General features: G+C 56.4%; 2 protein-coding genes across 5 annotated transcripts; one reads left to right on the top strand and one right to left on the bottom strand.

Annotated features, from left to right (window-relative positions):
• The first annotated feature begins 14,466 nt into the window (after window positions 1-14,466).
• CRABP2 (cellular retinoic acid binding protein 2) lies at window positions 14,467-28,958 on the top strand. Its single transcript, XM_077318995.1, has 4 exons — window positions 14,467-14,611; window positions 26,836-27,014; window positions 27,382-27,498; window positions 28,238-28,958. The coding sequence occupies exons 1-4, from the start codon at window positions 14,542-14,544 to the stop codon at window positions 28,286-28,288; spliced, it is 417 nt and encodes a 138-aa protein (XP_077175110.1). The 5' UTR covers window positions 14,467-14,541; the 3' UTR covers window positions 28,289-28,958.
• A 14,737-nt stretch (window positions 28,959-43,695) lies between these two features.
• LOC143828718 (dnaJ homolog subfamily A member 1-like) lies at window positions 43,696-63,597 on the bottom strand. 4 transcript variants are annotated; one of them, XM_077318985.1, is made up of 8 exons: window positions 63,499-63,597; window positions 62,294-62,453; window positions 62,005-62,197; window positions 60,181-60,285; window positions 59,704-59,931; window positions 55,031-55,261; window positions 47,797-47,897; window positions 43,698-47,489 (listed from the first exon to the last, which is right to left on the bottom strand). In XM_077318985.1, the coding sequence occupies exons 2-8, from the start codon at window positions 62,423-62,425 to the stop codon at window positions 47,265-47,267; spliced, it is 1,215 nt and encodes a 404-aa protein (XP_077175100.1). In that variant the 5' UTR covers window positions 62,426-62,453; window positions 63,499-63,597; the 3' UTR covers window positions 43,698-47,264. The 4 variants fall into 4 exon arrangements, with proteins under 4 accessions (XP_077175085.1, XP_077175092.1, XP_077175100.1 ...); XM_077318992.1 differs by lacking the exon at window positions 63,499-63,597 and adding an exon at window positions 63,397-63,419; XM_077318970.1 differs by having other exon boundaries at window positions 43,696-47,489; window positions 62,005-62,453.
• Window positions 63,598-68,769: the final 5,172 nt, after the last annotated feature.

The raw sequence follows: 68,769 nt of genomic DNA, 5'->3' as shown, positions 1-68,769 counted from the left end.
TTAAACAGACTGTATAAAGGAGTAAGGGCACTGTGGGAGGAGTCAGGGCGGGCCCTGTCCGGGATAAAAACTCGGAGGGGCCAATCAGGAGCCGCGAAGCGCGGCTCCCCATTCCCTGCTTCACCCGCACAGACAGCCACGGGTGAGTGGTGGGCCGCGCCTCCTTCTCCTGCCCTCGCAGTTGCTCCTTGGCCGGCGGCCTGACGCGGCTGCCGGGGACTCCTCCGAAAATGGCTGCCGCCACCGCCAGCCTGCCGCCGCCAGCCAACCACCGCCGAAAATGGCCGCCGCCACCAGCCAGCCGCCACCGCCGCCAGCCAGCCGCCGCCGCCTGCCAGCCAGCCAGCCAGCCGCCGCCGAAAATGGCCGCCGCCGCCTGCCAGCCAGCCGCCACCGCTGCCAGCCAGCCAGCCGCCGCCAAAAATCGCCAACCTCCCAAAATGGCCACCGCCGCCGCCAGCGAGCTGCCGCTGCCGCCGCCGCCAGCCGAGCCGCTACCGCCGTGACTGCCCCGCTGCCGTCCGTTAATACAGGTAGGCCGCTTCCCCGCAGCCTCGGCCCCACTGAAGCCTTATGCCGTCCGGAGGGGGGAGGAGGATAAAGACTTCTGCGGCCCCACAGCTGCGGAAGCCTTTGGGAATCGGGGGCAGGAGGCCGCGCCCATCTAGCGCCCATTTTATTTGAGATTAAAATGGGCTTTAGATCTAGTGAAAAGTATAAATCATACTGGCATATGTTAAACCTCCCGGGAAGGGTGGGGCACAAATGCAAAAATAAGTAAAATAAAGCTGTTTAAAAATCCATGTGACTGCATAGCATTCCATCTACCTATATTAAATCTCATGCATCCGCAGTGCTGAGTCCCTTTCCAAAGGTATGAGCAGGAGAGAATCCAGCTCTGAGAAGATCCTTCATCTCAGAGTTTGTGTGTGTGATGAACCATGTTCCTGCTGGATTGTCAATTGGATGGTGGTCCTCTGAGCATACGAGTGATACATTTGCAAACTGTGAAAACCTAATAAAATCAGAGCCCAGTAGCACCATTAAGACCAATAAAGATTTATTTAAGGCGTGAGCTTTCAAGTGCAAGCACTCTTCATTAGACTGACACTTGTTGGTCTTAAAGGTGCTACTGGACTCTGATTTTATTCTGCTACTTCAGAGCAACACGGTGACCCATTTGAATCTATCATTGTGAAAGCCTAACTTCTCGTTGCCAATTTCAGCATTTGCGTTCTGGTTCTTGGGACTGCCAGACAGTTACTCATAAGAAGTGACTCCTACTATTCTCAGAAGTGGTTTCTGCTGGCTGAGTAAACTTCTCAAGGAAGCTAACGATGCATCAGAACAATAAGTGAGCCTCCGTTAATTCAGGCTGACTTGTGCCAGCTGGTGAAGCCAGGCCTATAAAACTGCTCACCGTTCAACATTCCCTTTCTTGATATTTCACAATAGCAGGAACTAGATTTGTGCATTTCTTCTGTTATTAATTACGATAAGTATGAAAAGAGGGTGTTTCATAATTATAGTCATTAAAACTAAACACACTCTCCATCTAAACAATGGATGATGGCGGGGGGTGGGGGGGAGGGTGTCAGTGGTTTCCTTTTGTTTCGGCTCCTTTCCTTATTGCAGCCCCTGCCTGTATCGAGTTGGCCAGGGCAAGGTAGGGAGCCAGCTCAGAGCTAAAGAAAGATGGTAAGAATTTTGTGAATCTGCATTAAATTTGCTTCTCCTGGAGTAATACTGGGTGAGAGGAGAGCAACGAGGGCGATCTGGGTGAAGATCAAGCCCTATGAGGAAAGGCTGAGGGAGAAGAGGAGGCTGAGAGGGGACAGGGTTGCTGCCTTTAAGTATCTGAAAGGTAGAGGAAACCAGACAATGAAGGGAAGAAACTCAATTCAGAATGAAAAAGAAAACCTGTTGGACATGGGTTGTGAAAGTGAAGGAAAACACCTGTGTATAATTGGCAACTGTGGCTTTCCTTTCTGGTGGGGGGGGACACAGGGGGCTTGTCTTTACTCCACCCCTTGCCCCATAGCTGGCTCAACCCCAGGGCTAGGCTCATGTTTCTGGAGTCCAAGGCGATAAGGCAGGATAGAAAGGTTTAAGTGAATTGATGCCGCCTTGATTTGTTCCCTGTCTGCCCGGCAGGGTGAAAGACACTGACTTTCCCCGAAAGGGTTGCTCAGGGCCTCTTTCTTGGGGCAGGGCTACTGTGGCCTCACCTCTTCTGCAAAAATTCCTTCTGCAATAAGTCTTCAGAGATGACCTCTGCTTGCACATGGAAAACATTACACTGGGCTTGGTTAGCTACATGGATTCTTCCAAGAAAGTTCCCCGAGTTGGACTTAGCAGAAATCTAATATGCTGCTCAGTTGCCTTTCCTGAGAAACACAATGCAGATTTTCAGGACTGATGTAGTTTTTCCTCCTATCTGCTTCCCCCTGAGATGGCTGAAAAGGCCCACAGAAGCAGCTGAACCAAAGGGCCCCCTGTGAGGACCAGCAAGCTGAATTTCTACCCCTGGGGTGGAGGGGGTGGATGAGACTCTGGCAAAGTGCTAGGAAGTTCAGCACTCACCTCAATAGGAAGTAGTTTCTGGAGTCCCAAGCAGATAGATTCAGGTCCATTGCCATCTTTGTTTGAAGCACAAGCATCTTTGTTTGAGCTTCGGGGGAGTTGGGGGAATAGCCCTTGTTCCTGTGGTCCAGAGTCAGGGGCCGGTGATATGTCTTCTGAGCTTCGGAGGAGTTGCCTATCAAGGAGGAGTTGCCTATCAGGGGCCATGGCTTCCTTCTCCCAAACTGCCCAGTTGCACTACATCATTATACTTGCGAGAGGTATGCCACGAGGTGGAGGTTCCCATCTTCCTCCCACTGTAACAACATGGTCCCCAAAGCCACATTGCTTGAGTCTGCTTGTACAGCAACCTGCTCCTCAGGGTTGGTGTGCTGCAACACTGGTTCAGAAATAAAAAGGTGTTTCAGGTTATCAAATGCCCTTTGGCATTCCTTTTCTATTTAGAATCATAGAATCATAGAGTTTGAAAGGGCCATACAGGCCATCTAGTCCAGCCCCCTGCTCAACGCAGGATCAGCCCTAAGCATCCTAAAACAGCCAAGAAAAGTGTGTATTCAACCTTTGCTTGAAGACTGCCAGTGAGTTTTGCCCCTGGTTTGCGAACACACTCCCCTCATTTTCTGGTCTTCAGTAAGTCCATCAGGGGTAAGGTAATCTGGGCAGAGTTTACTAAGAAGTCCCAATAGAAATTTGCAAAGCCTAAGAAACTCTGCAGCTTGTGGCTTCTTTTGGGGGGGCCCCACCCAACACATAATGGACTTTTGCTTGGTCCATCTCTAACCCACACAGGGAGATGCAATATCCAAGAAAATTTATCTATTCCTGGTAGAACTCACATTTAGTTAATTTTGTGTACAGTTGGTTTGCATGCAACTGCTTGAGCACCTCTCGCTCCAGGAGTATGTGCTTATCAAGGGTCTCAGTATAAATCAACACTTTGTCCAGTTAAACCAGCATCCACTTAAACAGCATATCACGAAGGACCTCATGGATGAGGTTTATAACAATTCCTGGTATGTCGCTGAGCCCAAATGGCATAACACAACACTCAAATTGTCCCAAGGGGGTATTAAAAGCTGTCCTCCATTTGTGATCCTGTTTTGTTCTCACCCTGTAATACGCAACCCTTAGGTATAATTTGGTAAAAATGCACCCTTTTCCGAAGTGTGCAAGCAGTTCTTTTATGAGGGGGAGGGGATAGCTGTTAGTGGTGGACACAGCATTGAGCCCTTAGTAGTCTGTGCATAGTCTATGTGTTCCATCTTTTTTTGCAAATAGCACTGGGGCAGTGTGTCATGCCCCCTCCTGGTTCATGCCCCCTCCTCCTGTTGCATTCCCCAGGTCTCCTGGCTGAGTGTCATAAATCCATAAATCCTTGTATTGGTTCCTGACTGCCTCTGTATACCAAAGCTGCTCTCAGTGGGGCATTCTTATCTCTTGCATTTTTAATGACCTTGCATGTCTCACTGGAGTCTCAACAGAATTGTAAGTCTAGATCAAAGCTGGGCCATCTGGCTCGGCTGGGAACTTTTGTAACTTTTTTGCAAATGTACCTTTCCCGCCATTCCGGTCCCTCATACCCCCTCCCTCGCTTGGTCCCCCTATAAGTACACCCTAATATCCATTGTATCTTTGTCTCTGCTAAGGCGATTATTCAATGAGTCTTGGCCCACGTTAGCTGTTATAACTGCTCTGTTCAATAAAGCCTTTCTTCTGGATCTACTCTGCCTGGGATCCTGGAAGTTCCTTTATCACAGACTGTGCTCGCTAACATTAGCCTGATTCCTGACACAGTGGTGCTGGAGGTGGCATGATGGATGAAATCTTGGGCTAGGTTCTTGATGAGGAACTTCCTCAGCTCCTCCATCTCCCTAGGGGACATGGCATACAGTTTGGCCTTAGGCAGTGGGGTCCCCTCTTTCGATTCTATCACACAGTCCACCCGCCGATGCTCAGGCAGCTGGTCTGATTCCCGGCTGTGTTCTGACTCCCCAATCATCCTCTAATAATTCCTCAGAGCTACTTGGTATGGCAAGTCCCGCTGAGGCCAGCAGGGCCTGGATGGATCAAGCATCAGATTTCCATGGGGACTTATCGATACTGGTCCAGGTCTTCTCCACAAGTCTAGGTCGATTGGTTGATGGTCCCTTGGGGATCGTGCCAGCTCCTCTAGCTGACCTCACTGGGCAACGTGCTAGGAAATGGCTGGCCATACTGCAACCCAGGCACAGCCCTGCTGATCAACACTGGGCCCATTCTGCAGACCTCATCCCTGTCTCCTCAGCAACTCCCTCCTCTTCATGGGACCAGAGCCACCTGCTGCCACCACTGTGGAGTTGCCGGGCGAAACACACTTGCCGGATGTGGACCTCCACTTCCCCAGCCAGCTGGATCCACTCCATCAGAGTCTGGGGTTCAACATACTGGTGGGCCTGGTCAAGAATGTCTGGGTTTAGACCTCCCTACGTTCCCATAGAAACAGATCCAAAGTTTCCCAAACTGTGGTGCTGGGATGGGAGGACCCTGGGGCTCCCCAGGTGGTGGAGTGGGGGAGGTCATTCAGTGGGTCTGGTGGCCATGGTTGCTGAACCTGAGCAGGTTTCAGGAGCCTTTGGAGCACCGCTTGCAACATTTCACTGGGTCCTCAACCTCTTGCCAGAGGTGTGTGACTTCCCTGTCCCTGGCTGTAGACAGTTGACCCACTGGCTCATCCCACTGGCTTAGAGGAACTAAGAAAGAAGAAGAAGAAGAAGAGTTGGTTCTTATATGCCGCTTTTCCCTACCCGAAGGAGGCTCAAAGCGGCTTACAATCACCTTCCCATTCCTTTCCCCACAACAGACACCTTGTGGGGTGGGTGAGGCTGAGAGAGCCCTGATATCACTGCTCAGTCAGAACAGTTTTATCAGTGCCATGGCGAGCCCAAGGTCACCCAGCTGGTTGCATGTGGGGGAGCGCAGAATCGAACCTGGCAAGCCAGATTAGAAGTCTGCACTCCTAACCACTACACCAAACTGGCTCAGGAAAGAAAAGGAAAATGTTCAGGAAATGGAGGGAAGGTGAGAGGGAGGGAATGGAGGGAAGGACACAGCTCTAAAGAAGAGTACCTACAGGTTACTAGGCACTGTAGATCAATCATCAGAAAGGCCAAAGCTGAGAGTAAGCTAAGATTGGCCAGGGAAGCCCATTGTAACAAGAAAAGAGTTTTCAGTTATGTGAGGAGCCAACGTAAAGTAAATGAGGCAATAGGCCCACTGTTGGGTGCGGATGGACAAACTCTAACGGAAGATGCAGAGAAAGCAGAAAGGCTTAGTGCCTATTTTACATCTGTTTTTTCCCACAGGTCAAAGGCTTTAGGCACATCTAAAGATGGCCGTTGCCAAAGGATAGTGTCTGAGTGGCAGGTTAACATGGATAGAGAGGTTGTTGAGAGGCATTTAGCTGCACTGGATGAGTTCAAATCCCCTGGTCCGGATGAAATGCACCCGAGAGTGCTCAAAGAACTTTCCAGAGAACTTGCACAGCCCTTGTCCATCATCTTTGAGACCACTTTAAGGACTGGAGATGTCCCGGAGGACTGGAAGAGCGCAAACGTTATTCCAATCTTCAAAAAAGGGAGGAAGGATGACCTGGGAAACTACAGACCAGTGAGTCTGACCTCAGTTGTGGGGAAGATAATGGACCAGATATTAAATGGAGCAATCTGCAAACATCTGGAGGACAATTTGGTGATCCAAGGAAGTCAGCATGGATTTGTCTCCAACAAGTCCTGTCAGACCAACCTGGTTTCCTTTTTTGACCAAGTAACAAGTTTGCTGGATCGCGGAAATATGGTTGATGTCGTTTACTTGGATTTTAGTCAAGCTTTTGACAAGGTTTCCCATGATGTTCTGATGGATAAGTTGAAGGACTGCAATCTGGATTTTCAGATAGTTAAGTGGATAGGGAATTGGTTAGAGAACCGCACTCAAAGAGTTGTTGTCAATGGTGTTTCATCAGACTGGAGAGAGGTGAGTAGCGGGGTACCTCAGGGCTCGGTGCTCGGCCCGGTACTTTTTAACATATTTATTAATGAACTAGATGAGGGGGTAGAGGGACTACTCATCAAGTTTGCAGATGACACCAAATTGGGAGGACTGGCAAATACTCCGGAAGATAGAGACAGAGTTCAACGAGATCTGAACACAATGGAAAAATGGGCAAATGAGAACAAGATGCAATTTAATAAAGATAAGTGTAAAGTTCTGCATCTGGGTCAGAAAAATGAAAAGCATGCCTACTGGATGGGGGATACGCTTCTAGGTAACACTGTGTGTGAACGAGACCTTGGGGTACTTGTGGATTGTAAACTAAACATGAGCAGGCAGTGTGATGCAGCGGTAAAAAAGGCGAATGCCATTTTGGACTGTATCAACAGGGGCATCACATCACAATCACAAGATGTCATAGTCCCATTGTATACGGCACTGGTCAGACCACACCTGGAGTACTGCGTGCAGTTCTGGAGGCCTCAATTCAAGAAAGACGTAGATAAAATTGAAAGGGTACAGAAGAGAGTGACGAAGATGATCTGGGGCCAAGGGACCAAGCCCTAAGAAGATAGGTTGAGGGACTTGGGAATGTTCAGCCTGGAGAAAAGGAGGTTGAGAGGGGACATGATACCCCTCTTTAAGTATCTGAAAGGTTGTCACGGAGTAGGGAAGGATGCTGTTTCTGTTGGCTGCAGAGGAAAGGATAGGCAGTAATGGGTTTAAACTACAAGTACAACGATATAGGCTAGATATCAGGAAAAAATTTTTCACAGTCAGAGTAGTTCAGCAGTGGAACAGGCTACCTAAGGAGGTGGTAAGCTCCCCCTCACTGGCAGTCTTCAAGCAAAGGTTGGATACACACTTTTCTTGGATGCTTTAGGATGCTTAGGGCTGATCCTGCGTTGAGCAGGGGGTTGGACTAGATGGCCTGTATGGCCCCTTCCAACTCTATGATTCTATGATTCTATTTAAAAGGGTGCCATATAGAGTAGCGATCCCCAACCTGTGGGCCGCTGACCACATGTGGTCCTTCAACTAATTGGAGGTGGGCCCCGAAGGACGCCTTCTCCCCCCCCCCAGCCATTTAGTTCATCCCCCCCCCAGCCCTTTACAACACACTTCATTGTTGTGGCGTGTCTGTATCTTATTTTGAAGGGATGTTTAAACATTACCATAGCGACCAGAGAGCGTTAGGGCAGTGGTTGAGAGTAGAGGAGTAAACTACCCCCCCCCACCGGGCCTCAGTAAAAGGCGTAGAGTGGCCCCCGGTGATAAACAGGTTGGGGACCACTGATATAGAGTATGGAGCAGAATTGTTCTCTCTTGCCCCAGAGGGACAGACCAGAACAAATGGGATGAAATTAATTCAAGCACAGGGAATTTCAGCTTCCTCGGGAGGGCTTGAGGCTGATCCTGCCCTGAGCAGGGGGTGGGACTAGATGGCCTCCAAGGCCCCTTTCTACTCTAGGATTCTAGGAGTCCAGTTCAGCAGTGGAAGGGGCTGCCTCAGGAGGTGGGGAGCTCCCCCTCACTGGCCGTCTTCAAGCAGCGGCTGGACAGATCCTTCTCCTGGATGCTGGAGGCTGATCCTGCCCTGAGCAGGGGGTGGGACTAGATGGCCTCTGTGGCCCCTTCCCGCTCTAGGATTCTATGAGTCCAGTTCAGCAGTGGGATGGGCTGCCTAAGGAGGTGGGGAGCTCCCCCTCACTGGCCGTCTTCCAGCAGCGGCTGGACAGATCCTTCTCCTGGATGCTGGAGGCTGATCCAGCACTGAGCAGGGGGTGGGACTAGATGGCCTTTGTGACCCCTTCCCACTCTAGGATTCTATGAGTCTAGTTCAGCAGTGGAAGGGGCTGCCTCAGGAGGTGGGGAGCTCCCCCTCACTGGCCGTCTCCAAGCAGCGGCTGGACAGATCCTTCTCCTCGATGCTCTAGGCTGGCCCTGCCTTGAGCAGGGGGTGGGGAAAGATTGCCTGTCTGGCCCCTTCCTACTCTTGGTTTCTATGAATCTATGGCCCTGTGGGGCAACTGGCTGGCCCCTGTGTGAGACAGGATGTTGGACGATATAGACCCTCCCTGTCTGATCCTGCAGGTTCTTCTCCGGGGCAGGCCTTGGCCACTCTGCCCTGTTGTTGACTTTTCAGAGGAACTGGATGGCAGCTGTGTGAGTCAGTAGATTGGACTAGATGGACCTTCATTGGTCTGATCCAGCAGGGCCATTCTAATGCTGATACTAATTAAATTTAAGCCACCAAACCTAATTTCTGAGGAGGGCCCTTATTTTGTTGTCCCAAGAATATCTGGCACTTCACCGGCTGCTGCATTCCCGCCTGCTGCTGTCTCCATCTTGCTTCTCATGTGCCCTTGGCTCTAGGCCTGGTCCAGGCTCTCTGTGGTTCTGCCTCTGACCTGACTGGCAGCAGAAGGAACGACCAGCCTTACCTGATCTGGACGGGAGCGCGGGGGGGGGGGGGCTGTCCCCAAACGGGCGAATGAGCTAGACCTGTGGGCCTTGCAAAGGAGCCTGGTGGTTGGCCAAGGCCTGTCCTTGTTCATGGAGATGTTTCCCAAGGTGCCTGACGGGCTGCAGAGCAGGCAGTGGGGGCTGAGAGCCAGGCATGGGCAGCCTTCCTCCCTTCCTCACCTGGAATCCATGCATGGAAGAGCTGCTGCCTCTTGCTTCTGGCAAGACCCTCCCAGGCATCTTGTCCCATACCCAGGCCATGTAGGAACAGGCCCGCTGGCACGGATCACTCACGGCCTGCCCCAGGAAGAGACAGCCGCACTCAAGTTTCACAAAGCCTTTGGAGTGAGCCAGGCAGCGGCCTGTGGGCAGCCCTCCTTCCTCTGCCCTGCCCTGCCCGCCTCCTCTTCCTTCCAGCCACGGGCTTCCTCTGCTCCCCTTGGTGGCTGTGCTGGCTTGCCTGGCCCTCCCTCTTGCCCTTGCCCTTGCCCTTGCTGGGCTCCAGCCTCAGACTCCTGCCTCTGTGCTCCTCGTCCAGCGGCTCTGCTGGTCCAGGCAGGCCTTGGCTGGCCTCGGGAGTCTTCTGGAGCCCCTGGAGGGCTTCAGCAGCGACTCGATATCACTTGACCTTAGTTTGGGAGAAACTCTTTGTTCAGCGCTGTCTGAAGTCACTACATGGCCACGGCAAGACAGAAAAGGAGCCGAGCGCTCGTTTCTGGGTCGCTGCTTGAGAAAGAAGCCAGGGAAGTGCCCTCCTTCCGAGGAAGCGGCAGCAGAGGGCTGGCAGCAAGTCAGAGTCCCCAGCGGGCCCCGAAGACGTGCCTCGGGGGCTGCTGAATCACTTCTGAACCCAGGAACAGCAGAGGGACTGTCGGCTGCCCTCTTCCCGTCCTGCTGCTCCCGGTGCCGACAGCCCAGGGACTACCTCTGTCTCCTCTTGACCAATGGAGGGGGCACCGAGGGTCTGTGCCAGGGATCCTGCCCCTGGGGCTCTTGCCTACCGGGGGTGGGGAGGGTGGGCAGGCCACCCTCAGTGCACAGGTAAGGCAGTCTGGAAACCTTCCAAGGGTGTCTCTTGACCATGGGCGCATCTGCACCTTTGCAATGGGGGGCAGGACAGGAGGCCACAGCAGAAGGGCAGCTTTTGGGGAGCCAGCTGTGTGCCCAAGCCTTCGTGGTCTGAATGTTGGCTTGCCCACCTCCAGGGGGGTCCTGCAGATTTTGTACACATAGGTGGGATCAGCTCTCCTGCTCAGGGGTGGGGTCCTGAGCAAACACCAAGTATGGTGGACTCTACTCCTTCCCACAGAAGGCAGAGAAAGGGTACAAGCGCCTTACAAGAGCCTTATCTTCCCCACAACAGAGGTCAGACTCACTAGTCTGTAGTGTCCCGGGTCATCCTTCCTCCCTTTTTGGAAAGGTTTTTTCTGACCCAGATGCAGAACTTTACACTTATCTTTATTAAATTGCGTCTTGTTCTCTTTCTTTCTTTCTTTCTTTCTTTCTTTCTTTCTTTCTTTCTTTCTTTCTTTCTTTCTTTCTTTCTTTCTTTCTTTCTTTCTTTCTTTCTTTCTTTCTTTCTGTGCTGGTGTCGTGTCTGGTTTTCTTTCTGAAATTGATTTGGCTGTTGTTCCCGTCTGCCTGGCAGAGGCCCCTTCCTTCCCCAGCCTGTAAATGAATCGGAGTCCAACATGCAGAGCCATCTTTCCATCCAGTTGCCCTCCAGGATTGTGCTTGAGAAGAAGGCCAGCTCCCCATGCAGCATCTGACAGGAGATGCTCTCCCTCACCCTCCACAACACCCCACCCCACCCCACCCCACCCCCTCGCCCAGCTGCCTTGAGCCTGGTGGGCTTTCACTGGAGGGATACCCCAGCCCCTACTTTGGAGCAGACAGACGATTCCATGGCATGTGCTGATTCCCCCCTCCCCCCTCCCTGCCGCCAAAGGATCGAAGTCTCTTTGCTGGGATACTTTCCTGTGTTTCTCTGCAGGCTGTAGGCTGAGGGAAAGCCCCATTCAATGCAGAGAGGAGGAGGAGGATCACAAGGCCAGGCCGGGGGCTGCTGCCTTGGCTGCAAACGTCCCTTGAATGCAGCTGCAGCCAGGGGCCTGGGGGAGTGGGCGCACAGCCCTGCAGTGGGGACTGCCAGTAGGGGGAAGGGGTCTGGGGGGCAATCCCTCTCCTGCCATGCAGCCGCACAACAGCACATCAGAACTGCAGTGGCCAAAGCCCGCCCTGGCAGCTGGGCTGTGGAATGAGCCTGCAAGGTCTTCTCTACTCCTCTGCCGCCAACGGCTTCCCTGCCATCTCCGGGATGGGGGGCATCGGCAAAGGAGGGACGTGATCCCTTAGATGGGCCCCTTCCTCAGGGTATCCTCTTGTGGCGTAATGCATACCTGCCTTTGTAGCGGAATCCAGTTGTGTTCAATCGTTTCCCATAGGTTTCAGGTCTCGGCAAAAATCGCTAGATAGGAAGCAATTTTTTCCGTGCTTTGTCCCGCCCCTGGCCGTCAATCAAACGAGCAGGCAATGGGCGGTTGTTACCATGCACTGGAAAAGCCCCTTTCCCTTTAAGAACAGTTTTTTAAAAAAAAGAAAAACACACGTTGCAACAAATATGCCTTGATTCCTTGATTCCTTGCTTCCTCCTAACGTAGAAACCCGTCTAGCTGGCAACTGGCCTGTGAGCTGCCGATTCATCGTTGCCACAGTCCACCGAATGAAAAAAAAATCCCCCCCCCATGCATGGGCGCGATTTTCGGCCGAAAATAAAGGGAACTTGCAAACGGGGTTGTATTGTGCTTGGTGACTTGAGGTGAGCTTTAAAGCAGCTCTGTGGAGGGACTGCAGCTGGAGAAGCCTCGCTGGGTGAATGAAGGCTCGCCGGTTCGTTGCTCTCTGCTTGCTCCAAGAAATAAAAATGGTGATCGCTTCGCCAGAAGTTCAGAGGAGAGAGCCAGGGGGAGGGACTTTGCTGAAATCGCAACAATGGGAATGCACAGAACTTTTTCAAAACTGTTGCAGATTGTTTGCAAGAGTGTAGCGCTTTCCAGAGGGTGAATCCACTTTTTGGGATTTCCCTGGAAGCGCTACAACGAAGCGCTTTTAGCGGGACTGTTTCAGGAGTGTGGCAGATTGTGTACGATGTTGTGCATAACTGCATATTAGTAGCAATTACAATTTGCCACACTCCTGCTACATTAAACGCGGAATGGACCCCAGTACTCTCCTTTTTTTTTCTTCTCAACTCCATTTCCTTCTGTCCCCGTGGCCTCTTCACTTTGTCTTAGACTTTGTTTTGGGACCTCTTCCCTCGTTGACACTTGCACCTCCTCTGCAAGGGCCTGAAATCTATTCTGGAGCTCCAAAGGCCCCGAGAACCGTCTCGCTCTACGCCGTTGAGTCTTTTTCTGAACTGTCTGCAGAGGCTCCATAATGAGGTCAATCCCCTTATCCTCTTCAGGACTAGTTGTATCCTCTTTATTCCAAGTTGCACAGCTCTGGTCTATGAACTCCTCCCCTTTCTTAATTTGGGTCAGAGTAATAATGCTGTTTTCTAATCCCCTAATCCTTTCCTCCAAAAGTTTTACCATCTTACACTTGGGACAGATGTAGTCCATCTTGTCTTCTGGGAGGAAGGCAATCATGTCACACTCACTGCAGATGATGGGATGAGTGTCCTGGAGGTCCATCGTAACTTCTAGGCAGTACAACTACTAGGGAAATATCATCTACTGATTCTAATTGCTAGGCCAAGAACCCCAGGCTAAGAGGGGATGGATTAAGGTGGGCATCTGACTCCAGTCAGGCACTTTTAAAACCATCAAAGCTGAATTCTGGGCATATGGTTTTGTGTGTGCGTGCCCTGGAATAAAACTTGGTGGGTCTTCAAGATGTCTGACTGGACTCACTTTGTCCTGCTACCTCAGACCAACATGGTGACCTGCCGGAATCTACCTTGCTAGAATGTCGCCCCTAAAGGGACCCCAATGGAGACGGACAGAGCCCAGCAGGTAATAGACTGCAAAAGGAGAAACTATAGTTTTTATACCCCACTTTTTGCTACCCAAAGGAGTCTCAATGTAGGTTACCTTCCTCTCCGCAAGAGAGTTCTGAGAGAACTGCTCTGCAAGAATCTGCAAGAACTGTGACTAGCCCAAGGTGCTGGCACATCCCTTCCTGCCCACCCATTCACACTCTGCCTAAGTTCATAAAAATCAGCATTACTATGATTCTGTGATTCAAAGGGAAGGATGGAAGGCAGGCAGATGACTAAAGCAGCCAAGTTGCAACAGAGTGACTTCAGCCGCCCTCAACTTGACCGGGCAGATGTGCGCTTGAGTCATGCCGTGGCAGTGAAGTTCACAGACATCGTAAAAGATTGTGCAACGGAACAGTCGCTCTCAGAGCCAACCGGCAGGTTATTATTCCTGGACTGAACAGGACCAGTGAGTGGAAGACCATGAGGATCAATGGGAAGTTCACGACAGCCATCTTGGATTTAACAATCCTTTGAGTTACACAAATGAGAGGACTAATTAGAAGGGAGCTGAAAGGGAGGGAAATTCAAGAGAGTCAAATTGTTACCGGATGTTTTGTAGCTCTTTAAAGCCACACTAGCTGAGGTGCAGAGAGCCTGCATTTCCAAAGTGACAAAAGATATTTGCGAAGCCTAAAAGGATGCCCGCACGGGTAACAACCCACATCATCAATCGAGGAAGTAATGAAACCCATGGGCCCCTTTACCCAGAGAATTATGAAGCATGTTAGGGAAGCACCTCCAGTTAAAAGGACCAGACCTCTGGCTGAGACCCTGGAGAGCGGCTGCCGGTTGAGTCGACAGCACTGGCCTTGCTGGCAGGGGGTCTGACTCAGCGGAAGGCAGCTTTGGGGAGGGGCTGTGTGCCCAGGGCTGCAGGTTCAGTGCCCCAGCCAAGGGCCGGGCGGGAAGGGATGGGAAAGCCCCCCGGGAGGGAGAGGTGGTCTGCCTGAGGGCCGGGCAGCTGGGCTCCTCCGGGGCGATGGTTCCGCTGGCCCTCGGGCTCTGCTCTTCTGTCACCGGCGAGGCTATAAATAAGGCGGGCAGAAAATAAATCTTGGCGCAGGCCGCCCGGGCACACGCTCGCGGCCAGCCGCCGGCAGGTGGGGCAAGCCGGTTCTCTGCGGGGGGTGGGCGGAGCCCTCGGGGAAAGGGGGGGCCGGGGGGCTCCCTCTCGCCGCCACCCCCGGCCTTCAGCCCGCCGGCCCTCCCCCCCCCCCCAGGCAGGTACCCGCGGCGGGGCGGGGGCGGGGGCGGCAGGGCTGGGCGGGGCGGGGCGGGGCGTGGGAGCCGTCGGGGCCGCCCGCCTGCCTGCCTGCCTGCCTGCCTGCCTGCCGGGTGTCCTGCTCTGCGCGCGGGCTCAGTGGCGGTCGGTGGGGTGCGGAGCCGGTGGGCGCGGGGCGGCGATCCGGAGGGCGAGCGCGATGGCCAACTTCGCCGGCCACTGGAAGATGCGGAGCTCCGAGAACTTCGAGGAGCTGCTCAAGGCGCTGGGTGAGCCGGGCCGGCCGGCCGCTCTCCGCACTCCCTCGTGCGGGAGGGCAGGGGGGGGGGGGGCGGAGACCCACAACAAGCCGGAGAGGTCGGCCAGCGGAGGGGGGGCAGCGCACCCGGGCCAGGCCAGGCGATGGGGAGGCTGGGGACGGACGGAGGCTGCTGCTTCGAGCTCTGCCCCCCCCGGCGCCCCCCCCCCCGGCAAGCAGCCCCCTCCCTCCCTCCCGCCGCTCAGACCACTACGGGGCTCTCTCGCTCTCTCCTCCCCCCTCCATCCCCCACCCCGATGCTGCCGGCCCCAGAGGCAGGGGAGAAGGGCCGCCGGGGGGTCGGAGCGGGGGGGGGCTTCTGGAGGACACTGAGCCTGCCCCCCTCCCCCCAGGCCCGTCCGGAGCCGCCCTGGCCCATGGCAGTGCACCTCGGCGTGTCCCAGGACCTTGCGCAGTCCGGCCGGCTGCGGGTGGATCGGGCCCCAGGGAGGCTGCTGCTGCAGCCTCCCTGGGGCCCGATCCACCCGCAGGAAGGGGGTCTCCGGACCCCGGGGCTGGGCCCGGGGGGGGGCAGGGCGGGCGTAGGGGCGGGGGTCCCCTGAGCAGGAGGCCCCGGGCCCTCGGTTGCGGGGGGGGGGGGGTGGCAGTCGGAGCCCACGGTGGGCCTAGGCAGACATGCAGGGAAGGGTGGGGCGGGGTGGTGGTGGCCGTGCCCCGTCCGCCGGTGGGGGGAGCCTGGCTCCAGGGCTGGTCCTCCAATGCCTTGTTGGAAGGGCCCCCCGGCCGGACGGCTGCCCCCCCCCCGCCTGCCTTGTGGGCTCCGGCTGGGGACTCCTGGGTGCTGAGAGGAGAGCCCCCTTGCACCCCCTCCCTCCCCTTGCCCCACTTCTTGCCGGAGGGCCGGGCTCCCTTCTCGCCTCCCGCTGCCCTTTGGGCCCCGCTGCTCCCCCAAAGACTCTGGGCTGCCCACGCCCCATTGCTCCTTGGCGGCCGGAGGGCTTGCGGGCCCCAGTCGGGCCCCGAGGGGAACTTTCTGCCTGCCTAGACCACACCGCCCCGATCCCCCTGGGAAGGAGCCGCCTGTCCCCCAACCGCCCCCGCAGCATGCAGAGGAGACGTCTCTCAGGGAGCTCCATGCTGGGCCCCCAGCTCCTTCCGTCTTGCCCTGCAGGTGGGGAATGAGGGGCTGCAGGCCCCTCAGTGGGGCAAAGTGTGGATCCTGCTGCTGCAAGGGCAGTTCTGTGTGTGACATCCCCCCCCCCCGCATTAGTTGGGGAAGCCAGAGGCTGAGGCTCAGGGGCAGAGCAGCATCTCCTTGGCACGATCTCCTTGGCACGATCTCCAGCTGAAAGGACCAGGCAGGAGGGGATGGGGAAGACCTTTCTCTGCCTGAGACCCTGGAGAGCCCTGGGGAGGGGCCAGAGCTCAGGGGCAGAGCCTCTGCTGGGCAGGCAGGAGGTCCCCGGTTCAATCCCAGGCAGCATCTCCTGCTGAAAGGACCAGGCAGGAGGGGATGGGGAAGACCTTTCTCTGCCTGAGACCCTGGAGAGCCCTGGGGAGGGGCCAGAGCTCAGGGGCAGAGCCTCTGCATGGCAGGCAGGAGGTCCCCGGTTCAATCCCAGGCAGCATCTCCAGCTGAAAGGACCAGGCAGGAGGGGATGGGGAAGACCTTTCTCTGCCTGAGACCCTGGAGAGCCCTGGGGAGGGGCCAGAGCTCAGGGGCAGAGCCTCTGCTGGGCAGGCAGGAGGTCCCCGGTTCAATCCCAGGCAGCATCTCCTGCTGAAAGGACCAGGCAGGAGGGGATGGGGAAGACCTTTCTCTGCCTGAGACCCTGGAGAGCCCTGGGGAGGGGCCAGAGCTCAGGGGCAGAGCCTCTGCATGGCAGGCAGGAGGTCCCCGGTTCAATCCCAGGCAGCATCTCCAGCTGAAAGGACCAGGCAGGAGGGGATGGGGAAGACCTTTCTCTGCCTGAGACCCTGGAGAGCCCTGGGGAAGGGCCAGAGCTCAGGGGCAGAGCCTCTGCATGGCAGGCAGGAGGTCCCCGGTTCAATCCCAGGCAGCATCTCCAGCTGAAAGGACCAGGCAGGGGGGGGGATGGGGAAGACCTTTCTCTGCCTGAGACCCTGGAGAGCCCTGGGGAGGGGCCAGAGCTCAGGGGCAGAGCCTCTGCTGGGCAGGCAGGAGGTCCCCGGTTCAATCCCAGGCAACATCTCCAGCTGAAAGGACCAGGCAGGAGGGGATGGGGAAGACCTTTCTCTGCCTGAGACCCTGGAGAGCCCTGGGGAGGGGCCAGAGCTCAGGGGCAGAGCCTCTGCTTGGCAGGCAGGAGGTCCCCGGTTCAATCCCAGGCAGCATCTCCAGCTGAAAGGACCAGGCAGGAGGGGATGGGGAAGACCTTTCTCTGCCGGAGACCCTGGAGAGCCCTGGGGAGGGGCCAGAGCTCAGGGGCAGAGCCTCTGCTGGGCAGGCAGGAGGTCCCCGGTTCAATCCCAGGCAGCTTCTCCAGCTGAAAGGACCAGGCAGAAGGGGATGGGGAAGACCTTTCTCTGCCTGAGACCCTGGAGAGCCCTGGGGAGGGGCCAGAGCTCAGGGGCAGAGCCTCTGCTTGGCAGGCAGGAGGTCCCCGGTTCAATCCCAGGCAGCACCTCCAGCTGAAAGGACCAGGCAGGAGGGGATGGGGAAGACCTTTCCCTGCCTGAGACCCTGGAGAGCCCTGGGGAGGGGCCAGAGCTCAGGGGCAGAGCCTCTGCTGGGCAGGCAGGAGGTCCCCGGTTCAATCCCAGGCAGCATCTCCAGCTGAAAGGACCAGGCAGGAGGGGATGGGGAAGACCTTTCTCTGCTGAGACCCTGGAGAGCCCTGGGGAGGGGCCAGAGCTCAGGGGCAGAGCCTCTGCTGGGCAGGCAGGAGGTCCCCGGTTCAATCCCAGGCAGCATCTCCAGCTGAAAGGACTAGGCAGGAGGGGATGGGGAAGACCTTTCTCTGCTGAGACCCTGGAGAGCCCTAGGGAGGGGCCAGAGCTCAGGGGCAGAGCCTCTGCTGGGCAGGCAGAAGGTTCCCGGTTCAATCCCAGGCAGCATCTCCAGCTGAAAGGACCAGGGAGGAGGGGATGGGGAAGACCTTTCTCTGCCTGAGACCCTGGAGAGCCCTGGGGAGGGGCCAGAGCTCAGGGGCAGAGCCTCTGCTTGGCAGGCAGAAGGTTCCCGGTTCAATCCCAGGCAGCATCTCCAGCTGAAAGGACCAGGCAGGAGGGGATGGGGAAGACCTTTCTCTGCCTGAGACCCTGGAGAGCCCTGGGGAGGGGCCAGAGCTCAGGGGCAGAGCCTCTGCTGGGCAGGCAGGAGGTCCCCGGTTCAATCCCAGGCAGCATCTCCAGCTGAAAGGACCAGGCAGGAGGGGATGGGGAAGACCTTTGTCTGCCTGAGACCCTGGAGAGCCCTGGGGAGGGGCCAGAGCTCAGGGGCAGAGCCTCTGCTGGGCAGGCAGGAGGTCCCCGGTTCAATCCCAGGCAGCATCTCCAGCTGAAAGGACCAGGGAGGAGGGGATGGGGAAGACCTTTCTCTGCCTGAGACCCTGGAGAGCCCTGGGGAAGGGCCAGAGCTCAGGGGCAGAGCCTCTGCATGGCAGGCAGGAGGTCCCCGGTTCAATCCCAGGCAGCATCTCCAGCTGAAAGGACCAGGCAGGAGGGGATGGGGAAGACCTTTCTCTGCCTGAGACCCTGGAGAGCCCTGGGGATGGGCCAGAGCTCAGGGGCAGAGCCTCTGCTGGGCAGGCAGGAGGTCCCCGGTTCAATCCCAGGCAGCATCTCCAGCTGAAAGGACCAGGCAGGAGGGGATGGGGAAGACCTTTCTCTGCCTGAGACCCTGGAGAGCCCTGGGGAAGGGCCAGAGCTCAGGGGCAGAGCCTCTGCATGGCAGGCAGGAGGTCCCCGGTTCAATCCCAGGCAGCATCTCCAGCTGAAAGGACCAGGCAGGAGGGGATGGGGAAGACCTTTCTCTGCCTGAGACCCTGGAGAGCCCTGGGGATGGGCCAGAGCTCAGGGGCAGAGCCTCTGCTGGGCAGGCAGGAGGTCCCTGGTTCAATCCCAGGCAGCATCTCCAGCTGAAAGGACCAGGCAGGAGGGGATGGGGAAGACCTTTCTCTGCCTGAGACCCTGGAGAGCCCTGGGGAGGGGCCAGAGCTCAGGGGCAGAGCCTCTGCATGGCAGGCAGGAGGTCCCCGGTTCAATCCCAGGCAGCATCTCCAGCTGAAAGGACCAGGCAGGAGGGGATGGGGAAGACCTTTCTCTGCCTGAGACCCTGGAGAGCCCTTGGGAAGGGCCAGAGCTCAGGGGCAGAGCCTCTGCATGGCAGGCAGGAGGTCCCCGGTTCAATCCCAGGCAGCATCTCCAGCTGAAAGGACCAGGCAGGAGGGGATGGGGAAGACCTTTCTCTGCCTGAGACCCTGGAGAGCCCTGGGGATGGGCCAGAGCTCAGGGGCAGAGCCTCTGCTGGGCAGGCAGGAGGTCCCCGGTTCAATCCCAGGCAGCATCTCCAGCTGAAAGGACCAGGCAGGAGGGGATGGGGAAGACCTTTCTCTGCCTGAGACCCTGGAGAGCCCTGGGGAGGGGCCAGAGCTCAGGGGCAGAGCCTCTGCTGGGCAGGCAGGAGGTCCCCGGTTCAATCCCAGGCAGCATCTCCAGCTGAAAGGACCAGGCAGGAGGGGATGGGGAAGGCCTTTCTCTGCCTGAGACCCTGGAGAGCCCTGGGGAGGGGCCAGAGCTCAGGGGCAGAGCCTCTGCTGGGCAGGCAGGAGGTCCCCGGTTCAATCCCAGGCAGCATCTCCAGCTGAAAGGACCAGGCAGGAGGGGATGGGGAAGACCTTTCTCTGCCTGAGACCCTGGAGAGCCCTGGGGAGGGGCCAGAGCTCAGGGGCAGAGCCTCTGCTGGGCAGGCAGGAGGTCCCCGGTTCAATCCCAGGCAGCATCTCCAGCTGAAAGGACCAGGCAGGAGGGGATGGGGAAGACCTTTCTCTGCCTGAGACCCTGGAGAGCCCTGGGGAGGGGCCAGAGCTCAGGGGCAGAGCCTCTGCTGGGCAGGCAGGAGGTCCCCGGTTCAATCCCAGGCAGCATCTCCAGCTGAAAGGACCAGGCAGGAGGGGATGGGGAAGACCTTTCTCTGCCTGAGACCCTGGAGAGCCCTGGGGAGGGGCCAGAGCTCAGGGGCAGAGCCTCTGCTGGGCAGGCAGGAGGTCCCCGGTTCAATCCCAGGCAGCATCTCCAGCTGAAAGGACCAGGCAGGAGGGGATGGGGAAGACCTTTCTCTGCCTGAGACCCTGGAGAGCCCTGGGGAGGGGCCAGAGCTCAGGGGCAGAGCCTCTGCTGGGCAGGCAGGAGGTCCCCGGTTCAATCCCAGGCAGCATCTCCAGCTGAAAGGACCAGGCAGGAGGGGATGGGGAAGACCTTTCTCTGCCTGAGACCCTGGAGAGCCCTGGGGAGGGGCCAGAGCTCAGGGGCAGAGCCTCTGCTGGGCAGGCAGGAGGTCCCCGGTTCAATCCCAGGCAGCATCTCCAGCTGAAAGGACCAGGCAGGAGATGATGGGGAAGACCTTTCTCTGCCTGACACCATGGAGAGCCCTGGGGGGGGGGGGTGGGCAGAGCTCAGGGGCAGAGCCTCTGCTTGGCAGGCAGGAGGTCCCCGGTTCAATCCCAGGCAGCATCTCCAGCTGAAAGGACCAGGCAGGAGGGGATGGGGAAGACCTTTCTCGGCCGGAGACCCTGGAGAGCCCTGGGGAGGGGCCAGAGCTCAGGGGCAGAGACTCTGCTTGGCAGGCAGGAGGTCCCCGGTTCAATCCCAGGCAGCATCTCCAGCTGAAAGGACCAGGCAGGAGGGGATGGGGAAGACCTTTCTCTGCCTGAGACCCTGGAGAGCCCTGGGGAGGGGCCAGAGCTCAGGGGCAGAGCCTCTGCTGGGCAGGCAGGAGGTCCCCGGTTCAATCCCAGGCAGCATCTCCAGCTGAAAGGACCAGGCAGGAGGGGATGGGGAAGACCTTTCTCTGCCTGAGACCCTGGAGAGCCCTGGGGAGGGGCCAGAGCTCAGGGGCAGAGCCTCTGCTGGGCAGGCAGGAGGTCCCCGGTTCAATCCCAGGCAGCATCTCCAGCTGAAAGGACCAGGCAGGAGATGATGGGGAAGACGTTTCTCTGCCGGAGACCCTGGAGAGCCCTGGGGAGGGGCCACAGCTCAGGGGCAGAGCCTCTGCTTGGCAGGCAGGAGGTCCCCGGTTCAATCCCAGGCAGCATCTCCAGCTGAAAGGACCAAGCAGGAGGGGATGGGGAAGACCTTTCTCTGCCTGACACCATGGAGAGCCCTGGGGGGGGGGGTGGGCAGAGCTCAGGGGCAGAGCCTCTGCTTGGCAGGCAGGAGGTCCCCGGTTCAATCCCAGGCAGCATCTCCAGCTGAAAGGACCAGGCAGGAGGGGATGGGGAAGACCTTTCTCTGCCGGAGACCCTGGAGAGCCCTGGGGAGGGGCCAGAGCTCAGGGGCAGAGCCTCTGCTTGGCAGGCAGGAGGTCCCCGGTTCAATCCCAGGCAGCATCTCCAGCTGAAAGGACCAGGCAGGAGGGGATGGGGAAGACCTTTCTCTGCCTAAGACCCTGGAGAGCCCTGAGGAGGGGCCAGAACTCAGGGGCAGAGCCTCTGCTTGGCAGGCAGGAGGTCCCCGGTTCAATCCCAGGCAGCATCTCCAGCTGAAAGGACCAGGCAGGAGGGGATGGGGAAGACCTTTGTCTGCCGGAGACCCTGGAGAGCCCTGGGGGGGGGGGGGGGGCAGAGCTCAGGGGCAGAGCCTCTGCTTGGCAGGCAGGAGGTCCCCGGTTCAATCCCAGGCAGCATCTCCAGCTGAAAGGACCAGGCAGGAGGGGATGGGGAAGACCTTTCTCTGCCTGAGACCCTGGAGAGCCCTGGGGAGGGGCCAGAGCTCAGGGGCAGATCCTCTGCTGGGCAGGCAGGAGGTCCCCGGTTCAATCCCAGGCAGCATCTCCAGCTGAAAGGACCAGGCAGGAGGGGATGGGGAAGAGCTTTCTCTGCCTGAGACCCTGGAGAGCCCTGGGGAGGGGCCAGAGCTCAGGGGCAGAGCCTCTGCTTGGCAGGCAGGAGGTCCCCGTTTCAATCCCAGGCAGCATCTCCAGCTGAAAGGACCAGGCAGGAGGGGATGGGGAAGACCTTTCTCTGCCTGAGACCCTGGAGAGCCCTGGGGAGGGGCCAGAGCTCAGGGGCAGAGCCTCTGCTGGGCAGGCAGGAGGTCCCCGGTTCAATCCCAGGCAGCATCTCCAGCTGAAAGGACCAGGCAGGAGGGGATGGGGAAGACCTTTCTCTGCCTGAGACCCTGGAGAGCCCTGGGGAGGGGCCAGAGCTCAGGGGCAGATCCTCTGCTGGGCAGGCAGGAGGTCCCCGGTTCAATCCCAGGCAGCATCTCCAGCTGAAAGGACCAGGCAGGAGGGGATGGGGAAGACCTTTCTCTGCCTGAGACCCTGGAGAGCCCTGGGGAGGGGCCAGAGCTCAGGGGCAGATCCTCTGCTGGGCAGGCAGGAGGTCCCCGGTTCAATCCCAGGCAGCATCTCCAGCTGAAAGGACCAGGCAGGAGGGGATGGGGAAGACCTTTCTCTGCCTGAGACCCTGGAGAGCCCTGGGGAGGGGCCAGAGCCCAGGGGCAGAGCCTCTGCTTGGCAGGCAGGAGGTCCCCGGTTCAATCCCAGGCAGCATCTCCAGCTGAAAGGACCAGGCAGGAGGGGATGGGGAAGAGCTTTCTCTGCCTGAGACCCTGGAGAGCCCTGGGGAGGGGCCAGAGCTCAGGGGCAGAGCCTCTGCTGGGCAGGCAGGAGGTCCCCGGTTCAATCCCAGGCAGCATCTCCAGCTGAAAGGACCAGGCAGGAGGGGATGGGGAAGAGCTTTCTCTGCCTGAGACCCTGGAGAGCCCTGGGGAGGAGCCAGAGCTCAGGGGCAGAGCCTCAGCTTGGCAGGCAGGAGGTCCCCGGTTCAATCCCAGGCAGCATCTCCAGCAGAAAGGATCAGGCAGGAGGGGATAGGGAAGACCTTTCTCTGCCTGAGACCCTGGAGAGCCCTGGAGAGGAGCCAGAGCTCAGGGGCAGAGCCTCTGCTGGGCAGGCAGGAGGTCCCCGGTTCAATCCCAGGCAGCATCTCCAGCTGAAAGGACCAGGCAGGAGGGGATAGGGAAGACCTTTCTCTGCCTGAGACCCTGGAGAGCCCTGGAGAGGAGCCAGAGCCCAGGGGCAGAGCCTCTGCTGGGCAGGCAGGAGGTCCCCGGTTCAATCCCAGGCAGCATCTCCAGCTGAAAGGACCAGGCAGGAGGGGATGGGGAAGACCTTTGTCTGCCGGAGACCCTGGAGAGCCCTGGGGAGGGGCCAGAGCTCAGGGGCAGAGCCTCTGCTGGGCAGGCAGGAGGTCCCCGGTTCAATCCCAGGCAGCATCTCCAGCTGAAAGGACCAGGCAGGAGGGGATGGGGAAGACCTTTCTCTGCCTGAGACCCTGGAGAGCCATGATATTTGGCAGCATCTCCAGCTGAAAGGACCAGCTTGAAGGGGATGGGGAAGAGCCTGGAGAGTGGCTGCCAGTCAGGGGAGTCCACGTGGGCCTTACTGGACCAGAGGGCTCTGTGGAAGGGGACTCAGGCAGAGGCGAACCGAGTGTCTCTCTGCTTGCTTTCAAGGTGTGGGGGGTAGCTCTGGGCTCTCTGGGTCGCGGCAGATGAGCCTGCTCCATGGAGCCAACCTTGCTTGGCTTGCCAGGGCAGAGGCCTCCTTTCTGGAGCCAGGCAGGAGCCGGGAGAAGGGAGCAGTTTAAGCTCCCCCTCCCCAAAAAAGGATGATGGGGGCGCGGGGCGTGCATTCAAACCTCTTGGTGAAAAGCAGCACAGATTCCTCCCCCCACCCAGGGAAAGTGGAGGAGGCGTCTGGAAAACAGGGAGTCCCCCTTCGAAGCCCAATGGAGTCTTCCCTCTTTGTGAGACCCCTGGCAGTCGCCCCCCCCCCCTTCCCTCACTTTGTCTGGGAACAACAGTCAACCCTCCGCCCCTCCCCCTCCCTGACCAAACAATAGGCGTTTCTTCTCCCCCCTCCCCTTTGGCTTCAGCTCCCCAGCCTGTGGCGATGGGCCCCCAGCCCTAAAGCCCCCTCTCCTCACTGGGGCTCCACCCCCACAAGGGGGCCTGATCCTGCCCGGTCTCAGGCCCAGGCCTCCTTTCCCTTCCCTTCCCTTTCTTCCCCTCTCTGTGTGCAAATTCTTTCCAGGTTAGCGGGGTCTGTGTCACATACTTCAGGGTAATTATCACGTACTTCTATTTCAGCATGTTGAGCAGCCCCCTCTCCTTCCCCCCCCCTTCCCCCAGCCCAGGATTTTGGGGCAGAAGGTCTGAGATCCTGAGCGGGAGGGGGGAAGAAAGTGACCCCCCCCCGCCTGAATCCCTCTCCCTTTCCCAGGCAGGCAGCCTTGGGGCTTTGCTGGCAGGGAGTTTTATGGGCATCTCTGCATTCTGGAGAGAGCTGGGCTGGGCTGTTTGGAGAGGACGATGTTTGCAGAGCTGGAGATTCCAAACGAGGCGGGTCTCCTTGGCTGGGACAGGCAAGGGGGTATGAGGTTGAGCCCCGTCTTTGTGGCTCTGAACAGGGGCAGGCCAGGGTCTCACAAGGGGTCCACTATGCCCACTGATGCAGCAGGCTGCCGTTCTGCCCTCGGGGTGACCTAGGAGGGGGTCTGGTGGACAAAGGCAGCTGGGGGCAGGGGGTGGCCGTCTGGCCACAGCTGGTTCTGGCCCGTCTCTCCCACCCGCCCAAGGGGTCCTGGTGCCACCCTAACAAGGACTGCGCCCGGCCTATGCTTGGCCTCCAATGGAGAGGTGCGGTGCCCCTCCCTGGCAACAGGAGGCCAGCCCTCGAGCCTCCCGCAAAGGACAACTCTCTCTGGCCAGTCGGCTTGGCAACTGGGAGGGCCGGACCTCTTCTGCCTGGACGGACACATGATATTCCAGGCGGCTGCCCCAGGGGAGCTCCCTGTGGACGAGCGGCTGATGGGTCGTGGGGCAGCTGGGCGGGGGGGGGGGGGCGTTTGTATTCTGCCCAGCAGGCGGCCATTTCCATACTGGGCCTTCTTTGGGCCTCTCCCCGAAAGGAATGAGAAGGAAATCTTTGCTGGCATCCTGTCTTCCGTCTTCCTGATGGAAACTTGGCAGCGCCCGGGACCCGGCCGGGCTCTGAGTTTGGCAGAGCTATTTCCCTGCCACAAGCGTGGTTCCCCGAGGGAGAGGTGCTGAACGTTTGCCCCGATGTCATCTCCCTCCAAGCGGGTGAGGCTCCAGGGCTGTGTTCGCCAGCTGAACTGGGAGAGCAAAGACTCCTCTGTGGGCGGAGATCGTGGAATGTTAATGGGATACCTTAATGTGGCACAGCTGTTTTCCTGGGGGGTCTCCTCCAAATTCTGTTGGACTGCCGGCTCTCTCAAATGGGGAGCCTAAAGGAGCCAAAGGCAGGCAAGCCAGCCAGCCAGCCAGCCGGCCGGCCTCCCCTGGCCCCCCCCCTCAAGGCCCCGGCTCTCCAGAGCCCCCGGCAGGGTGTTTGGTCCTTTGGGCTGGGGGTGGCACCTGGGGGGCTTCCGCATGCCAAGCAGGAACTCCTCCACTGCGCAACAACCCCTCCCCCAAACCTGCCCCCGCTGCGAGTGGTTTCCCTTGTTCGGGGGAGCCAGTTTTTCAACTGGAGTCCTTGTGTTGCACAATTGCACCCTCGTGCCAAAGGCTGTCAGGGAGTTCTTCTGAAAGCGCCTGTGAGGAGCGGTTGGGGAACCTGCCTACCGGAGGGTGGCGGACGGGTCCTGCCCAGGAGGGCAGCAGGAGCCTGCCCTGCCCCAAGGGACCACACCTGCCTGCTTCTGCTGCAGCAGCACCCGGTGGGTCCCCCAGGAGGGGGGATGGGACAGACAGCTTCATCCCACCCCCTCAGGTCCTGGAAAATGCCACACAACTTCATAGGGTTGCCAACAACAAGTGTAGGAAATTTGGGGGTGGAGACTAGGGAGGGCAAAGTTTAAAGTGGAAGGTTCTCAGTCATTCAGCCCACCCGCCAAAGCAAGAAGCCAGAAGTTCTGCCGTCCTCTGGAGGACTCCAGGCCCCACCTGGAGGTTGGCAAGCAGGCTCTGTTTGCAGGCTTAGCTACAGCTCTTAGAATCATAGAACCGTAGAATAAAAGAGTTGGAAGGGGTCTTCTGGGTCATCTAGTCCAACCCCCTGCACTGTGCAGGACACTCACAACCCTCTCGCTCACCCACTGACCCCTGCCACCCCCTTAAGCCTGCAAGGGAGTACAAGCAGGACAGTGTGGAGAGCCAGCGTGGCGTCCTGGTTAAGAGGGCCAGATCCGAGAGGGCCGGATTTGACTCCCTCCTTGTGCCGTGCAAGGTTGCTGCATGGGCTTGTGCCAGTTGTGTTCCCTCAGCCTAGTCTCCCTCGCAGGGCTCTTCTGAAGATAAAGCGGAGGAGAGGAGATTGCTGGCAGCGGCCTTGGGCCCCACGGGGGGAGAAAGGGGGCTACAGTCCGGCTAAATAATTAAATGAGGACTAAGTCAGGCACAAGGGGGACCGCGGCCGGAAGAGTCTCCAGTGAGGCTACCTTCCCTTCAACTTGGTGTCTCCTTGGGCCAAGACGGGACGAGAATGGTCCGGTCCCCTCCTGGAGGACTTCTGGTATCACTTGCCTTGTGCAATGACAGCCTGTGGTATCCCAAGCAGTGCATTCCTCCAGATATTTTGACCGCGGGGAAGGCTCTTCCCCCACAGCGGCTTCTTTCTTACCAGAAACGCTGCGGCCAGGGGTCTGAATTTGCTGGGGGCTCTCCGGCCATGCCTCTGGAGGTGGTCTGCTCCCCCCACCCCCACCTCGGCTTCCTGGGAAGACTGTTCTGGACAGGTGCTGGGTGCAAAAGGTGCATGACTCCACCTCTCCCCTGTGCTGTGGGGAAGCCACTGCCACCCCCACCCCCCATCTCTGGTGAGGCCTCCTCTACCCTTCTCCCCCTCCCCTCTCCCCCCCTCCACGTTTCCCAGAAGAGGTAGATTGGGGGGGGCGGGAAAGATGCTGGCCGATGGGCCCGGCTGGCTTGCCAAGAGATCCTGCTCCGGTCAGGCCCCCCCTCCTGCCTGGCCCCCCCTCCCCTCCCCTCCCCTCCCCCGGCTGAGCGAGCCTTCCCTCGCAGGGGTGAATGTGATGCTGCGGAAGATCGCGGTGGCAGCGGCCTCCAAGCCAGCGGTGGAGATCAAGCAGGACGGGGACCGCTTCTACATCAAGACCTCGACCACGGTTCGCACCACAGAGATCAGCTTCAAGGTCGGCGAAGAGTTCGAGGAGCAGACGGTGGACGGCAGACCCTGCAAGGTGAGGGGGGCGGGGGGGGGTTGTAGCCCCATCGGCCAGATGGCGTTTCGGAGTGCCAAGAGTCTCTGCCCGGGCAAGCCTCCCTTCAACCGCCCCGCCACAAGGGGTGCCAACCGGCAGGGAGGGCCTCGAAGATCTCCTGGAATCATGAGTGATCTCCACAGGGATCTGCTGTCCAGGAGAGACTGGCTCCTTGGGTGGGTGGGGGACACTGTTCAGGCCCCCCCACGCCCGGCTACATGCCTAAATCTCCAGGCCAGGGCTGGACAAAGGGGCCACCATCTGGAGGAAGCAGCTCCTCAGGGGGGAGGGCAGCTGCCGGACCCCCTTTTAAAGAGGGAGCTCTCCCTCCCTCCTTCCTCTGCAGAGCTTGGCCAGATGGGAGAGTGACACTAAGATGGTGTGTGAACAGAGGCTGCTGAAGGGGGAAGGCCCGAAGACCGGCTGGTCCCGAGAAATGACCAACGATGGGGAGCTCATCCTGGTAAGACAGCCCCTCCCCCTCAATGCGGCCCCAGCCCTCCCCTTGCTTCACGCCTGAGGCGGATCACAGATCACGTCTGAAGAGCCCTGCTGGGTCAGGCCAGGGCGGGTCCCTCCAGTCCAGCTGCCTGCCTCAGCGCGTGGCCGGCTCGTTCCTGGGGGGGGGGGAGCAGCCATGGGGCCGAGAGGCCACGGGGATTCCCCTGGCGGCAGGTGCCACGCATCCCTCTGGCCAGCTCTGGATGTCACGGCCCAGGCAGAGAGGGCAGCCGCAGGGCACGCCCTCCCTCCCTCCCTCCCTTTCTTGGCCTCCCTGGAGCCGTCCTGGTTCAGGCTTCTCAAACATGGCGGTTGACCAATGACGTCAGCGGGGCGATGGCCCCTCTGCTGCTGGCGCCTCTGCCGCCTGCCCCGGGCTGGTCGAAAGCCAGGGAGGGAGGGAGGGAGGGAGGGAGGGAGGCTTCTTGCAGCCGCCCAAAGGGCCCCGAGTTCAGAGGAGTTTGCTCATTGATGGCTGAAGGGTCTAATGCAACAGCAGCGGATCCGTGGCCGGTTTTTGACCCAAGCGGTCTCCTCAAGGCTGTGGGCTGCCTTGGGAGTAAGGCCTTGTGGGCGAGACCTGCCCACTTGTGGCCCCACAAGGGTAACCGGCCTGCCCCGCCAGGGGGTGGGGTGGGGAAGACGGCAGCCAGGAGCCCCCCCCCCCCTCACTCCAGCTCCTTGTCTCTTCTTTTCCCCAGACCATGACAGCCGACGATGTGGTCTGCACCAGGATCTACACCCGGGAGTGAAGCCTGTATTGGGGGGGGGGAGGGGAAGGAGGGTGCCCAGGAAAGGCAGCAGAACCTGGCAGGCCGGGCAGGGTTCAAGCCTCTCTACACGACGAGAGAGACCCGGGACAAGGACCAGGACCCTCCTTGCTGGACCCCCCACCCTACCCCAGTCTCCCTTCCTGCTCAGAAGCCTCCGGGCAAGAAGGCAACCTGGAGCACGGGTGAGGCTGACAGGGGTGGGGGGGGGGAGGAGGAGGAGGTCTTTGAGAGCCAGGAGACCCCCGGTTCAAATTCCCTCCTCTCCCCCCCCCCGCTGTCCTCAGTCTGAAATGAGGAGGGTCTTCTCCCCTCTCTAAGGGGATAAACAAGCTGTGGTCACTCTTACCTTTTGTATAATACCCCCCCCCCCAAGAAGGGCTTGGATTTAATTTTCACCAAACTGATGCAGGTTTCTCTGTATGTCATCCGTCCCCCCCCTCCCCGCATCCATCCGCCCACCTCTTGTGTGGATTCGCTGAGACCATCCTGCTCTGTCGCCCCCTCCCCCCCCCAGGCTTTGTATTCTCTTTCTGTCCTTATGAGGTGTCTGTAGACATATTTATTGCTCCTCCTGTATGAAAAGACAACCACCCCCCTCCCCCCCCCCGCAGGTGCCTGTTTGGGCCAGGCAGGGCCTTTATTTAGAGCCACTTTCACCCCCACCCCACCCCCCTCGCTAATAAAAGCCTTTGTCCCTCCGACCACTCTGGCGCCTGCAGTCCTGTGGTTTGTGGGCTCCTCCAGCCACGCCCGCCTGGCCTGGCAGAGGCCGGTCTGTCTGTCATATTGCCCTTCTCTCCCCCCCCCCCGAGCCACAGAAGGGGGGCCGAGGCAGCCGCTACGTAAGGCCTGAGGCTGTGGGTGGCCCTGGGCTGCCCTTCCTCTCTGCCTGGGCAGGTCACACGACCTGGAAGCCCCCAAAAAACCACTCACTGCCCGCTTGGCATGCTGGCGATGCCACCTAACACCGTTCTGTGCACTCATTTGAATCCACCCCAGTGAACTTTGAGTGTGGGTCAGCTTGATGCTGAGGACAGGGGATGGGGTGGTCACCATGGAGACAGCAGGCCACTGTGCCCCCCTCCCTCAGCCCCCCCTTTCCTGGAGCAGCACCCCCCCCCCGCCCCCAGGCTCCTGCCCCAGTAGCGAGGCTGGCCGGACAGGCTGAGGTCAAGGAAGCGAAGGGGGGGGGGTGGTGATGGATGGTGGTCTTTTGTCTCTCCTTCCAGCCGAGAGCAAATGATGGATCTGATTCCCTTTTAATGGGGTGGGGATCAAGGGGGGCTGCAGGGGGGCCTCCTGGCCTCCTATACGTCTTCCACCCACTGCAGGGGGCGGGCCTTGTTATGGAGCCCACCCCCCCTCCACCCTGCACCGGCCAGTCAGGGATGGCGCCAAGGAAATAATTTGACCCATTGGTCCTCTGGAAGTGCCGTGCTGCTGGCCGCCCCACATCCGCCCCCCTCCCAGGAAGCCTCAGGCAGTCCTGGCCTCTGGAGCAGGGATTACAGCAACGGCAGAGGCCACAACACCAGCCCAGGGGGCGCCTCGTTTCCTGCCCCTGCAGAAGGCTGCAAACGGAGACCAGGCAAATTGGACACAGACCTTTCTCATAGCTGTAACGACTAAACAGGACCTCCATGCAGAAGACCAAGGAACAGAAGAAAAGCACTGAATCCTGGAATCGTAAGAGTCGGAAAGGGGCCTCCTGGGTCATCTAGTCCGGCCCCCTGCGGAATGCAGGAAATCCACAACTACCTGCCCACCAACAGTGACTCCAATTCCATGTCCAGATGATGCCCCCCCCTCCAAAAAAAACCAGAATCCCTGGCCAGTCTGGCCTGGAGGAAATTCACCTCCCGACCTCAAAGTGGCAATCGGCATTTCCCTGGGCGGGCAAGAGAGGGCCACAAGATCCAAGCAGGGACACGATCCCTCCTGCCCAGCCACTCTGTCTGAGTTCACAGAATCTGCTCACTGCTGGGTCAGACCATCCAGCCCCGCCTCCTGTCCCAACCAGTTCCTTCAGGGGGACAAGCAAACAGGGCCCACAGGCTCTGGGATTCAGAGGATGAGTGCCCCTCAGTCCCCCATGGCCAGCAGCCGCTGACGGACCTCTTCTCCACCAGCTGGCCTGACCTCCTGGGAAAGCCATCATGACACCCCAGTTGAATCGCTGCCTGTGTAAAGCAGTCTTTCCTTGGCCTGCTGCAGACCAGCCCCACTCCCTGCTGGGGGCTCTCCAAGCCCGGAGGAGGGTGGAGGTGGTATTGAGGGGCACCTATTCTTCCTTTGCAGCAGCCCTGGGACTGGGGTGTGTGCGGGGGGTGGGGGGGGGAGAGCAGCAGGGAGCCTGTCTCAGGGACCCTGCCTCTCTGATCCTTGGGCTTGCCTGGGGCGTGGGCCTCCTGGCTGACAGCTGCGTGGTCCTCCTGCTGTGCCCCGGACACCTGGTGGCTCTTCCACAGGTTTGCCTCCTCCATTTCTGGAGATTTCGGGGCGGGGCCCGGGGACCTGTGGCTCTTCATCCAGGCCTAATGCCATCGAGTCCCCCCTCCAAAGCAGCAGCCCTTTGCTCCAGAGGAGGAGGCACCTGGTGGATGGAGATCAGTGGCGGTAATTCCAGACAAGGAGGTTGGCCAGCCCACCAAACTGGGGAAGGGGAGTGGGAGTACCAAGCCCCCCCCAGCCAGACCCCCTCTCCACTGACCTGGCTGTGGAGCAGGCAAGCTAGGCCAGGAAGCATGGGGGGGGGCACTGCTCATCTCTTCCTGGTCCTTCATGCCCCACAGCTCTGCAAGTAAATGAAGCTTCTGGACCAGCACTCTGATTAAACAGGACCTCTATTCTCAGAGGCAGTCTACCTGAGTGTTAGTCGTTCCAGGGCTTCTAAATAGTGCTTTGAACTCACACAGAATGTGTGTGTGTATGAGAAAGAAAGATCACCTGGCCAACATCTCTGTAGACCTCCTCTGGCACGGTGCCCTGGGAAACAGCTTTTCATCCCCCCCCCCCAATGTAAAAGCTGCAAAGTCAGACTCCTGAGCAAGGCAGCCTGGCCCCCTCAGTGCTCTCCCCCTGCCCCTGCGCTTTGTCTCAGCATCCCCCACACTGGTCCCCTCCCCTCTGGCAACATCAGACAAATCTCTCTGTTTGGAGTTCACTTCAAGGGCACCTTTCCCGTTGAGCGGCTGGGCAGGGCAGTAAAGCAACAGGGCCAGGGAATTTAGAATCACGCCCAAAAGACTGGCTCCCATGCAGGGAAGTGTTTTCACAGCAAACAAAGTAGCCCAAGTGGACCCAGCGGATGAGACTAGAGAGTGATCTTCCAGGCACCAATTAAGCAGGGTTGGACGGGGACCTCCAAAAGACCAGTGATGTGACGGGGAGGCCAGCTGAGAAGACCCCCTCTGAACAGAATGCCACTTACCTGTAAAACCCTCCAGGTGGCCAGCTGTGGCTGGAGGGCCCTTCCCCACCCTGCTGCCATGGCCAACTTCCCAGAAAGGCCCTCCTGAAGAGGTTTGCCTTGCCCAGTCCATGGTACCAGAGACACACATATAATCATAGAATCCTAGAGTCTAGTCCAACCCCCTGCTCAATGCAGGATCAGCCCTAAGCATCCTAAAGCATCCAAGAAAAGTGTGTATCCAGCCTTTGCTTGAAGACTGCCAGTGAGGGGGAGCTCACCACCTCCTGAGGCAGCCTATTCCACTGCTGAACTACTCTGTGAGAATTTTTTTCCTGATATCTAGCCTATATCGTTGTACTTGTAGTTTAAACCCATTACTGCGTGTCCTCTCCTCTGCAGCCAACAGAAACAGCATCCTGCCCTCCTCCAAGTGACAACCTTTCAAATACTTAAAGAGGGCTATCATGTCCCCTCTCAACCTCCTTTACTCCAGGCTGAACATTTCCAAGTCCCTCAACCTATCTTCATAGGGCTTGGTCCCTTGGTCCCAGATCATCTTCGTTCTCCTCTGTACCCTTTCAATTTTATCTACGTCCTTCTTGAAGTGAGGCCTCCAGAACTGCACACAGTACTCCAGGTGTGGTCTGACCAGTGCCGTATACAATGGGACTATGACATCTTGTGATTTTGATGTGATGCCCCTGTTGATACAGCCCAAAATGGCATTTGCCTTTTTTACCGCTGCATCACACTGCCTGCTCATGTTTAGTTTACAATCCACAAGTACCCCAAGGTCTCGTTTACACACAGTGCTACCTAGAAGCGTATCCCCCATCCAGTAGGCATGCTTTTCCTTTTTCTGACCCAGATGCAGAACTTTACACTTATCTTTATTAAATTGCATCTTGTTCTCATTTGCCCATTTTTCCATTGTGTTCAGATCTCGCTGAACTCTGTCTCTATCTTCCGGAATATGTGCCAGTCCTCCCAATTTGGTGTCATCTGCAAACTTGATGAGTAGTCCCTCCACCCCCTCATCTAGATCATTAATAAATATGTTAAAAAGTACCGGGTCGAGCCCCGAGCCCTGAGGTACCCCGCTACTCACCTCTCTCCAGTCTGATGAAACACCATTGACAACAACTCTTTGAGTGCGGTTCTCTAACCAATTCCCTATCCACTTAACTATCTGAAAATCCAGATTGCAGTCCTTCAACATATCCATCAGAACATCATGGGGAACCTTGTCAAAAGCTTGACTAAAATCCAAAAGCCCTGAGGTACCCCGCTACTCACCTCCCTCCAGTCCACACTGACCTCCACACTGATCATGTTCCACCCACAGCTACCCGGGAGGGTCCCTCCCACCCAGGATGCTGCTTCTCATTTTTGTGTCCCAGATGCAGAACTCTGCACGTCTCCTTATTGAACTGCACCTTGTTCTCGCTGGGCCACTTTTCCAGTGTGTTCAGATTTTGTTGAACTCTCTGTCTTCTGGGGTGTTTTGCTTCCCCTCCCAATTTGGTGTCACCTGCGCATTTAATGATTAGTCCCTCTACTCCCCCATCATCATCATCATCATCTGATTTATTTCCTGCTACTTCCGAAGCCAGCTCGTAGCGGGTTTCAAAATCTCATAAAGGCCATTAAAACCCCCATTAAAAGACATAAAAATCCCAAACATGGTGAAACCCCCCCATCCCCACTACTGGAGGGGTGAGGAACGAGGTCAAAGGTCGATCTACTGTTCATGGGGGGGGCATCGATCTAACCTCGCCGACCCCAGCCTCAACGGTAGACCTGGCACGTTCCTTTTGGCAGCTCTAGCTAGAGAATGCTTCTCCTTCCTGCCCCCCCTCACCCCTGCTTGCTGCCCCAAAAATTCCTGGAGCATTTCTTTTCTGACGGAGCCCTTGTGGTGGGTGGCCTTCCTCAGAAATGGGGCCATACTGTGGAACCACAAGGCCCGGAGCTGCCCTGGCTCTCACCCCACCAGATCCCCACCAGAAGCTCCCAAGAAACCACAGCCACCCAGCCACCCAGCCACCCACAGTGTGAACAGCCTCCCTGGGGGGCCCTTGGAAGGCTTGGCTGCTCTTTGCTTCCTGCAGGGCAAAGAGACCAGAAATCCCATGACCAGGAAGCAGCCCCAGGGGCTGCGGGGCCAGAACCCGCTGGGCAGGGCTGCTGTTCTCCCCCATGGCCACGTGAGCCTCCTCCGTGACACGTGTGCTCCCCTGGCTGGGCTGCTCTGGCAAACTCCTTTGGTCCACTGAAAACCATCCATGGGCAGAACTGGAGGCACCCTCAAGGCTGCCACGGGAAGCAGGAGTTGAACCCAAGCCTGCAACCATCATTCTCCTTCCTTCTTCCCTCCCTCCCACCACCCTCAAGGGAGGCTCCATGGTGCAGCATTGGCTGGGGGGGGGGCGGGGACAGGCGAGGCCTGTGGCCAGGAACTGGACATCGAGGCAGCATTTTCCTCCCCCCACCCTCCAACATTAGCTGCCATTCTGCCTCCCCAAGAGGGCCTTCCTGGCTGCACCCCTGGTATCCCCACCCGAGAGGGCCGAGGTGAGGCTAGCAGCCTCCCGCTGGATCCCGGGCCACCTGCGGCCTCAGTCCCTCTGCCCCTCCTCCTCAGCCCCATGGATGTGCGCGGGGGGGGGGAGTCCTCCATTGGGGCACCAGCACTGGGGGTGACTTTCTCCTCTTGGGTCGGGAGTCATGCCTTTGGCAGCTCCCAATCACAGGCAGTCCAGCTCAGGTTTCTGCCAGCAGAACAAGCCCTCCTCTCCCGAGGAGACGCCACTGGTCCCCTTTGCAGGAGGAGCGCTCACTGCTGCCTGCCTGCCTGCCAAGAGGTCTTGCTGTCCTGCTCCACTGCAGCAGCCCTCCCGAAATAGCCCAGCTGGCCTGCCCAGCCTATGCAGTGGAGAAAGCCCCTGTGCCCGAGTGACCTTTGAGAGGCTGGCAGGCAAGCAAGCAGAATGTGTGTGTGTGTGTGTGTGTGTGTGTAGGCAAGATTGGCTGCCTGCCCCCCAGTTAAATCTGTGAGACCCGGGGATCGTTGCAGCTCTTTATTTATGAAGACACATGATACAAGCAGTACCGGGACTTTGCTGAAATATCCCACAACAAACTCTCCAATATAAACACAAGTTAAACAATAGATCGACCTGCGACTTCAGGTGATTGGTGACCTACAGGTTTAAATTGACTGGATCACGGGAGGATCCTGTCATGAGCCTACCAATCAGCCTGTTTGAATCCACTGGCTCCCGCAGGGAGGTCAGCTAGCCAGGGGCCAGACCGAGGAAGAGCATCTCGATCCTGCCCCAGAGCTCAAGGTTGGTCCACGGCAACTCCACTTCCCCGAAGGCCAAGCCAGCCAGCGGAGCGGGGGGGGGGGGGGAATCTGGGGAGAGGAAGGGCTTCAATGCCAGAGCACCCACCTTCCAAAGTGGCCATCGTCTCCGACCAAACTGATCTCTGCCACCTGGAGGTCCGCTGTAATAGCAGAAGATCTCCAGTCATGGCCTGGAGGTTGGCAACTCCACTCTTGAGCGAGATGTTGGCCAGCTGCTGGGGGCACCTTCTGGGCCTTGCCTCCCCCCCCCCCATGCAAGGAAGGCAGGTGGGAGGCCCGAGGGATCGGTGTTCCTGAGCAGACGGAAAGTCGAGGGAAAGGGATGCCCAGCTGCAGCCCCCAAAGCACCCCTGAAGGGTCTGGTGGGTACCAGGCCCATTGCCCCAGAACCCCACTGAAGAAGCCCCCTTTCCTTGTGAAGCATCCCAGCCCCCATAAGCAGCGAGATGTCCCTCTCTTATCCCCCAAAGAACCTGGGGCACTCCAGAAAGGTCTGCGGAAAAGGGACGCAGGCAAGGGAGCCAGGATGCCCTGCCCAGCGCCAGCTTAGCCTGTCCTCCGTGTGTCACAGAACGCCTCACTGAACAACCAGCGCTGTTCCACTTTGGACCCCCAAAGAGGCTGGAGCACCCAGCAGCCTTCCCAAGTCTCCACCAGGCAGGCGGTGAAGCCCACCCACCATCCTGAGGGCGTCTTCTTTTCTGATGGCTGCCCTCCCAGCTCCTCTGCATTCAGCTAGCTAAGTGACCTTGGGCTGGTCGCAGTCCTGTTAGAGCTGTTCTCATAGAGCAGTTTTGTCAGAGCTCTCTCAACCTCACCTCCCAGGGCATCTGTTGAAGAAAGAGGAAGGCGATTGTAAGCTCTTCTTGTGGAGTGGGACTGGATGGTAATTTACTGCTTACCTTCTACCTTTATGTATGGACTGTTAACTTCCATTCCATTGTATCTGAGGAAGTGAATAGCTGACCATGTTATATCAGTCCCCCTTTGTCTGGGCCTCGCAGGGACTAGATCAGTGGTCCCCAGCCTCTTTGAGGCTGGGGACCAGCAGGGCGCCCTGATTCCCTCTCCCCCCCTCCCGCAGTAAGAAGCTTCCCGGGCCGCAAGCTTGCGGCCTGGGAAGTTTTTTACTCCGGGGGGGGGGGGGCGGGGAGAGGGAGCCGCGGCCCGGCCCGCAGGTTGGGGACCACTACGCTAGATAGTCATCAAACAGAAATGCTAATTTTTTTTATTTAGGCAGATGGTGAGTGGGGGGGGGGGAGGAAAGGATGTGCCAGGGTTTGTCTCTGATGGCCCAACTTCATATACCTAGGGAATTGCTTATTGCCGCTGTGGGATGGGAGGTGAATTCCCTCCAGGTCAGAATAGAACCAGTTTGGTTAGGAGTGCGGACTTCTAATCTGGTGAGCCGGGTTTGATTCTGCCCTCCCCCACATGCAGCCAGTTGGTTTGACCTTGGGCTCGCCATGGCGCTGATAAAGCTGCTCAGACTGAGCAGTGATATCAGGGCTCTCTCAGCCTCACCCACCCCACAGGGTGTCTGTTGTGGGGAGGGGAAAGGGAAGGCGACTGTAAGCCGCTTTGAGACTCCTCTGGATAGAGAAAAGCGGCATATAAGAACCAATTCTTCTTCTTCTTCAGTAATCTCAGGGCTTTCTCAGCCTCACCTCCCTCACAGGGTGCCTGTTGTGGGAAGAGGAAAGGGAAGGGGATTGGAAGCTGCTTTGAGACTCCTTTGGGTAGAGAAAAGTGGCACATAAGAACCAACTCGTCTTATTCTTCTTCGTTCTGGAGATTTTGGGTGGAGGGATTGCCTGGGTGTGAAATTGGGGTCACCGTGGGTGGGCAGGTAGTTGTGAGTGTCCTGCGTTATGCAGACTAGACGACCCTGGAGGTCTCTTCCAATTCTATAATTCTATGGCTGCCCAGGTGTGAGAGTTCCTTCCTCCGACATCCCCAGACTCTCTGTTGAGCTCTGACTTAAGGAAGCTCCTTGTGGGGAGGACAAGGGAATTCTGGTCTGGGAGCGGTTTGCTCTGCTGAGTGAGCCAGCACTCCCTTGGGGGCCTCCCAGCCAGTTACCCACCTTGGTCTCTTCTGCCCAGCATCCAAGCACTGACAAAATCTGATGTTTTCAGATTTGCATGGCACCCTTCCCCCCCTCCCCCCCCCCCTCCGAGCGCTCAGGGGAGCTCAAACACTCCATAGGCTACAGACCTAAACAAAACCGAGCAGTCCAATTTGTTAAAATATGTGTTTTCTCTCTGGTGGCCACGGAGACATAAAGTGCGTCTTTGATGCTGAAATCCATGCTATTAAACTTGGTGGATGTTTTGACAATAATGTAGAGTTGTTAATTGTGTTCAGGAGGTAGATGTTTTAAGGCAGGGGTAGTCAAACTGCGGCCCTCCAGATGTCCATGGACTACAATTTTCATGAGCTCCTGACAGCGTTTGTTGTCAGAGGCTCATGGGAATTGTAGTCCATGGACATCTGAAGGGCCGCAGTTTGACTACCCGTTTTAAGCCATTGGCCTGGTGGAACAGCCCCATTTTACAGGTCCTGCCAAATTCTTTCATATCCTGAAGGGGTCTCATCTCACACGGAAGAGCCGTCCTCTGGCATTGGGCTGGAAAAGTTCTGGCTCTGGTGGAGGCCAGCTTGGCTTCCCTGGGCAAATTCTGAATGCTTCGTGAAGCATCTTCGTGAAGGGGCCCCATAAGCATGAAGGTCTCAGGCCATTTGGGGGCAGGCTTTCTCAATTTTTTTACCCTTGAGAAACCCCTGAAACATTCTTCAGGCTTCAAGAAAGCCCAGAAGTGGTGTGATTGTGCAGAACATGGTTGGGTAGCATAGATGGCCTGTATGGCCCCTTCCAACTCTATGATTCTATGATAACAGGTAAGGTGCCAGCTGCTGCTGTGCCTGCCGAAGATGGTAGAAAGCCTGGCAAAGCAGCATTTATGACCTGGGCCTCCACGGATAAAGAGGAGTCCAGGGCCACGGCCAGGCTCCTGATGGTGGCCAAAGTGGCTAGCTGGATTCCTTCAAGGGCTGGGGTGTGCTGACCCAGCCACAGGACCTCCACTTTAGCTGCATTTAACTTCAGCTGGAAGTCCACCAGGGCCTCCAAACAGCTGGCCAATGAATCTGGGTGGATGGATGGATGGATGGATGGATGCCTATCAACAGATACAGCTGGGTGTCATAAGCATATTGGTGACATCCCAACTCGAAACTCAGAACATGCTGGGTGAGGGGGTTGGCCTCACACCAAGGTTACCGATGCAGCTACCAAAGCAGTATAAATAAAGCAGTAAGGGGGATTGGGGTGGGCTCAGTCCAGGATGTGGAAAGGAGCCCATTGGCCCTTAGCCCAGGACTGACAACCGGGAGCCCCACACAGTGTGGCTCCTGATTGGCCCCCTGAGCCCCAGACTGCCGGGGGAGAGTGCTTCGTGGCCGGGGAAGGAGCTCCTTCTCCTGCCACAAAGCAGGGAGGCTGGGGCGGGAGGGGGGCAGGGGAGAGGGGGGCTGGAGCCGGGAGAGAGTGAGAGGGCAGGGCAGGCTTCAGCGTGGGGCTCAGAGCCCCGCACTGAAGCCGGGAGACAGTTAGGGGGCGGGGCAAGCCAGGGAGCCTCCTGCACCCACCCCCTGCCCAATAGTGCCAGCTGTATTTTTTATACAGCGGGCTTAATTTCTAGTCACATAATACAACCAAATCTGAAGAATAATTTAAAGTCACCCCTCCTCAAAAAACACATTATTGAAATGTTTTTAATAAGGAGTAAAAACACCAAGAGAGAAAACAACTATTAAGACATTGATTGAGGAGGGGTCACAGGGGGAATGCCACACGAAGCAAAACAATCCCACCTGCTGTTGGGGGAAGGGAACAGACGAATCTCCCCTGGGGTTGATGGTGGTGGTGGTGGGGGGAGAGTCCCAGCTTTCTAGTGCCGTCCCCAAGACGGCCTGCCTTGCCTCCTGCCCGATTTCCCAAAGTGGGGGGCACCCAAAGCAGGGCCCCTGAAGATGACTGCAGTGCACAGGCAGGTCCCTAAGGCAACAGGGGGGCTGGGCCAGGCCACGGTAGGTGGGCACAAACTGGAGTGATACAGAGGATGACTGCAGAGGGGGCAGTGCATTATGCAGGAAACGACAGCCCAGCCAGAGCGACCTCAGTCCCAGGACAGAGACTGCAACAAACCCATCTTCAAGGACAACAATGGGGTGATCCAGGGAAGTCAGCATGGCTGTCTGTCTGCCCCAGGCCCTGCTAGGCTGATCTCCTTTCCTTCTTGGATCCAATGACGTGTTTGGATCCTGGGAATGCCACTGGTGTCCTTTACCTGGATATCAATATAGCTTTTGACAGGGTTCCCCCTGGTGCCGTGATGGGTAAACTGGGGGACTGTACCCTGGTCTCTAGGACAGTGAGGTGGGCAGGGAACTGACTGGAGAGAGTAAGTTGCCAACGGGAGGGAGGGAGGGGTCCCAAGGGGGGCCACAGGGCTTGGTACTTAGGACCTGGATGGGATGGTGGGCGGACTAGTCATTGAAGGTGCAGAGGACACCAAATTAGGAGGAGTACTGAACACACAAGCAGTACAGAGTCCAACCCACGAGGTGAACAAGATGCAGTTCAAGGAGGGTAAGTGCAAAGTTCTACAGGTGAGTAGAAAAAATGAGAAGCAGCATCCTGGATGGGAGATACACTTCTGGAAAGCAGTGGGTGTGAACAGCAGTGGTGGACTGTGATACAAGTATGAGCAGTCAGGGGCAAAAAGGGATAATGCGCTTTTGGGGTCCCGCTTACACCACAGAGGTCAGACTGAAGTTCTGGAGGACTGTCTCTTCAAAAAGAATGCGGACAAAATTGAGAGGGTTCAGAGGAGAGCAATGGGAATGTCCCCAGGCTTGGGGACCAATCCCGACTAGGAAAGGCTGGGGGGAGTGCCCAGCCTGGAGAAGTGGATATGGGCAGGAGGGAGGGAGCATGAGGGCTCTCTTGCAGTCTTTGAAGGACTACCCCCTTAGCAGAGGGTGGGGAGCTATTCTTGTTTTTAGCAGATAAGTCCAAGAATGGGATTAAATTATTTTTATTGATTGATTGATTTTTATATGGGCAGAAAGGTTCTGGATGGATATTAGGAATTTATTTTTCATCAGCCATTGAGCAGTGGAGTGGGCTGCCTGGGGAGGTGGTGAGCTCCCCCTCACTGGCTGCCTTAAATAGCGGCTGGGCCACAGATTCCCAACCAGGGTCTGTGGGAGCTCTGAAGTGGTACACTATGGGGAGTGGGGGTTGGGGGCGGTCTGGGCTATCTTCTCAGCTCCTACTCTTCTTTCTGGACTAAATGAGGCAGAGCCACCATAATAGGGGGAGGAAGCAGAAAAAAACCCTAGAATAATGGAGTCGAAAGGGACCTCCTGGGTCATCTAGTCCAACCCCCTGCACTATGCAGGACACTCACAACCCTCTCGCTCCTCCACTGTCACCTGCCACCCCCTTGATCCTTCACAGAATCAGCCTCTTAGCGGGCTCTCCAGCCTCTATTCAATAATCTCCAAAGATGGAGAACCCACCACCGGCCGAGGAAGCCTGTTTCACTGAGAAACTGTTCTGACTGTCAGGAACGTCTTCTGGAGGTTGAGACGGAATTTAGAATAATAGAATCATAGAGTTGGAAGGGACCTCCTGGGTCATCTAGTCCAACCCCCTGCACTATGCAGGACACTCACATCCTAATCGCTAATCCACTGTCACCTGCCACCCCCTTGAGCCTCCACAGAATCAGCCTCTCCGTCAGATGGCTACCCAGCCTCTGTTGAAAAATCCCCAAAGATGGAGAACCCAAGCGGGTGGGGGTTGGCCAGCTGTCATCACCTCCAGGGCTCCTTGAGGCCTATTTCAGGGACTTCTCCATGGGCAAAAGGTTGAGAAAGGCTGTTCTAGCCCTGAAATGCTTTTGGACTAGATGGCCTCTAGGGTCCTACCCAGCTCTGTGATTTTACAGTGCCTTTGGCCCACTCGGGCTTCAGCATTCTGCACCAACTGAAACCTCCAAGAGTCTTTTAAGGCCCACCCCATCTGGAGAGCATTGCAGTAATCTAAGCAGCAATCAAAAGATGGCCAGGCACCACCGTGGCCATCATGAAGGTACACAAGGGTGTCCTGAGAATGCACCTGGTGCACGGGCTGGCCAAAGGGGAGGGAAAGCTGCTGAAGGGCCAAGAAAAGATGGAGATGTCATTCACCAGTCTCAAGGACGGGAGGCAGGCTAATGAGCAGCGCAATCAGGCACCAACATGCCCGGGCCCTCTGCCCTACGAAAGAGGCTGGCCCTTTCCAGTTCAGAAAAGAGGGGTGGGGAAACCACACAACAAAGAGAGGTTTATAAAAATATGTGCGGGTTTCAGAGAGCTGACAACGAAACTTTCCCCTCCTTCTCCCCAAACCCTGATGCTGGAGGGCATCCAATGGACCTGTTGGGCAGACAGAAGGGAATGTTTCTTGACACAGAAAGTGAGTAAGCAGCTTTCAAAGGCAATGAGATGGATTCCTGGAAGAGGAAGAAGAGTTGGTTCTCATGTGCCACTTTGCTCTCCCTGGAGAAGTCTCGTTCAATCGCCTTCCCTTCCTCTCCCCACAACAGACACCCTGTGAGGTGGGTGAGGCTGAGAGAGCCCCGATATTCTTGCTTGGTCAGAACAGCTTTCTCAGTGCTGTGGCCAGCCCAAGGTCTCCCAGCTGGCTGCGTGTGGGGGAGTGGGGAATCAAACCCAGCTCGCCAGATTAGTAGTCCGCATTCCTAACCAAGACACCAAGCTGGCTCTCTTCTCTAGCAGAAGTCTAGCCGTGGCTACTAGTCAGGCTGACCATCTCCATATTCAGAGGCACCGATCCTCCGAGTCCCGGAGCCAGGAGCCAACCTCAGGGAAGGCCTCGGCCTGTCTGCTCAGTGGTTGGCCTTCCAGTGGAGCAGGTTGGCCCCCGAGGGACCCGGTGGGCTTTGCTGCTGGCCCAGGCTGGAGGCTGGCAAGGCCCCACATGGACTGGCCGGATCTGAGAATGCAGCAAGTCCCCACAGGAAAGGGGCAGAGCAACCCCGTGGGCCAGACGAGCATCAAAGGGCAGTTTCCGAGGGGGCTCTGGCCTGCAGCAGTAGAGGCAAACCGGAGCACCCCCCGCCCAGGGCCCTTCCAATGCAGAGCCAGCCCCTCGGCTGCCCTATGGCCCCAAACAACTGTGCAGAGAGAGACACACACAGAGCTCTTGGGCACAGGTCCATTTTTAATGATGGGTAGAAAGCATTTCCCAAAGAGATGCAGAGGTGAAGTTTAGAAATAAATTAAAAGGCAGGCCCAGAACGAACCTTGGACGCCCTGCAGCTCAATCCAGGCTCCACCTTAAAAGCCCACATGAGAAAGAAAGAAGTCACAACAAACTAAATGGCCCGTGGGGCTACCCCCTCTCCCCCCCCCTGGCTATTTGGGCCTAGAGCGGGGGGGGGGGCTCAGAGGGCTAGAACGCCACAGAACCCCCCGCCCTCCCCCCCCAGCAGCCATGCTCTCCCAGGGAACCGTTCTCTGCAGACCCACTGCCCCTGCAGGGAACCCCCAGGCCCCACAGGGAGGCCTTGATCCACACCTCTTACACCACCTCTCAGAAGGCACAGAGGCCAAGACAGAGATTGGACCTACAGCTTAAAACCACTACTGCACACACAGAGTTGCCCAGGGTCACCTTGAACTCAAAGCAAAAAGACTATTTCTGGGACATCCCCTAGCTGCAGCAGCGCCGCCTCCTCCTCCTCCTCCCATCCCCAGAGCCCCCCCAATTCTGCCTCCCCCCCACAAGCGCTGCCAGCCCCCTCGCTCCGCTCCCCCCCGCAAAGGGCAGCGTCCCTTCTGCCAATGCACTCAGGGGCCTTGCTGCCTCTCCCAAGACAGTCTAGCCCGCTGGCCCCCAAGTTGGAGAGCAGGGACTTCGTGAAGCAAGACAGCCAAGGGGTCTCCCCAGCGGCCACAAGACCACGGGCCTGAGCCACAGGAGGCCACGCCTCCCCTGGAACCAGACCTTTGGCCCATCCGGTGGGCAGCAACAGCACAGGAAGGCCTCGGGTGGAGGGCTTTCCCATCACCCCCTTCCCAGGGAGGGCGTGAGGGGGGCCTTCCATGCGCCAAGCAGACCTTCCCCCTCCGTGCCTTGCGAACAAGCAGCCCTGCGAGCCCAAATCCCAAATGAGGATCACGCTTGCTTCTGCTTGTCCACCGGCCCATCCGCAGCAGGCATTGGACCCTGGGAAAGGCATTCCACTCAGCTCCTCAAGAAGCACCCAGGAAATTCCAGCCCTGCCAAAACACAGCTGCATCAGACGCCGACCTGCCGCTCCAGGCCAACCTGCGGCTACTGTGTGATTTGCAGGAGAGCCAAATTATGGGCCAAGGATTCTGCCAATCAAGCCAGGATTCCTGAGCGGCACACATTATCTCAGGTTGGGACACAACACAAGGCCCCCCCCCCCACAGACTCCAGCAGACTAGCCCTCCCCGCCATACTCTCACAGCCATTGAGTCACAATCTGCAAAGGTCCCCCAAGCCATTCCCCCTCCCCACCCCCCAGGGAATTTCAGCACATCACCACTCCCCAGTCAGCACTGTCCACTCCAGCCCCAGATCTGCAAAGGCCGAGTGAATTCAGGAACAGAGTCCGCTAAGGGGGGGGGGATATCCTGCCTTGCCCCCATCACGACAGTGGTCAGAGAAGGAGCAGATTTCATGGCCTTGGGCCTCCAAGCGTCTCCGGAGAAGATGGAAAACTGGCCCAAGGACAAGCAGCAGAGTGGGAGTCAGGAGAAGGGAGCGCTCCAGCACCACATCAGCCCGGGGATGGACACTTGATTTGCCCCTGCTACAGTGTTTGGGGCTGAGGGTGGGCTGTGTGCGGGCCAAGCTTACATAGGGCGGGCACCAGACACCTCAGGAGCCAAGAGTCCCTCCTGTGAAGCGCCCCAGAAAGGCCTCCACCAAGTGGACCCTCAAGATGGGAGCCTAGCTGCACCTTAAAGAGCCCGTTTGGTGGAGTGGTCAGGAGGGCGGACTTCTCATCTGGCATGCCAGGTTCAATTCTGCCCTCCCACACATGCAACCAGCTGGGTGACCTTGGGCTCGCCACAGCACCGATAAAGCTGTTCTGACCGGGCAGTGATATCAGTGCTCTCTCAGCCTCACCCACCCCACAGGGTGTCTGTTGTGGGGAGAGGAAGGGAAGGCGACTGTAGGCCGCTTCGAGCCTCCTTCGGGTAGGGAAAAGCGGCATATAAGAACCATCTCTTCTTCTTCTTAAAACCCAACAAGGTGGACCCGGAAGAAGCTCTCCAGAGCCAGAGCTCTTTCCCCCAGCTACGTGGACAACGGGGCAAACTGTGTCGGGGCAGGCAAGGCACCCTGGAGCACAAAGCCCCCCCTGAAATAAATGCTGGTGGTTCCAGAACTGGCAGAAACAGAGTCCAAAAGAGGTCGCAGCCCAAAGCTGAGGGCAAATGTTGACCCAGAGGGCGGCGTCAACTCTGGAAAGGGACCGAGACGCAAAAGACAGTCCTGGAATGTCCTTGAACAGACTGGGGAGGAGCTGAAGGGGAAGACTGGCTGGGCCACCTCTGGTCAACTCAAAGGAGAGTGACGGCCGAGATGGCCTAGAAGGACAGGCTACAGCGTCTGGTACTTGCCCTTCTAGAAAAGGACAGCTATTGAAGGGGGGGGGGGGAGAGAAACACAAGAGAAATGCATGAAAAGGCCCACGGGGTCACAAGAGCAGACTCTGACCCCCTCTCTCAAAGCATTAAACACGAGGCCAGCAAATTAAGTGGAGCAAGAGAATCAGGATGGAACACAAGGAAAGACTTCTGCACACAAAGAGGGGCCAAGATGTCGAATTGGCTGCCAGGAGAGGCCGTGGTGACCACAGGCACCAAGTGCTATAAAAAGGGATTAGACTGAGTCACTCGAGAGGCAGCTGCTAGCCAGTGACTCAAGGGAACCTCCACTTTTGGTGGCAGTCAACATCCCACAGCCAGAAGGACTCAGCCTCTCTGCCCTGTGGCTGGCCCTGCAGAGGAACTGAGTGGCCCCTGGGTGAGACGGGAGGCTGGACTGGAGGGACCCTCCCTGGCCTGACCCAGCAGGGCTCTTCTGAGGGTCTTATAGGGGAAGGCCTCAGCCTCTCTGCCCTGTGGCTGGCCCTGCAGAGGAGCTGGCTGGCCCCTGGGTGAGAGGGGAGGCTGGACTGGAGGGACCCTCCCTGGCCTGACCCAGCAGGGCTCTTCTGAGGGTCTTCTCAGGGGAAGGCCTCGGCCTCTCTGCCCTGTGGCTGGCCCCACAGAACTGGTTGGCCACGGGGTGAGGCGGGAGGCTGGTCTGACCCAGCAGGGCTCCTTTCATGTTCCAGAGAGGCATATCTTTGGCTTCTCAGCTACCTTAAGATTAAGGTTCTTTCTGCTCCAGCCAAAGGCCCCTGCAATACCTCCGTGTCCTTCCTCCAAGAGGTAACAAACAGAGCAGAAGGGAACAAAACCAAGATGCTGATTGCAGGGAGGCAGGCTCCCAGCCCCACGGGAGGTCTGCTGCACAGACGTAGTCTAGGACTGTGGCCCTGGGTCATGGGGTTGGCTGCGGTTCTAAGAGGCCAGAAGTGATGCTTGAGGCTGACCCTGCACTGAGCAGGAGGTTGGACTAGATGGCCTGTAGGGCCCCTTCCCCCGCAAAGCAGGGCAACCCAAAGAGCCTTCCTCATAGGTGGGGGAGGGATCCTCCCCCCCCCCCAACACGTCGTCCAGCACTCCCTCCGCCTCACTAACCCTCCCTTGTGTCTGCTTCAGAGGAAATACCTCCCCCGGGACTCTAAGCCACTCTGAGCTAATTCTGACCCTTCCCATGTCCCCTGCTTGACCACCACCAGCTCCCCCCACCCCGGCATTTTGCTCAGGCAGAACAGAGACTGCCCAAACTGCAGGCGCCTGTAGAACCAAGCCCCAAAACGGGAGCACAGCATCCAGCAGCACCTTTGGCCCAGCCAGGGGAGCCGACCTCAGAGTCCCTCGGCCTCAGCACTGCCCCCATCTGGAGGAGGAGCCTGGCCTCAGCTCCTTGACACAAAGCCACCAGCCACGTGCGGCTCCACCCTCCTGCCTCCAGGTGCAGCGCCAGGCCCAGCATAAAAGCTGACCCCACCCCGTCTCTCAGCTTTGGAAAATGGACTGTGGACCCTCCCCCCCACACACACATACACACATATTGCAGTAATGAAATACTTGCATTGATCTCATGTTCTGCCTGCTCTTCAGGGGGATGGTCTCCACGGACACCCTAACCCCCCCCCCCCCCATGAAGCAAAAGCAGGCGGCAGGTTTGGGGGCCCCTTCTCCAGGCAGAGGTTCTCCCGGGGAGAACTTCCCAAGCTGTTCTTCTGAGTTTCAACTGGCCAGCTGAGAAAACAGGGCGACAGAGGCCGGCCGGCCGGCCAGCCTGCGTTCCAAGTGACAAACTCCATCCAGAGACTGACAGGCCCAGGCCCAGGCGCTCTTCTGCAGCCTCCAAGCCGGCGTGGCTGGAGCAAGACACAAGAGGACCCGGGCTGCTATGCCGAGGCAGGCCACAGCTAAGCCCCCTCCCTTCACCTGTAGCCTTGAAAATGCTGTGAGGGGACCCCCACAGGGAGGCTCCTATTGTGTCAGGAGCAATCCCCCCCCCCGCCCCAGGAAGAAAGCAAAGGAGCCAAACAGGGGGCAGGCAGGCAGGCAGGCACCGACCACCCCCCACCCCCGTCGCCAGCACAGGAGCAGCAAATGTGCAAGGCCCCCGTCCCCATGAAGGCACTCCAGGCCCTGGGGAGCCCCTCGGTCCTTCCACCGGCACCTTGACTCGGGCAGCCCCAGGCTTGGTCTTGCAGGCCCTCTAGGGCCGTGGAGAGAAGAACCCTGATGGACAGGAATGGCGAAAAAGGGCACCAGAGGACAGACAGGGGCAGCCGCACCGCTCTGGGTGGGCCCTAAGGCACAGTCTGTTGGAGGCACCGGGGGGGGGGGGGCAAGAGAGCATTGCCCATCCGTTGTCTGTCCTCCAACCGTAGGCGGGGTGGGGGTGGGGGGATGATTGTCAGTCTCAGGGGTTACGATGTCTGGCACTGAACATTGTGACGCATGGGGTCCTCAAAGTCGTCCTCGCGGTAGGCCTCCCCTGTGAAGTGCCGGCCGTGCTCCAGGTGGGGAAAATACTCCCGCAGTTCCACCTCCTCCGTGTCTTCCGTGGCCATGACCTCCTCCCGGCGTGGGAAGAAAGCCTGGAACTGGCGCAGCTGGTGGGTGGGGAGCCAGCCGGGCTCCGGGAACCGCACCTGGGCCACAGGGAGGACAAAGTGCTTTGATGAGGCAGGTCTGTGCCACACTTCCCCCCCCCCTCCCCAACCACGGCTGGTTCTGCTGCAGGCACGAAGACAGAGAGCTCAGGGAGCTGCACTGCTCTCTTGCCTGCCTTTCCCAGCCATGAGGCCACTGTCCCCACCCCCCGCCACGCCCCCGGCCAAGGAGGAAGGCATCCTGGACCATGTGGGGAGGGGGGCTGGGGCTCAAGCACAGACTCCACAATGGCCCCAGGCTGCAGTGAGCCCTCCCAGAGCTGCGTTGAGCTGCACTCCTCCATACCTGGAAATGGACAATGAGCTTCCCCCTCTGGGTGGGGCTCCGGTAGACGGGCATCCCTTCGTTGGGAATGCACTTGATGTCCCCAGGCTTGATGATGGTGCCTGTGGGGCAGAGCAAAGGCAGGGAGGAGCCCGGGGTGAGTCCACCGGCTGCCAGTGGAGCTCCAGGGCTCTCTGCTGGGTGGGGGGGGGGGGAGGCCTGCCTTCCCCAGCAGGGTGGCTTCCGAAAGTGTTCACCCCACTCTGCGTTTGTCCTGGTTTGTTGCACTGCAACCGGGAACTCAGTTCGGTTGGGTGTGTGTGTGGGGGGGGGGTAGATCCCTTTGATTCTCACAACACGCCTTCCACTCTGAAGGTGCAAAATCTTTTTTATTGTGGGAAGAGGTTCAGCCATACTGGACTTAATACTGACCAACAGGCAAGAGTTGGTGGATGAGGTGAAGGAGGTGGGGACCCTAGGGGGAAGTGACCATGTCCTCATAGAATTCCTTTTGAGATGGGGAGCCAAGGAAGCTTGTAGCCAGACGCGGATGTTGGATTTTCCGTAGGGCAAACTTTAATAAACTCAGAGACATGATGAGTGTCATACCATGGACGAGAATGCTGGAAGGGAAGGGTACATGTGAAGGGTGGGCGCTACTCAAACAGGAGCTATTGCATGCTCAATCCATGACTATCCCAGAAAGACGAAAATACTGCAGGAGCTCTAAGAAGCCTATTTGGATGAACAGAGAACTTCAAGAGGAACTAAGAAAGAAAAGGAAAATGTTCAGGAAATGGAGGGAAGGACAGAGCTCTAAAGAAGAGTACCTACAGGTTACTAGGCACTGTAGATCAATCATCAGAAAGGCCAAAGCTGAGAGTGAGCTAAGATTGGCCAGGGAAGCCCACTGTAACAAGAAAAGATTTTTCAGTTATGTGAGGAGCAAACATAAAGTAAAGGAGGCAATAGGCCCACTGTTGGTTGCGGATGGACAAATTCTAACGGAAGATGCAGAGAAAACAGAAAGGCTTAGTTCCTATTTTACATCTGTTTTTTTCCCCAAAGGTCAAAGGGTTTAGGCACATCTAGAGATGGCAGTAGCCAACGGATAGTGTCTGGGTGGCAGGTAAACATGGATAGAGAGGTTGTCGAGAGGCATTTAGCCGCACTGGATGAGTTCAAATCCCCTGGGCCGGATGAAATGCACCCGAGAGTGCTCAAAGAACTTTCCAGAGAACTTGCACAGCCCTTGTCCATCATCTTTGGGACCTCTTTAAGGACTGGAGATGTCCCGGAGGACTGGAAGAGAGCAAACGTTATTCCGATCTTCAAAAAAGGGAGGAAGGATGACCCAGGAAACTACAGACCAGTGAGTCTGACCTCTGTTGTGGGGAAGATAATGGAGCAGATATTAAAGGGAGCGATCTGCACACATCTAGAGGACAATTTGGTGATCCAAGGAAGTCAACATGGATTTGTCTCCAACAGGTCCTGTCATACCAACCTGGTTTCCTTTTTTGACCAAGTAACAGGTTTGCTGGATCGGGGAAATTCGGTTGATGTCATTTACTTGGATTTTAGTAAAGCTTTTGACAAGGTTCCCCATGATGTTCTGATGGATAAGTTGAAGGACTGCAATCTGGATTTTCAGATAGTTAGGTGGATAGGGCATTGGTTAGAGAACTCCCCCTCACTGGCAGTCTTCAAGCAAAGGCTGGATACACACTTTTCTTGGATGCTTTAGGATGCTTAGGGCTGATCCTGCGTTGAGCAGGGGGTTGGACTAGATGGCCTGTATGGCCCCTTCCAACTCTATGATTCTATGATTCTAAGAGACAGAAAGTACTCAAGACAAGAAAACCAGGGCTCACTGGCCCCTTCCACCATCGACTGCCCCCAAAGAAGAAAGGAACTATAGTGAAAACTGTTTTGAGTCAAGTTCTTTTTGTTAAAAATGTTATATATTCAAATCAAGATATTTATTATACTATACCGTTTTATGAACGTTTCCAATGTAAACCACCCTGAGCCGCAAGGGAGGGGAGTATATAAATAAAATAAATAAAATAAAAACTGAAACCATGACTGTGCATAAGCATTCGTTCCCCAAAGTCAATACTGCAAGTACAGCGGCCAGTCTCTCGGGGCATGCCTCTACCTGCTAAGCACAGATTTTCACCCATACCTCAAGGGTACAGCAACGTTCAAGTCATGCCACAAATTCTCAATTGGATTCAAGTCTGGGCCTTTGGTGGAAAGGATGGGTTATAAATTAAAATAAACAAATAAAGAATAAGTCATTTCAAGACATTAACATTCTTAGAACCATAGAATCATAGAGTTGGAAGGGACCACCAGGGTCATCGAATTCAACCCCCTGCACAATGTAGAAACTCAGCTACCTGCCCACCCACAGTGATCTCTCCACCAAAAATCTCCAGAATCCAGCCTGGCCTGGAGGAATTTCACCTGCCATCCCACAGCAGCAATTAGCAATTCCCTGGGTATGCAAGGAAGGGCCACAAGAGACAAACACTGGCAGATCCCTTCCTGCCACCCACTCACACTCTGCCTAAGTTCATTAAATCAGCCTTTCTGTCAGAGGACCATCTAGCCTCTGCATAAATACTTCCAAGGAAAGAGAACCCACCACCTTCCAAGGAAGCCTGTTCCACTGAGGAACCGCTCAGCCAGGAACTTCTCCCGGATGTCTTGCTGAAAATACTTTTGAATTAATTTCATCCTGCTGGTTCTTGTCCAACACTCTGGGGCAACAAAAAATTGCTCTATCCTCTATATAGCAGCCCCAAGTATTTGAAGATGGTGATTATATCACCTCTTAGTCACCTTCTCTCCAGGCTAAACAGACCAAGCTCCCTGAACCTTTCCTCCTACATCTTGATCTTGATCTCCAAACCCCACTCGTTTCTTGACATCTTTCTTCATTTGTGGTGCCCAAAATTGAACACAGTACTCCAAGTAAGGTCTCACCAGAGCAGAGTAAAGTGGTAACATCACTTCGCATGATCTGGACACGATTCTCCGTTTGATACAGCCCAAAATCCCATCTGCCTTTTTAACTACCAAGTCACACTGCTGGCTCATGTATAGGGTATGGTCTACTAAAAAGGTAAAGGTATCCCCTGTGCAAGCACTGAGTCATGCCTGACCCTTGGGGTGGCGCCCTCCAGCGTTTTCATGGCAGACTCAATACGGGGTGGTTTGCCAGTGCCTTCCCCAGTCATTACCGTTTACCCCCCAGCAAGCTGGGTACTCATTTACCGACCTCGGAAGGATGGAAGGATGAGTCAACCTTGAGCCGGCTGCTGGGATCGAACTCCCAACCTCATGAGCAAAGCTTTCAGGCGGCTGCCTTTCCACTCTGCGCCACAAGAGGCTCTTACTAAGACCCCCCCAGATCCTTTTCACATGTACTATAGTGATGCGTATAATTTTTCCAACCTAAATGCAGTTTTCTAGCCTGTCGGGATCACCCTGTATTCTGATTCTGTCTTCTGCTGTGTTTGATACCCCTCCTGTTTTAATCATAGAATCATCTTTAACCGCTCCTAGTGGAGCGGAATGAATAAAATAGTAAGGACAACGAGGGTGGGCCCTGTCCGGGATGAGTAAGGGTGCCGATAGGCCGCTTCCCCTGGACTGACAAGCGGAGGGCCCAATCGGGAGGCGTGCGCAGCTGACTATCAATGACTATCCCAGAAAGACGAAAACACTGCAGGATCTCTAAGAAGCCTATTTGGATGAACAGAGAACTTCAAGAGGAACTAAGAAAGAAAAGGAAAATGTTCAGGAAATGGAGGGAAGGACAGAGCTCTAAAGAAGAGTACCTACAGGTTACTAGGCACTGTAGATCAATCATCAGAAAGGCCAAAGCTGAGAGTGAGCTAAGATTGGCCAGGGAGGCCCATTGTAACAAGATTTTTCAGTTATGTGAGCAGCAAACGTAAAGTAAAGGAGGCAATAGGCCCACTGGTGGGTGCAGATGGACAAACTCTAATGGAAGATGCAGAGAAAGCAGAAAGGCTCAGCGCCTATTTTACATCTGTTTTTTCCCACAGGTCAAAGTGTTTAGGCACATCTAGAGATGGCCGTAGCCAAGGAATAGTGTCTGGGTGGCAGGTTAACATGGATAGAGAGGTTGTTAAGAGGCATTTAGCTGCACTGGATGAGTTCAGATCCCCTGGGCCGGATGAAATGCACCCGAGAGTAAAGGTTTTGCCCCCCCCCTCCCCCGGTCTCTGCTGGTCGGGCTCCTTCCTTCCTTCATTTACTTGGATTTTAGTAAAGCTTTTGACAAGGTTCCCCATGATGTTCTGATGGATAAATTGAAGGACTGCAATCTGGATTTTCAGATAGTTAGGTGGATAGGGAATTGGTTAGAGAACCGCACTCAAAGAGTTGTTGTCAATGGTGTTTCATTAGGCTGGAGAGAGGTGAGTAGCGGGGTACCTCAGGGCTCGGTGCTCGGCCCGGTACTTTTTAACGTATTTATCAATGATCTAGATGAGGGAGTGGAGGGACTACTCATCAAGTTTGCAGATGACACCAAATTGGGAGGACTGGCAAATACTCCGGAAGATAGAGACAGAGTTCAACGAGATCTGAACACAATGGAAAAATGGGCAAATGAGAACAAGATGCAATTTAATAAAGATAAGTGTAAAGTTCTGCATTTGGGTCAGAAAAATGAAAAGCATGCTTACTGGATGGGGGATACGCTTCTAGGTAGCACTGTGTGTGAACGAGACCTTGGGGTACTTGTGGATTGTAAACTAAACATGAGCAGGCAGTGTGATGCAGCGGTAAAAAAGGCGAATGCCATTTTGGGCTGTATCAACAGGGGCATCACATCAAAATCACAAGATGTCATAGTCCTATTGTATACGGCACTGGTCAGACCACACCTGGAGTACTGTGTGCAGTTCTGGAGGCCTCACTTCAAGAAGGACGTAGATAAAATTGAAAGGGTACAGAGGAGAGCGACGAAGATGATCTGGGGCGAAGGGACCAAGCCCTATGAAGATAGGTTGAGGGACTTGGGAACGTTCAGCCTGGAGAAAAGGAGGTTGAGAGGGGACATGATAGCCCTCTTTAACTATTTGAAAGGTTGTCACTTTGAGGAGGGCAGGATGCTGCTTCTGCTGGCTGCAGAGGAGAGGACACGCAGTAATGGGTTTAAACTACAAGTACAATGATATAGGCTAGATATCAGGAAAACATTTTCACAGTCAGAGTAGTTCAGCAGTGGAATAGGCTGCCTAAGGAGGTGGTGAGCTCCCCCTCACTGGCAGTCTTCAAGCAAAGGCTGGATACACACTTTTCTTGGATGCTTTAGGATGCTTAGGGCTGATCCTGCATTGAGCAGGGGGTTGGACTAGATGGCCTGTATGGCCCCTTCCAACTCTATGATTCTGTGATTCTATCTTGTGATTTTGATGTGATGCTTCTGTTGATACAGCCCAAAATGGCATTTATTATTATTATTATTATTACTAGTAATCAAGCCCGCTGTAATAAAAATACAGCAGGCGCTAGGCAAGGGAGCCCCCGGCAGTCGCGCAGCTGGCGGGGGGTCCCTTGGCCGGTGGCCTGACGCTCCGAGCGGCTGCTAGCGACTCCTTTGTCGGCGGGCTGATGCGTCAGGCTGCCGGCAAGGCAGCAACTGTGAGCCACTCTGCGTGGCTCGCAGTTGCTCCCTTGTCGGCAGGGCGGGAATCGGCTTCGCGCCTGCTGATTGGCCCGGCCGATGGTCTGTCCGGAGGAAGGGGCCAATCGGCACCCTTCCTCATCCCGGACAGAGCCCGCCCTAACTCCTCCCACTAAGCCCTTGCGGCGCCGCGGGTTGTGTTAAGAGTATTATTATTATTTTGATTTATTTCCCGCCACTCCCAAATGACTCGTTGCGGGTTACAGTGTCTTAAAACCCCATTAAAACTCCCATTAAAAGATTAAAAAATATCACAGCATGGCGGCACAATAATAAAATCCCCTTCCTACCACCCTTCCTTAAAAGGGAATCACACTGCATCACACTGATTGGGCCCTCCGAGTGTCACTCCAGGGCCAAGTGGCCAATGGGGAGCCACCCAAAGCCCGGCTCCCCATTGGCCGCTTGGCCCAGCCTCCCCTTGCCTGCCCGGGGACTCACCGCACACAAGGAGAAGCAGCCTTCCCTGGCGGTGAATACTCCCGCTGGCTTCCCCTCGCCCAGACACACACACACACACACACACACACACACCAGCCAAACCCCCCTGGCTCCCCCCCCGCATGATCGCCCCGCCACTGCTTCCCCGCCCCCACAGACACGCACACAGCCACCCACCCACCGCCCTCTCCCACCCCTTCCCCCATCCCACACATCCACGCAGACACTCCTCTCTACCCCCCTCTTTCCTTGCCAACTCCCCCTCTCGATTCGCCCCTCGTGATTCCCCCCTTCACACCCCGTCCCCTCCCCTTTCACCTACCTCTCTGCCTGCCTTTTTTTCTTCCTTCTTCCTTCCTGACTTCCTCTATTTCTCCATCTCCTTCCTCTCCCTCTCACTTGCTTCCTGTCTTTCTCTCCTTTACTTCCTTTCTTTCTCCCTTCTACCACCCCTTGCCCTTCTTTCTCCCTCCCATCCCTCCTTTGCCTACAGTCTGCCTCCGCATTCTCTAGCGCCCGCTGTCTTTCTTCTACAGCGGGCTTAATTTCTAATTTTGTTATAATTTCATGATGCTCAATTTTGTCTGTCCCCTGCCTGGAGTGCTCCTTGGTCTTCGTGCTGCTTTCTTGGTGGAGTCAGGGGCCTTTCAGAAGAGGTTTATTTATCCACACAACCCATGGCAGAGCATGGGCCACTTGGGACCATAATTAACTAATTATGTGACTTCTGAAGTTAAGTGGTTGGACCAGATCTTATTTAGGTGTGTCGTAGCAAGGGGATGAATACTTATGCACAGTCATGATTTCTGTTTTCTTGTCTCATCACAACAAAAAAGATTTTGTACCTTCAAAGTGGTAGGCATGTTGTGAGAATCAAATGGAGCACTACCCGCCCCAAACGTAAATCCAGGCTGCATTGTGACAAAACACTGGGTTGGTGTGTGTAATTCTTTTGTAAGCCCCTGTCTCTGCCCCCCAAGGAAGCCACCGAGGGAGCAAACGTGTGTGCTGGACCTCAAGAATTTGTCCCAGCCTCTCTACGTGGACCACTGTGCATCCCGTCCCCCGGGGACTCCTTCCTACCTGGCCGGGAGGTAACAAGCAACCTCCTGCTGTCCAGGGTGTGGATGACCGTCTTGCAGCCACAGAGGGCGTCCACCAGGTCAATCTCCTTCTTGACAATGAGATCGTTGCCACGGCGCTGGAAGACCGGGTGCTCCTTCTGGTCAAGGACAATGACGATGTCTCCCGGCTCCAGGCCCGGCACCTGGTCCCCTTCCTGGTGAAAAGTTATCTTCTGCCTGTCTGCCATGCCTGGGGGGAGGGGGAGGGTCATACAACAGCAAAAGAAACATGGACTGTACAGAAGACCCCACCACACCCCACCCCACCATCCCCCCTGGGCATGCACCACACTGAGGACCTTCAAGTGGAAGGATTCTCTCAGCTTAATTCAGGGGTGGGGGGCAGGCTGAGGGTCAAGGGATGTACCTCTTTGCCTAAACTATGTAGCTCACTCCTCCCCAACCCACACAATGCAGCATTTTGAGCAGAAGGAACGGGGCCTTGGTGGTACCAAGGAGGCTCTCTTTGGAAGAATGTGGAGGGCTGTCACTTGGGAGGAGTCTATTTAGACAGGACCCCAAATAAGGGGTCTAAAATACAGTGGAGAGAGATCAGCAGAATATCAGGAATACCTTTTTGACAATAAGGACCATTCGGCAGTGGAATCAGCTGAATCAGAATCACAAAGAGCTTGAAGAGACCACAAAAGGCCATCCAGTCCTGCCCCTCACCTTCTGGGGGACTTAAAAATCACACACTCCTGCCAGATGCTTATCCAATCTCATCCCAAAAACTTCCGACAAAAGACTCCACCACCCTCCAAACAGGTCTCATCCTCAGAAAATGCTTCCTAATATTTCAGAGGAGGTTCCTTTCCCATCATTTGAATCCATTGCTCTAAAGCTGCAGGAAACAAGTTGGTCCCCTCCTCAACAAGCGTAGTTTTATTCAGCTATCCTATCCTCTTCTACAAGCAACCCAGACCCAACTCTCAATCTCTCTTTGCAAGGCCTGGATGCCAACCGTTCAGCCATCCTAGTCACTCCTCTCTAAGTGAACTGCAGAGTCCAGAACTGGACACAACGTTCCCAATGAGATCTAACTAACGTGGGAGGGCATGGTATTCTACCGTCCCTTGCCCTAGATTCTATGCTCCTAGTAATGCAGGCTAATATCACATTCACCTTCTTAGCTGCCATATTGTATTGTTATAGAATAGTACAGATGCACTGGGAAACCAATATGGCAATAAAAAATATCCAAATTGGACTTATATAGAGTCGTCTCTCTTCAGTTTCAGTAATTCTTTTATTCTTATTTCACACAAGTCCTGACGCATTTTGCCTACAGCTTTTTTCAAGGGACAGTTTTTATATTTAAGAACTTATTAAGAAAACTCTTGACAGAGTATAAGGCCATACAATAGCTAAAGTTAGCTTGTGGCGTTTCAGACGCATATTGTATTGTTGGCTCATTTCCAACTTAATGCCCACTAGAACTCTTATGTCCCTTTCACATGTTCTACTATCAAGCCGGGTATCCACCACATTACATTTCTACACTCCTGTTTAGACAGAGATTGGATGAATATTTGTCAGGGGTGCAGCTTATAGACCATCCTGTGTGGTAGAGGTGGTGGGACTGGATGGCTTTTAGGCACCTCCCAACTTAATTTTTAAAAAAAAATCCACTGAGTCACGTGCCTGGCTACCACTCTGGCCTTCATGCTCTGCATGGCCTCCTTTTTGTTCAGCAAAAGCAGATCTCTGAAGGAGCACATTCTGAGCCAAGGACAGCCAGGGCTCCATGAAGCCCCTCTGGGGCAATCAATCCAGTTCCTGCGGGAGTGCTCGCTAGTTTGTGAGCAGGCCTCCCGCAGATCCCATACAAACAGTCTGCACTCTGTGGCCCCCAAGTGCTGGTACTCACAGCAAAACTGATTACTGGCCAACTTGAACTGATTTGTGTGCTTTTCACTGCCAGGAGTCTCAAAATGGCTTCCACTTGCTTTGCATTCCTCTCCCCACAACAGACCCCCTGTGAGGGAGGGGAGGCTGAGAGAGCCCTGAGATTACTGAAGAAGAAGAAGAGTTGGTTCTTAGATGCCGCTTTTCTCTACCCGAAGGAGTCACAAAGTGGCTTACAAATCCTTTCCCTTTCCTCTCCCCACAACAGACCCCTTGTGAGGGAGGGGAGGCTGAGAGAGCCCTGAGATTACTGAAGAAGAAGGGTTGGTTCTTACATGCCACTTTTCTCTACCCGAAAGTCTCAAAGTGGCTTCCAGTCGCCTTCCCATTCCTCTCCCCACAACAGACACCCTGTGAGGGAGGGGAGGCCGAGAGAGCCCTGAGATTACTGAGGAAGAAGAGTTAGTTCTTATATGCCGCTTTTCTCTACCCGAAGGAGTCTCAAAGCGGCTTACAGTCGCCTTACCTTTCTTCCCTGTGAGGGAGGGGAGGCTGAGAGAGCCCCGATGTTACTGAAGAAGAGTTTGTTCTTATATGAGCCTCAATGTGGCTTAACCTTCTCTTTCCTTTCCCCACAACAGACACCCTGTGAGGTGGGTGAGGCTGAGAGGGCACCGGAATTACTGCTTGGTCAACTTTTTCAGTGCTGTGGCGATCCCAGGGTCACCCACCTGGCTGCATGTGGAGGAGGAGGAACGGGGAGTCAAAGAAGTCAGCACTCCTAACCACGACACCCAGCTGGCTCTCAATCAGGGCCAGGACATTTTCTGTCCTAGCCCCCACTTGGTGGAATGAGCTCCCAGAGGAGACCAGGGCCCTGTCGGAGCTGCCTCGGTTCCACAGGGCCTGCAGGATGGAGCTCTTCCACCAAGCGTTTAGTTGGGGATCAGTGATTCCACTATCACCCGCACATAACCCCCCCCCCCCATGGAGAACGCCCTTTGACAAGTGCATTGGGAAACTGCTGAGATGTCAAGATCTTAATGTGCTGAGATTTTAATATTTCCACTTATGAGTCTAATGTTTTTATACTTTTTATTTTATTTATTTATTTATTTATTTCCCGCCACTCTGGACAAGCAGCTCGTTGCGGGTTACAAAATCGATGCCCAATTACAAGCCCCCCAATGCCCCCCAATAATATCTCATTAACACAACATACAGCAATATATAAATCACTAGCAAGAAAGTCCATTGCAACCAGGAATGCAATGGGCACTAGGGCCCAGGGGACACTGGCAGGCACAGATCTTTCTCTCTCTGTGTCTCCCTCTCATCCCAGCAGGAGCCATAGGAGGTAATCAGGGCTGGTATTTAGCAGGGAATGAGAGCTCCTTTTCAGTTTGGGGCGGCTCTCTGTCTCTCTCTCTCTCTTAGCAGGAGCCATAGCAGGTAATCAGGGCTTGGTTTGGCAGGGCTTTCTGTGTCTCTCAGGTGCTGGCTCCAGAAGCGTCTGAGAGCAAAGTGGCTAGCATCCAAGGAGGGATGGTGGGAGCTGTAGGTGCAGGGCCAATCAGGGTGCAGCCAGCTTGGCCCTATTCCAACTCGGACACCCTGGACCGTTCCACCCCCCCCAGACTGCTTCACAAATATTAAGAGGAGGGACAATGGATAAGGATGGTGGTAAAAAATCAACCCTCATCCCACCACAGCCAGGCTTCAAGGGGGACAGCATCTGCTGGTCACCAATATGGTGGTAGGGGGCAGGGGGCTGCACTGACCTCAACCATATACCTGATGGAAGATACAGGCCCTGCGGAATATGACAAACTCCTCCAGGGCTCCTCCTAGCTCTTCTGGGAGCTCATTCCACCAGGTGGAGGCGAGGACTTGGGAGGCAGGATGTGTCCGTGATGAGGAAGGGTGCCGATTGGCCCCTTCCTCTGGACAGACTACTGCAGCGCGGCTCGCAGTTGCTCCTTTGCCCGTGGCCTGACGCGGTGAGAGGCGCTTTGCGCCTCTCGCCACGTCAGGCCGCTGCCCAGGGGAGCCCCCGGCAGTCGCGCGGAGTGACGTCCCTGCCCGACGGCCTCCCTGTCCCTCCGAGTCCCCGCTGGAGCAACTGCGAGACGCGAGAGCCTCTCGCCGCCTCAGCCCGCCGACCAAGGGAGTCCCCGGCAGCCGCGCTCCGTGTGACTGCCGGGGGCTCCCATGTCTAGCGCCCGCTGTATTTATTTTACAGTGGGCTTGATTACTAGTTATATAATAATGTATTATTTTGGTGTATTATTTTGAGTCCAAAATTCCTTTACCGAGCTTGGTTGTAGTGGTTAAGAGCAGCAGCTTCTAATCTGGCAAGCCGGGTTTGATTTTGCACTCCTCCTCCACATGCAGCCAGCTGGGCTAGTCACAGTCCTTTAAGAGTTGTTCTTACAGAGCTGTCATGTCACAGCTCTCAGCCTCCCCTCCCTCACAGGGTGTCTGTTGTGGGGAGAGGAAAGGGAAGGCGAATGTAAGCCGTTTTGAGACTCATTTGGGTAGAGAAAAGCGGCATCTAAGAGCCAACCTTCTCCTTCTGATTGAAGCCAGGCGTACTTCCGTGAGGCCAGGGACTACTAGCCTGTTGGAACTGGCAGAGCACAATGCTCTTCTGGGGACATAGGCGATGCAGAGTCCAGGCTGTAGATGGCCTTACGAGTCTGCCCAATATCCACCAGAGATTTCTCCCAGTGGAAGAGACTTCCCTGACTCTCCCCACTCCCAAGCCGAGCAGAGGTGGCTCACCTTTGTCCAGGTGAACATTGAGGACCTTCTTCTCCCGAATGACCTTCCTGCCGTTGCAGGCCAGGCAGCGGTCCAGGGGCCGCATCCACTCCCCGTGGCCCTGGCACTGGGAACACATTGTTTGGATGTGGTGCACCACATTTGGCGCCAGCTGGTGAACTATGACCTCCACCCCAGAGCCGTGGCATTTGGAACACCGTGTGTCAAGACCATCCCTTCCTCCGCGACCTGCAAAAGACCCCAATGCTTACTGGAAGCCAAGAAGACTCTGAGCCCTGCCCTGCAGGCTCCGACAGGGCCCCAAGCATCCCACGCTGGGGCCGAGGACACACGTGGGTATGGTGCCTAGCCAGAGGCCAGCTGCTACGGCTCCATCTCTGTGCCCCACATGCAGCGCTGGAGAAGCAGAAGTCAGGTCCCAGCCTTGCAGGGGCAAGGGGGCAGTTACTCCTCCTCTGGCCCTCCCACCTCACTTACCGCTACAGCTACGACAGATGACGTTCTTCTGCAAAGACAGCTTCCTCGCAGCCCCATTGTACAAGTCCTCCAGGGTCACCGGCAGCTGATGCACCGTTGTTTTCCCTGAGATAAAGCAAAAAGGGAAACTACGCAGGTGGAACCCGACTCCCCGGATGCGAGGGCCCAGGCCCCACTCAGCCAAGACGGGAGCCAGCAGTTGGCCCAGAGGAAAGCTGATCCACCTGTCCTGACCCAGTTCCCTGCTGGGCTGCTGAGTGCATTTTTATCACACCCTCCTCCTCGGGAGCTTGCCTCATTTTCCACACCCCTCTTTATCCTCCAGAGCTCAGCTGTAAGGACTGGAATCTGGCTCTCCCAGATCTTAGGTGGATACACTAACCACTGTTTTGGCACTGGCTCTCCATTGCTCTCTCTCTCTTTTCCTTCTTTTTTTTTAATGCAGTAGAATCTCAGTGGCCATCAAAGAGTTTTTAACTGTACAAAGCCGAAGTGTCTCTGGCTGTCTTAAGTCGTAGAAGCAGAACCTGAGCCAGATTCACCACTCCTTGCTTCAGAAGAAGAAGAACTGGGTTTTAGCCCCCGCTTTTCACTGCCCAAACAAGTCTCAAAGTGCATTACGATGGTCTTCCCGTCCTCTCCTCACAACAGCCACCCTGGGAGGGAGGTGAGGCTGAGAGAGCTCTGACAAAACTGCTCTATGAGAACAGCTCTAACAGGACTGCGACCAGCCCAAGGTCACTCAGCTGGCTGAATGCAGAGGAGCCGGGAATCAAACCTGGCGCACCAGTTAAGAGCCACTGCTCTGAACCACCATGGCGGGCTGGCTCTCAGAACTCCCAGAGAGCCCCACAGGGGTCACATTCCAGCCAGTTTCTGGCCGGGCCGTCTGCAAGTGGTCCACAGCCCACCTTTTGGCCTAGAGGGAGCCATGTTCTCTCAGGCCAGCCTACCTCAGGAGGCTGTTGTGAGGATAAATGGCAAATCACAGGGAAACAGCGGGAAGCACTGTAAAGGACATAAGTCATGATAAATGGAAGGGTGACTCCTCCTAAACCACGGCTGATGACTGCTGCCCACGTGCGCCTGAGTGCACACTTCTCCAGCGGAGGTAAAACTGTCAGCAGCAAGAAAGGCCCTGGGGGAAAAGAGTCAGTCTAGGGAAATGAAGGTGGGGAGCCATTGGGACAAGCCCCCAGCCCTCCCTGGCCCATGAGAAAGAAGACCCTCACTGGTCTGATGTCCTTAGCATCCCGCAGGGCACCTGGTTATGCCCCAGAATAATAAACACCTGCTTGAAGTTACGCAGGAGATCAAGGCAGTGAGTAGCTGGGCCCTGTAAAAAGTCGCAGGGAAACAGGAAGCAATTATGGTGCTCACAATTTGGGCAGAGCAACGAAGGCCTCACCCTGGCTCTGGAAACGGCAGCACCGCCTGCACCTAGCCCCACCCTCTGGAGGACACGTCCCATTCCTCCCCAGCACACAGATGGGTCCTCCTTGACCTGGTTTTGCCTGCTTGAGCAGAGACTCTGGAACAGTGATGTCAGCATTTGAAAGCACCCTCCCTCCCCACAACCCAAGGCAGCTGTCTGTCTGCAGGCAAGGAGGGGCCAGGAGGCATCCCCAGAGCTGACTCAGCAGCACACTGACACTAGGAGGAGAGGAAACAAGCAGGACAGGCTCCCCTTCCTCCACAACAGCCTCAGCCAGGGAACAGGTAGAAGAAGACCTCTGGGCCATTCTCCCTGACCAAACACCTGCTGACACCAAGCATCCTCCCCCATAGCACATCCCACTAGATACCCCCGCTGCCCCCCCGTACCTCTCCTCTCCACCCGAGGCCCATGCATGCGGGCCCCTCCTCCAAAGAACAGGTCGAAGATATCCATGGGGGGCCCAAAGCCCCCTCTTCCGCCCACGCCGCCTTCTTTCATGGCTCGCTCCCCACCACGGTCATACAGCGACCTCTTCTGGGGATCGGACAGCACCTCGTAGGCCTGAGAAATCTGCTTGAACTGGAGGGCAGGAGGGAGAGAAAGGCTGTCATGACGGCCATGCCCCCAGAGGCCAGGAGGGCCCAACCCCGGCCCCCCACCTGGCTGGGTACCTACTCGCTCTCCCTCACTGGGGTTCTTGTCGGGATGGTATCTCAGGGCCAGCCGTCGGTAGGCCCGCTTGATTTCATCCGTGGTGGCACACGGCTTGACCCCCAGCAGGTCATAGTAGCCCGTCTCCTTCACCATCTTCCCTCGTCAGACGGTCAATGCACTGCTGTGGGGGAGAGGGAACAAGCCGTTCAGAGAGGAGGCCCCACCCCGGCCCCAGAGGCTTCCACCTGCAAAGCACCCGGGCTGGAAGGCCCAATACTTCCAAAATAGCCACTCGGCTGACCCTCGTGGCCTGCCATAGAAAAGACCCTCCAGCGCAGTGTCTGCTCCCGTGGGGGCGGAGCACAGCCCCCCTCTGGGGTCAAGCAGGGCCTGGCCTGAGCCCCCTGCTCGGTAGGAGGGGTTCTTAGCCTGGGAGCCCGCAAGGCCCCTCACTCCAGCCACCTAAGGACAGGCGTGGGTGTGGGCTGGTGTGAGGCGGCGTCTCCCAAGTCAGCAGGCGGGCGCGTCAGGCGGCAAAGATGCTTATTACCGCAGCTGCCTCACAGGCGGAGCGTGCACGCCCAAATGCCCGCCCGGGAAGCCCTGCAGGGCATGGAGCATGAGAGGCGGTGGCAGGGGCATGTGTGGGTGGGTGGGTGGGGGGCCCCTGCCCGGACAGAGCAGAAGGCCAGCGGGCACACCTGCCAGGCCCAGCGTGGAGTCAGGCTCTCCCATGGCACACAGCCCCCCTCTCTCCCCCCCCCGCCGCCCGCAACACCCCAGGCAGGCCATTCCCACGTGCCCCTCTTCCTGGGCAGCGCCCCCGCATGAGGGAAGGCCGCGTCAGGCCAGCCAGGCTCCGCCGACGCACTTGACGTTCCTCGCCGCGTGGGATGCGCCCCAGGTCCGGCGGGGAGCGCTGCGGGGTGGCGCCGGGGAAGGAAGGAAGGAAGGAAGGAGCCCGACCGGCAGGGACCAGGAGGGGAAGCCTCCGCCGCAAGGAGGGAGGGAGGGAGGGAGGGAGGCGCCCCCCCCCCAGCGGAGGCTGACCAGGGCCCGTCCACTCCCCGGCAGCCCCCCCCCCCCCCGAGCACAGCACGCGCCCTCCCGCCGCCCGGACGGACCTCTGCCTGCCTGCCTGGCTGCCTGGGGGGGGGGGCGTCCGAGGGCGCGCCGGAGAGAGAGCCCCCTCCCCCCCTGGGCGCCCGCCGCTCGCTCCCGCTCACCCGCTCGCCCTCCGCCGCCGCCGCCGCCTCCCGCAGGGCCCCCGACGCCGCTCCGGCCTGGCCGCTTCCGCCTTCCCGTCTGGGGAGTCTCCGGCCGCGTCGGCCCGCCCCCGCCCGCCCATTGGCTGCGCCCGGGAAGGCCGGCCTCCTCCCCCACGCGCTTCCGGCTCACCGTCGAGCGCCATTTCCGGCCCCGCCGCGACCGGAAGCGCCTTCGCATCCCTCCCCCCGTTGAGGCCCCGCCTATAGCCCCTCGCCATTGGTCCGGGCCGCGACCTGGCCGGCCCTTATTGGCGGCCCCCGGCGTCCCGAGACGCAGCTCCGCGGCCGATTGGGCGAGCCTCCCGTCGGGAGAAGGCGGCGGGCAGCGGAGCCCTGCAGGCCGCCAGGTCCTCCGTGGGCGCCGCGCGTCTCCTCTCGGGGGAAGAGGCGGGCGGGCAAGCGGGGCGCCTGCGCAGGGCCTCCTCCTCCTCCTCGTCGCCGCCCCCCCCCCCCCGTCTGGAACCCTCCTCGGCCGGGCAGGGGAGCCACGGGGAGCGGAGCGGACCCGCGTGCCAACCTCTCCAGGGCGCCCCTGGAGGTGCAGAGCATCGTCCGCCCCCCCCCCCTGCCTTCCCCGCCTGGGCCCCGCGGCCTTGGCAGTCCGCCCGCGCGGACGCTGGCAGGGGCTCATGGGAATTGTAGTCCACGGACACCTGGCGGGCCCCAGGGCCTGTAGGCACGTTCGCTTCCTCCTGCCTCGAACCGATTCTGGTGATTCTGCCCGGGCTCTTCCCTGCCAGCGCTGCCCATGCGCGGGAGGGGCGCCGGAGCCCCCTGCCCCCTGCCCTGCCTGTCCTTCCGACGTAGACCTCTGGCCAACTGACCAGCCCTTCCGCTCCCCCAACCTGCCCTTGTCTCCGCTTGGCCGCCTGCTGTCCGTGCATGCACGTGGCTTCTGCATGGATTTCACACTAAAGTTTGGATTTAAAAAAAAATCCTCTTGGAGTTTTCGATCGTAGCCATCCGGATCGCTGTTTTGAAACATGACACATAGGGAGTAATGGGAGGCACAATTACCCATGGGGAATAATGGGAAGCACAACTGACCCTAGGACACAAGGTCAAGTGAGCTTGCTCATCGGGTTGGAAATACCTGAAGACTCTGGGGGTGGAGTGGGCAGGATTTGGGGTGGGGGGGGACCTCAATAGAGGAAACTGCTAAGTGGGGGCAGTCTATAAACACCTAGAGCCATTTCCCACGGCTTAAAAATAGCACAATGGTTGCTAATTGAAAACGCTACTAATTTGGCATTACCCACGACGTCGTAGACAATCTGCAACACTCCTGAAACCGATCAGCAATAAGCGCTTCGTTGTGGCGCTTTCAGGGGAATCCAGAAAAGTGGATTCACCCTCCGGATAGCGATACACTCCTGCAACCAATCTGCAACACTAGCGCTAAAGACCTGTGCGTTACCATTGTTGCTGGTTCTTCAAAGTCCCTCCCCCTGGCTCTCTCCTCCAAACTTCCGGCGAAGCGATCGCCATTTTTTTTTCTCGGAGCGAGCGGGGATAAACGCACCGGCGAGCCTCTTTCTGTTTAGAGGCTTCCCTGGCTTCAGTCCTTCACCTTTAGTCACTAAGCACAAACCACTTAAAAGCCCGTTTGCTGAAATAAAGTCCCTTTATTTTTTACACATAAATTCAGCCGAAAATCGAGCCCGTGAGAAAGGGGGGGGGGAATTTTTTTTTATCACTCGAGGCAGCGTGCAAACGATCATACAATCAAACGACAGCTCACATTAGGCAGCTGGATGGGTCTCTCCGTTGCAACGAATCTACACAGATTCGTTGCTATGGGTCTGTTTTTTTTTAAAAAAAACCTTTCTTAAAGGGAAAGCGGCTGTTTGGGAGCATGCTAACGGCTGCCCATTGGCTGCTTGACGGCCAGGGGCGGGACGAGCTTGGCAATAGCGCTTCCTTTCTAGCGATTTCTGCCGAGACCGGAAGCCTGTGGGAAACGCTAAAAAACGCAACTGATTCCACTACAAAGCCAGGTGTGCAAAACGACGAATTCCACTATTTTAAATGGCGATTTTTCATTCCGCAAACAATTTGCAACAAAGATCCCCGTGCGAAATGGCCCCTAGTTTCTTTAAAGGAAACAAAGTCTTCTGGGCCAGATGAACTGCATCCAAGGGTACTAAAAGAACTTGTAGATGTCATCTCTGAGCCTCTGTCCATTATTTTTGACACTTCTGGAGGCCGGCAAATGACTGGAGGCCAGCAAATGTTGTCCCCATCTTCAAGAAAGGGAAAAAGGAGGATCCAGATAATTTGACCTGTCAGCTTGACATCTGTAGCTGGCAAAATTTTGGAACAAATCATCAAACACTCGGTCCTTGAGCAGCTGGAACAGGGAGCTGTGATTACTAAGACTCAGCATGGGTTTCACAAGAACAAGTCATGTCAGACTAACCTTATCTCTTTTTTCAAAGAAGTGACTGCTGGACCAGGGGGATGCCGTGGACATAGTTTATCTGGATTTCAGTAAAGCTTTTGATAAGGTTCCACATGATATTCTTGTTCACAAGTTGGTAATTCTTTCAGGTGGGTCCTTGTTAATGGTTCAGCATCTTCTTGGAGAAGAGTGACAACTAGAGATCCCCAAGGATTTGTCCTGGGGCCTATGTTGTTCAACATATTTATAAATGATTTGGGTGAGGGATTAGAGGGGATACTTATTAAATTTGCAGATGATACTAAATTGGGAGGGGTAGCAAACACAACTGAAGACAGAATCAGAATACAGGATGTTCTTGATAGGTTCGAGAAGTGGGCTAAACTGAATAAAATGAAATTCAATAGGGACAAATGTAAAGTTCTGCATTTAACTAGGAAAAACCAAATAAACCAATATAGGATGGGGAGATAAGGTGATCTCTAGGCATCCATTATTTATTTTTACAGTAGTGTCCAGAAAATTTATTTCTTGCATAGATTAGATCATTGTCAGGTTGATAGTGAAGTGGAAGTCATTGTATGCCTGGTGGAAAGTATCCAGGGCTCCCGTCTGCTCCATTTTCTCTGCACAGCAATAAAAGTGTCATCCATGAATTCCAGGTATAAGAGAGGTATGAGAGGTGAGCATTTAGGAAGCATTCCTCCAGGTCTGCTATTAAGATGTTGGCATATTAAGGGGCCATGTGGGTGTCCATGGCTGTGCCATTGATCCGAAGAAACAAGCTGTCACCACATCTAAAGTACTTATGGGTGAGAATAAATTGGGACCACTTGATGGCTGAGTCAGCTGTGATTTTGTTAGAAATTGTATTCCTAATGGCTTGTCAGCCATCTTTGTGTGGGATGTTAGTGTACAGGGATTCCACATCCAGGGTGGCTGAAATAGTATTCTCTGGAAGGTTCTTCCTATTGCCCTCAGGAAAGTCTGTGGTGCTACGAATATAACTTGAGGCAGTGATGATAGAATCATAGAGTTGAAAGGGGCCATACAGGCCATCTAGTCCAACACCCTGTTCAACGAAGGATCAGCCCAAAGCATCCTAAAGCATCCAAGAAAAGTGTGTAGCCAACGTTTGCTTGAAGACTTCCAGTGAGGGGGAGCTCACCACCTCCTTAGGCAGCCTATTCCACTGCTGAACTACTCTGACTGTTTTTTCCTGATATCTAGCCTATATCGTTGCACTTGTAGTTTAAACCCATTACTGCGTTCCTTTCCTCTGCAGCCAATGGGAACAGCATCCTGCCCTCGTTCAAATTACAAATTACAATTAAATAAACTCTTTGAGTGCGGTTCTCTAACCAATTCCCTATCCTCCTAACTATCTGAAAATCCAGATTGTAGTCCTTCAATTTATCAGAACATCATGGGGAACCTTATCAAAAGCTTTACTAAAATACAAGTCAATGACATCAACCGAATTTCCACAATCCAGCAAACCTGTTACTTGGTCAAAAAAGGAAACCAGGTTGGTCTGACAGGACAGGCCTCACCCCCCTCCATGGCTGGCCACGCCTCCTCCATTGTCTGCTTCTTTAATAACTATAGCCGGATTGTTCCCAAGGCTGTCTCTGGCCTTCCTTTCGGCATAGCTGATATTCTGCCATGTGGGATTTTGTTTGTTGATCACATCGGTTTGGACCCTGCAGACTTATAGGTCCGGTTTATTGGCCACCCATCCCATGGCAGCTGCTGTGCAGAGAAAATGGAGCAGACGTGGGTGACTTCACTGGAGATGAAGGGGGTGGAGGTGGGAATTAAGGGCATAAATGAGAATTTGCTTTCATTTCCTGTCCTTCCTGTGATTGGGGAAGGTTTGGAGCCCTACTGCATTTCCGGCCGGTCTCTTCTCTGGCACTAGGTGGCACCCCGCCTCCTCCCTTTCCAACTCCAGCCGGCTGGCCAAGTGGGGGGGGGGGGGGGTGGAGCTGCAGAAGTTCTTAAAATACTTGACAGACTGAGGAGGGCTTAGAGCAGCCGTCTGTCCTGCTGCTTCTCCCCGTGGTGGGTTGTGTTGGGCTGCCCAAGAAAGCCTAGGTGAGGCAGCCAGCTAGGCAGGGATTAGGAGGGACAAACCGCTCTCCGTGGCTGCAAGGGAAGGGCTGGGCACCCTGGCTCTGCCACCTCTCCCCAGAGCCCCTGAAAGTCCTCTTTTGGGGGAGAGGAAGAGCAAGGAGGTAGAGCAGCACCAAATTTTTAATCAAGAACCCCCCTGGTCAATGGTGTCCCGCTTTACTAATGTTAAAATCTGGTCACCTTAGCTTGGGATCCCTTGGAGTTACAGCTCATGTCTTGTGGAAAATGGGTGATTTGGGGGGTGGGCTCTGTGGCCCTGGGCCACATTGAAGTGCCTGCTGCCCCCCCCCCAGGCTCCCCCTTACAATCCCCAGGAGTTTCTCCCACTGGATCTGGCAGCCCTGCGCCCCTCCCCTGCCAGGGGCCACCTGACAGCCCTTGCTGGTCCCTTTCTCCACCCTGAAAATGAGCCCGGGGGGGGGGGGGCAGGCCATAGAGGCCTGCAGGTCAGAAACACATCTGGAACCAGGGGACAGACCAGCGGCCTCGCTAGGCCAAGGGGAGCCCCCCGCCCAGTTGCCTGCCAGCACCTGCAGGCGAAGGCTGAGTTGGTTGCGGAGGCTGCTGGTGGACGCTCCAGGGGCTGCCTTGGAGGCCCAGTCGAATGCCCAGGTGCCAAGGACTTCTCTCCTTCCTCGGGGGCAGCCAGCAGAAGGCAGAGAGCCAGAGAGCCAGAAAGGGTCTCCCTGCGC

Source organism: Paroedura picta, chromosome 1 (genome assembly GCF_049243985.1).
Source record: "Paroedura picta isolate Pp20150507F chromosome 1, Ppicta_v3.0, whole genome shotgun sequence".
NCBI classification, from domain to species: domain Eukaryota; kingdom Metazoa; phylum Chordata; class Lepidosauria; order Squamata; family Gekkonidae; genus Paroedura; species Paroedura picta.
The sequence above is the reverse complement of the archived record's forward strand: the minus strand, read 5'-3'. Positions and strand labels throughout refer to the sequence as shown.

Coding starts and splice junctions, on each gene's coding strand:
- CRABP2 (XM_077318995.1), top strand. CDS start 14,542: ATGGCCAACTTCGCCGGCCACTGGAAGATGCGGAGCTCCGAGAACTTC. Junction 27,015..27,381: donor TGGACGGCAGACCCTGCAAG/GTGAGGGGGGCG, acceptor CTTCCTCTGCAG/AGCTTGGCCAGATGGGAGAG. Junction 27,499..28,237: donor ACGATGGGGAGCTCATCCTG/GTAAGACAGCCC, acceptor TCTTTTCCCCAG/ACCATGACAGCCGACGATGT.
- LOC143828718 (XM_077318970.1), bottom strand. CDS start 62,425: ATGGTGAAGGAGACGGGCTACTATGACCTGCTGGGGGTCAAGCCGTGT. Junction 60,286..62,004: donor GCCTCGGGTGGAGAGGAGAG/GTACGGGGGGGC, acceptor GCTTTATCTCAG/GGAAAACAACGGTGCATCAG. Junction 59,932..60,180: donor CATCTGTCGTAGCTGTAGCG/GTAAGTGAGGTG, acceptor GGTCTTTTGCAG/GTCGCGGAGGAAGGGATGGT.